This window comes from Acomys russatus, chromosome 7, assembly GCF_903995435.1.
Source record: "Acomys russatus chromosome 7, mAcoRus1.1, whole genome shotgun sequence".
Lineage (NCBI taxonomy): Eukaryota > Metazoa > Chordata > Mammalia > Rodentia > Muridae > Acomys > Acomys russatus.
In genome coordinates this window covers 40,805,641-40,877,729 of record NC_067143.1, presented here as the reverse complement: position 1 = coordinate 40,877,729, position 72,089 = coordinate 40,805,641, and the positions used below count along the sequence as shown (strand labels likewise).

The 72,089-nt window shown below is 39.4% G+C and overlaps 1 protein-coding gene across 2 annotated transcripts; it reads right to left on the bottom strand.

The window, feature by feature from the left end:
• Positions 1-21,013: 21,013 nt before the first annotated feature.
• Positions 21,014-54,778, bottom strand: Ctsc (cathepsin C). Of its 2 annotated transcripts, XM_051148880.1 has the most exons (7): positions 54,473-54,757; positions 51,850-51,995; positions 35,960-36,126; positions 32,561-32,704; positions 29,867-29,982; positions 22,984-23,115; positions 21,014-21,702 (listed from the first exon to the last, which is right to left on the bottom strand). In XM_051148880.1, exons 1-7 carry the CDS (start codon positions 54,726-54,728, stop codon positions 21,197-21,199), a joined length of 1,467 nt encoding a protein of 488 aa, XP_051004837.1. In that variant the 5' UTR covers positions 54,729-54,757; the 3' UTR covers positions 21,014-21,196. The 2 variants fall into 2 exon arrangements, with proteins under 2 accessions (XP_051004837.1, XP_051004839.1); XM_051148882.1 differs by lacking the exons at positions 21,014-21,702; positions 22,984-23,115; positions 29,867-29,982; positions 32,561-32,704; positions 35,960-36,126 and adding exons at positions 44,173-44,647; positions 46,315-46,399 and having other exon boundaries at positions 54,473-54,778.
• Positions 54,779-72,089: the final 17,311 nt, after the last annotated feature.

Sequence of the window (72,089 nt, the reverse complement as noted above, 5' to 3'; positions counted from 1 at the left end):
AAATACAGGATCTAAATATCTTCGCTACAGCAAAACCAAAAGAAGACAAGCACATAAACACACTACCATGACCAGAAAGGAACTAACAATCATGGGAGTGGTTGAAAGGGGAACAGAGTAGGAGAGGAGAAAAATGAAGGTGGAGATCAGACCTGGGAGAACAGGGGTGGGAGTACAGAGGACTAGCAGAGAAAAGAGAAACCATAGCTGAGGGCATCTCTGACAAGCTGGAGACCTGTGACATGATAGGCTCCTGAGAAAATATGGGAGTGACTCTAGCTGAGATTCCTAGTAGCATGGGTAATGGAAACAAAAAGGCCACCCTCTAACTAGGCAGAACTCCTAGTGAAGGGATGAGAACACCAACCTACCCACCAAAACTTCAACCCCAAATTTACACTGCTTACAAGATGTGTAGGGATAAAAATAGATCACAGACTGAGGGCATGTCCAACCAATGCCTAACCCAATCTGGGACTCACCCCATGGGAAAAGGCCAACCCCTGCCACTACTCTACTGTGCTTGCAGATGGGAGCCTAGCATAGCTGTCCTCAGAGAGGATCCAAGCAGCAGTAGATCGAAATAGATGCTGAGACTCATGGCTAAACATTGGGCAGAGTACAGGGAATCTTGTAGAAGAGTGGTGGGGTGGGAAGGATAGAAGGTCCTGGAGGTGACAGGAGCTCCATAAGAAGCCCAACAGAGCCAACTAACCAGTCCAGGGTGGGTTTCAGAGAATGAAACAACAACCATAGAACCATGTGTGGACTGGATCTAGGTCCTGTCCAGATATATAGCTGATGGGCAGCTAGGTTTTTATGTAGGTTCTCTAGAAAGGGGAGCAGGGCCTGTCTCTGACATGGACCTTGTTGTCTACTTTTTGCTTATTTCCCCTGCCTGGGATGTCTTGCCAGCACACAGGGGAAGAGGATTTGCTAAGTCCTGATGCAACTTGATGGGCTGATGTGGGTTGGTGGAGCTCCCCTTTTTTGAGGAGTAGGGGAATGGGAAGAAGGGGAAGAGGGAGTAGGGTGGGACCAGGAAGAGTGGAAGGAGAAGGTTAAGATTGGGACATAAAGTGAATTAATTAATTAATTAATTAAAAAATAAAAACATAAACAGAAATTGTTTCAAGAAGATCATAAAATATTGGTTCTAAGAAGGCATGAATGATTCCCTAAATCATCACTAGCTAACAGTTCTATTATTTGGTATCATGTACTCTTAAATGAAAAACTACCAAGTCAAAACCTACTACACTGTGTATCAGAAAATATACATTGAACCTCATGCGTTACAGTGAAAAGAGACTCGATGTCAACTTTTGTCTGAAGTTGGGATGTCAGGTACCATGTTATTTTCTGGATCCTGCAAGCCAGTCTCTTATTCTGACTTTGGTTTTTATAGCAGTAAAATTTGTTTTAAAAGTCTGCCCTTGGAGCTGGAATGATGGCTCACTGGTTCACATCATGGAATATTCTTGGAGAGGGTCCTACTTCAGTCTCTTGTACTCATATCAGGTGCCTCATAACTTCTTGGTAACCCACTCCGGAGCATCTGATATCTTCTGGCTCCAGTGGGCACCTGAACTTACATGCACATAGAAACACACACACACACACACACACAGACACACACACTAAAAATAAGATAAATTTTCAAGAATTTAGACTCCCACTCTCTCACAGGATGTCTTGAAGATAATATAAATATTGTTATTCAAAAAGTGTTTATTTCAGCTGGGAGTTGATGTGATATACATCTTTAATCACAGCACTTGTGGGGCAGAGGCAGACTGATCTCTGAGTTCGAGGCCAGCCTGATCTACTGAACAGAACAGTTTCCAGGACAGCCAGGCCTACACAGAGAAGCTCTCAAAAAGTAATTATTTCATCTATTATTATTGTTATTTGGAGAGACAAAATTTGAATAAAATCACATTCACATAATATCTTATTTTTGACATGTAAATGGTTGTTAAGTGTTTTAAATTTGACTTTAACTAAAGAGGAGATTTAAAGATCATCTTTTAATGCTAGAGTTTTGGGCTTTGGCCAAGGTAATTTAGCTGCCAGCCTCAAAGTACCACAGCTAAGTGCCAGATACACTACAAATGACTGAATGGGAGATTGTCTCTGCCAAAACAAGTCTTAACGGTTTTCGTCATTCTTTCCCGTATGTCCCCATGAAAGGTCATTTTTCATAAACTAGTTTTAATCAGAGCTGTCAAAATCATAAGCATCAACTGTTTTCTGAGCCTGGTAGTTTGACCAGTGAAAATCAATGTAAAGATGGGAAACATTTTCAGGGAAGCCAGGAATTCATGCCTTGAAATCACGAGCAATGAATGATCTAAGTCCAGCGAGCAACTTCCATGTTAGAGTTGGCAGGCCTAGGGCTGCTGGCGTGTAGGTCGTTGCTGCACAAACAGCCAATGGAACACTAGAAACGCCCCTTCTAGTGTAATGTTTGAAATATTTGACCACCAACTGTGGCACAATTGATCGGAAAATGCCATCTGCATTCTTGGCTGTCTGGACCCCATGACCAAGCTAGAAAAAGAAAGAGTGGGTTTGTTAGAAGCAGACCACAACATCTTTGCATTAAAAGCAACTGGGTCTCATATGATCTAGGGAAATATCCAAGTTCTGAGCTGCCAAGAAGGGACTTCAATTCTCTCTCTCTCTCTCTCTCTCTCTCTCTCTCTCTCTCTCTCTCTCTCTCTCTCTCTCTCTCTCTCTCTCTGTCTCTCTCTCTCTGTCTCTCTCTCTCTCTCCCTCCCTCTCTCAGAGTGTATGTGTGTGTGTTCATGAGTGTGTGTGTGCATGTGTGTGTATTTTGTGTGTTCACAAGTTTGTTGTGGGGTGTGGGTATAAATGCATGTGTGTACATGTATATGTGGAAACCAACAGTCAACTCCATGTAGGGTACCATTCACTTTAATTTTTGTTGGTTTTGAGACAGGGCCTCTCACTGGGCTCGAATTTGCCAAGTTGGCTAGCCAGCAAAGCCCGGGGATTTACCTGTGTCTATTTCAGTATTGGGACTACAGTCACATGCAACCATACTAGGTGACTTTTTTTCTACATGGGTTCTGAGGATCAAGCTCATTTCTCATGATAGATCGGCAAACATTTTACTGACTGAGCTATCTCCATAGTTCTGTTGTTGTTGTTGCTGCTGCTGCTGTTGTCCTTACATTCATACCCTGTGGGCTAGCAAAGGCTCTGAGAGGTCTTTGCGTCCTGAGTGTCTAAGTGTCTGAGAACTGGTCTGAAACTTTTAATGACTTAAAGTGACTAGAAAGTTATATAATGAGGCACAAGTATCTTCAAGGGATTTGGCTTCCTCCAAAAGACAATGTTTTTGAAAATAATTGATATCAGTTAAGCAAACAAATGCAGCTGTTTTAATTTTTCTCTCCTCATAGCTGAGATTCCACTGGAAGCTACTTACTCTTACATTTTATTAAGGAGTTTTGGTGTTTTAAATAGAGAACTAAGATGATCACCCTATTTGTTTTTTAACATGTTGAAAAGTCTTTATATGTGTGCCGTTTACATTATGAAAACCAAAAGTTTGCTCAATTTTTAGTTCCAGAAGTTTCTCTTCAACCCCAAATATGAGTGACATATTAAAAAGTGGTGAATAATTTTAAAAAGAAATGTGCTCTTATGCTGATATTGGATTGGGAAAGGCTAGGTTCCCAGGTGAGAGGTATGCTCCAGGTCTCAGCAGTAACACAGCTCACAGACTGGGATAGCTAAAGATGGACATATGGAGAGAAAACTTGTGGGAAGGATTGTAAGCTTTGTAACAGGTGAAAGCAGTCTTGGCAGGCTTTGTCCTTGGACACACCATGGATATTTCCTGAGATTAAGCTTGCTAGACTGGGTGAGCCATCCTGGGCCTGGAATTAAGAAGAGGACCAAGGGACTCCACCTGGACTATTGTGTTTCTAATTGACCATGAATGGGAGAGGGAGACCACCCCTTATACATGAGAGACAGACAGGTGGAGAGGACAGAGAGGAGCAACAGGTTCAGACTGGGCATGAGTGGATGTGAATCGAGAAAAGGATCAGCGAACAGGCAGGACCAGTGTGCAGGCCAGAGACACCTAAGGACCCATACTGTGGAATGGATACCAGAAGGTTCACTCCTGTTTCCCTTTAACCTTTTTTCCCTTTTGTGTAAGCTATTTGGGTTGTACAATAAAGTTTAATTGTTAAGAAACAGCCAACAAAATTCAAACAGGTATTAAGAATTTATAAGTATCAAGAGGACATGATTGAAATTCAATATCTATCCTATCTCATCTCTATTAACTTAACTCCCTTATTTTGACCTAAAAAGAAATTTAGACCCAACAAGACGGGAAAGATGTTTACTTCAAGTTTGACAAACACAAATAGCCAAATCACTATGAATGTAACATTTATAGAACTCATGATTGTCACATGGTTCTCCCTGCTGTATGTAGTTTGTTTTATGCATGTGTAATAAAATAAATATATATGAAAAACATTGCTTAAATTTAAAAAAAAAAAAGGAGGTCATAATTAGCTGAATTAAAAAGAAAACAAAACTCACATCTGTTTCTTTAAATTTGTAAAGTTAGCCTATGAAATGAATGATAAGCTATGTTATGATACCATTTTGACACTTGTATGTCTTTATACTTTGTCCAGATTCGCTCCCTCCTCTTGTCCCCTTTTCCCTTTCCTGTTAGTCTGTCTCTTTTTTTCAAATTGTCCACCCTCCAATGTCATGTCCGTGTGTGTGTGTGCGTGTGCGCATGTGCGTGTGTGCGTGCATGTGTGTGTGTGTGTGTGTGTGTGTGTGTGTGTTTGGAATTCAACATGAATTAATGTGATATTCATCTTTTGTTTCCTTCACTGTACCTCCATCCTCACTCACTTTGTCTCCTTCCACTAAACTAATGGTTCTCAACCCTCCTAATGCTGTGACCCTTTAATATAGCTCTTCATGTTTCGGTGACTCCCAACCATAAAGTTATTTTGTTGCTACTTCTTATCTGTAATTTTCTACTGACATGAATTGCAATATAAGTATTTTTGGAGTTGAGGTCTGCCAAAAGTGCTGTGAACCACAGGGTGAAAAATGCTGTTCTATTTGAACTGTCCCCTTCCCATATTTGCTTTGTATATCTGATTACTAGAACTCTTGTTTTGCATGATGGTGTTGTTACACCAAAGAGATGGAAACAATCTTTTACTGGAAATAAGATAGAGATGTATACTTATTTTCATAGTTTACATTTGCTAGCAGAATATCTTTTAAACTTTAGTTTTAAATCTTTTTTAAAACATGTATGAGCATTTTGCCTGCATGTATGTCTGTGCACCAGGTGTGTGTCTGATGCCCTAGAATGCCAGAAGAAAGAATCAGTTTCCTTTATAGATGGGTTGTTAGTTGCTAAATGGGTGCTGGTCATTGAACTTGCATCCTTTGGAAAAGAAATCAGCGTTCTTAACCAAGAACCTATATCTTCAGCTCCTGCTGATGAGACCTTTATCTCTATGACAAGGTGAAGACTTGCCACAGCATCTGTTTTATAGTTGCAGAAGACAGCCTTTTCTGGGACGCCAGTATTCCTTATTTCCTAGAGTAATTTGCTTCTGACCAACAGAATATGAAAATATAGAGGTACAATCTACAGTATATATATATATATATATATTATAATATAATATATATAATATAATATATAATATAATATACAATGTATATATATAAAATATGTAATTTGTAATCAGGTCACAAAAGGGTATGTAACTGTTTTGTTAATGTAGGTGTTCTATGGGATTTTCACAGCTCATACACATCAATGACACTGATTTGATTGGGTGGAGAGGCCGACAAAGCAAGGCATTAAAGGTGACCTCTTGCAAATGCTAGGGTTTTCACCAAAAATATCTCCTAAACTAGGTGTGATGGTACATACCTGTAATATACCCAGAAGGTGAGCAGTTACATAATGAGATCCTGTCTCAAAAAAATCAATCAATTGTCAATCAGCCAATCAGTTAATGAACTAAGGAAAAGTTCCTAGATGCTTGTTGCTGAAAACTTGACCCTTAATGTGACTATTTTCTGATGTGGGACTTTAAAAATTGTTTTTAGTAAAAATGGCCATCTTACCAAAAGTAATTTAAAGTTTCAGTACAGTCCCTATCAAAATACCAACACAATTTTTTAAAGACATTGAAAGATCAATACTCAATTTCATATGGAAAAACAAAAAACCCAGAATAACTAAAACAATCTTGTACAATAAAAGATCCTCTGGAGGAATCCCCAGCACTGATCTCAAGCTCTACTATAGAGCAACAGTAATTAAAACAGCATGGTGCTGGCATACCAATAGGCTGCTTGATCAATGGAATCAAATTGAAGACACAGAAATAACTTGAACTCATTGGCACAGGAGACAACTTCCTGAAGAGAACACTAACAACCTAGGCTCTAAGATCAATAATTAATAAATGAGCCCTCATGAGGCTGAGAAGCTTCTATAAGGCAGAAGGCACTATCAACAGAACAGAGTGATAGCCTGCAGACTGGGAAAAGATCTTCACCAACCTTACATCCGACAAAGGACTAATATACAAAATATATAAAGAGCTCAAGAAATTAAACACCACCAAAGCAAATAACCCAATTAAGAAATGGGGTTCTTTCAAAGTATTGGAAGTAAACTTTGTATTGTAATTGAGTTATATGGGTACAATACCTCATATTAGAGTAGAAATATTTATATATAATGTATGTGATGAATAAACTTACATTTGAATTCTATACCACTGTATCTAGAATTAAACTTATTTTGCATCTATATAGAAAATTCTCTACCAGTGAATTAAAAATAACCTTGTGAGTTTCAATTGAGACATTAAGTTGAGGAATAGATTCACTAATCTACTTTTTGTTCTATCTTCCTTATATATTTCTATATTCCCCTTCTTTCTTTGCAATCCCTATCTGCAAACCTAAGAATATAAGATAAGGGAGAAGAGAGACATCACTGAGTCTAACCTTGTTTTCTTTCTAAATAAGACCAATAATAACTTTTAACCAACTCTCATTGATAATGACCTTTTTTGGCCCAAAAAAGCAAGTAAAAACCTACCAGACCTCGCTAAAAGGAAATGGGGTGTCATTCTCTCACGGTTTCTTCTGGCTGATTTGGGATGAATAATCCCTAGTGGGCCCCAATAAAATTGTTTAAATAGTTAATCCAACTATGAATTACATTTGTGGTCCAGTTTTTAAATATTGAGAAATTTCAGGCTTAATTAAAATCCTCTGTGGGACAATCTGAAATGCTGGACCAATTGGGATTAGAAGCTCTCTTCCAAAGTGTCAATGCAGGCTGTTTCGGATAAATAAGTTATACAAATTAATTGTTAGCTGACCAAATCATGGTTATGTCAATCACTAATCTGCTTTTATCACAAGAATATACATCTTAGATGTGGCAAATAGATAGGATTCTATAGAAAGATAAGGTAGGATAGTTAGATAAGGTCTTCAAAAACATCAGAGACGTGCAGAATATGGCATTTTAAAATGTTTTATTATTTTGAAGATTCACTGACAATGATACAGGTTAACTCCTGGCAACACCCAGCCTACCTCAAAGAGGATGATGAGCATTGAAGACCTCCTTATGGAGATGGCTTCAAATGTGGCAAAGAAGCCACTAGACAAAATGTCCTCGTTTCCACCAGAGACAGAGTTCTGCCTGAAGAGAGGCAAGCTTGAATGTAGACAGCCAAACTGTGCCAAGACAGGGTAAGCAAGTCCTCAAAAGTTCCTGCCTCACAAATACGTCTGTCAGATATATTGGGCCAGAAGGCTGAAGAAGATGCTCCAACATAATGAGAGTTTTGGGTGACTATTCAGGAAGCAAACTGTCTCTGTCATCTTCTCATTTGGAAAGCTACTAACCTGCATTCCCAGCATACTCAGGTAATCAAGTTTATTCCTTCTCAAGTCTCTGATGGAGTTGAAGACCATATAGCTTAGTTTTACAATGAACCTTAGTTATTTAGAAGTTAAGATGTTTTTAGGTCTGGATAGATGTTTTAAGTTGATAATGACAAGAGGTGATGGAGATTGATTTACGCTCCGAATTTTAGATGCACCAAGGTAGGAAAGATTTTTTTCTTCAAGGGTGTCAAATACAAATAACCCAAACACTAAGAATGTAACACTTACATAATTCCTGATTGTGTCATGGTTCTTCTTGCTATAGGTAGTTTATTGTATATATGTAAAAAATAAAAAATATTTTTAAAAAGTTCAACATCTTTAGTAATCAGAGAAATGCAAATCAAAATGACTCTGAGATTCCATCTTCCACCCATCAGAATGGCTAAGATCAAAAACTCAAGTGACAGCACATGCTGGTGAGGATGTGAAGAAAGGGAAACACTCCTTCATTGCTGGTAGGACTGCAAATTTGTACACCATTTGGAAATCAATCTGTCACTGTTTCAGAAAACTGGGAATAGGGCTACCTCAAGACCCAGCTATTCCACTCCTTGGAATATACCCAAAAGATGCTCCACCACACAACAAGGACATATGCTCAACCATGTTTATAGCAGCTTTATTTGTAATAGCCAAAATCTGGAAGTAACCTAGTTGCACCACAGTTAAAGAATGGATAAAGAAACTGTGCTACATTTACAGTATGGAATACTACTCAGCTATTAGAAACAAAGAAAAATTTAAATTTGCAGGCAAAGAGATGGAACTAAAAATGATCATCCTGAGTGAGTTAACCCAGACCCAGAAAGATACATATAGTATATACTCACTTATAATTGGATACTACCCCAAACAAGGATGTCCCCTGAAAGTCTTCACTTAGCAGGAGATTGGGATAGATGCTGGGTCTTCCTATTGGAACTCCAGGTGAATGAATATGGGAGAATGGGAAAATAGAAGGATCCAAAGGGTCCTAGAAACCTACAAGAAGAACATCAAGGTAGGTGGATCTGGATCCAGGGGGTCTGCTCAAACTACTGTACCAACCAAGGACAAGGCATGCAGTAAACCTAGAACCCCTATTTAGATCTAGCCAATGGGCAACACATTCTCCATAGTTGTGTGGAGATCAGAGGCTGACTGATATGAACTCTGGTGCCCCCTATTTGATCACTTTCCCTTGGTGGGGAGGCCTGGTGGTACTCAGAGGAAGGATAAGTAGGCTACCAGGATGAGACCTGATAGGCTGTGATCATATAGTGGGGGAGGAGGTCTCTTCTGTCACAGACCTGGGGGGGAATGGGGAATAGGGTGAAAGAGGGAGAGAAGGGGGCATGGGAAGATACCAGTGAGGGTATAACAATTTAGATGTAATCTGAATAAATTACTTAAAAAATAAAAATTGTTTTAATTTTGATGGCACTGGCTTTATTAATAGATTAGTCTATTGAAGCTTTCTTAATTTTATAGGATCGTGGGAAGTGACAGAAATGTAGGAAGTTAAAGCCAGTTGAAGGAAGTAAAGAGGGGCCTTGGTAACATGCATGTGAGAATTATATCTTGTTGTTATCCCTGCTTCCAAGATACCATTATGTAAGCAGCTTTCCTCACCACACGCTCCCTGGCATAATAATTCTACCTCATCAAAGCCCACAAGCAACAAAGCCAAATGACTATGGACTGAAACCAAATGCCAAAATAAACCTGTCCTTGCTTGGGCTGACTTTCTCTTGTAAGTCGGCTCAAATGACTGTTGACTGAAACCAAATGCTAAAATAAATCTGTCTTTGCTTGGGCTGACTTTCCCTCGTAAGTTTTCTCTTATGTCCTAGCAACAGAGAGCTAACATATCAGCAAGGAACTTGTTCAATCCAACTACCTACAAACTACTGGATGGGTTCTTCAATCTGAGTGAACCATTCCTACCTGAACCTTCAGGAGAGACTGCAAGCCAGAGGTTTACACGTCAATCAGAGCTTTGTGGTAGGCCAAATGCCAAGAATCCCCTCAAAACAATGCCGCAATTGATAACCCACCAGAATTGTAAGATAGCAAATGGATGCTGATTTGAACCACTAAAATTTGTTAACTAATGTAGTATGTCACAATAGATAATTAATACAAATGCTTTAAGGATAGAGGCCAGATTTGGGACTCATATGTACGCAAATTTTATATATGTGTGGGATCGCTGAGGGGCAATGAGAAGAGATGGAAAGGAAAATGGTATGGAAACTAAAGGAACAAAAGAATTGAGGAGTAGATAGAGGATCGGAGGCTTGGGATGAACAGGAGGCATGACCATAAACCTAGGGAACATCACATGCTGAGCTAAATCCCAAGGACTGTTTCCAGCAACAAGGTGGATTTTGCTTACTTTAATATGAACAGCTTCAAAGCAGTGACCTGGAGGCAGGCAGATTTCAATAGTCTGAGAGTCAAGTCAGAGTGAGAAAGTAAGGGACCATCTTTGAAAAAAGGTACCCTTTGACAGAGGAAAGAATTAAGATCATGTTTGCAGAAGGTGGTGACTCGTTGTATAGGAAGAAAAACTTGCACATTAATGTGACAAAGGCCTTTAGGCATCCAATTTAGATTACATTTTCTGTTACTTATAATAAAGCCATTAAATACAAAAATCTCCCCCAAAAGCCATAGCCATTCATAATCCTCCTGACCCTCTAAAAGCATTTATAAGCCCATTTGTGTCTTACATAACAAAACACGGCATCATATTCCCCCATATATAATATAAACAGCTTGTAATGCCATTACATTGGTGGCATAGTTTTTTTAATATTATATATTGATAAATTTGTATATTATAAATAATCTATTTCGTACTTTTCTGAAGTCTAGGTTGTTTTAATATTTTTATAACTGTAAATATTACTGGGTTCATTGTATAAACTTTCTCCAAACAAAACCAGAGATGTCTCCCATGAGAGAAGCCTCCTGGATGCCTTTCAAAGCCAACCATCTCTGTGCTAAAGCACTCTGAAGCGACTTAAGTAAAAATGTATGCAAAAATTTCTAGGGTTCCTTCACTTTTATTATTTTATTACCTCAAACAGCAGGTGGCTGGTTCAAATAAACAGACTGACTTTAAGTGTTCTGTACTCTGCGTTTTGTGGGGACTGCTCTTGGCTGCTACCTTCCTACCAACACCCTGAGGAATGTGCAGAACAACAGAGAGACCCTCCATCACCTCTCGGGATTTGTGTGCATATTCAGTGTATAAGAAGAAACCTTGCCCTTAATATTTCCCCCTGCTGTTGCATGCTGAGTCACATAATCTCCTAGCAGAGCTAAGGGCATAGCACACAATACTTCCATTGAAGTTCACAGCAGTTGGTGCACAACTGCTCAATATCAGATCTGCCAAATCATTCTCAGGTTTCTGGTAAGTGCTGGTTGAAAGGAAGTGAATTTTTCCCCCTTTTTTCAGTGGTCTGATGGAATATCCCATGTTTATTACAAAGCTGTGCATCCCTTTCTCACCAGATCCCTTCTGGCTTACACTCTCTGCCATGACCATCTGCTACGGGTTGGATTTACTTTGTCTCATATAATATTCATGTTTATGCTTGTCCTTGGGAAGTGGAGTTGAATGAGTAGATATTGGATCACAGAAGAGACCTCATACATGCATACCTTGAGTGTTATAAAGTAAGCCTACCTCTTTCTTCTTCCTGGTGTACTTACTTCCCTGTCAATTTCCATCCAGAGATGAAGTACCATTGAGGTCTCACCATAGTATAACATTCACAAAACATGTAGTCTCAAAACTTTCTCTGTTCATAGTTACCCAGTCTCGTGTATTCTGTTATAGCACCAGAAAACAGTCCATCTATTCATTAGATTTTAAGAACTAATCCTGGTTTAAATACTAATGTATCTTCTTACCTCTCAAGGTATACAGAAGTATAATAGTTTTGGACAAAAAGCTGAAGTAGAGTAAGTGGAACCAGGGCCTGAAGAATCAGCACGCTGTGGGTAAGGAACAGGTAGGAATCATAGAGTATTTAAGAGCCTTGGCTCTCAGCCTTTGGGTGGGTTCAAATCCCATGTAAATGTTTAAGCTCAGTTATTTAAGACAAGTTACTTAATTGGTCTTATACCTGATTTGTAGAAGAAGAACTTTAGGTAGAATGACATTGTATGCAAAGGACTTACCTACATGATTGGTAGTAGAGAGTCTTCTTTGAATGGTACCTGCCAAAATTAGCTATAAAAAAATAATTGTTTGAAAGACTAGAATAGAACTTATCATTTGGAAGTATTTACTGTGTGAAGATGCTATAATGTTGTCAGAGTAATCAATATCACACTTTGGGGGAGGCTTTTGAAAGTAGCACTGTGGCTCCTGTGGCCAGCAACAGTAGATGTGATAGGTTTTCCAGGCACGGCACAAAATGACTAAGTCCACAGCAGAGGTAGGATGAGATGGCATCAACTGGTGCTGTTGGTATTGTTAACTTGGTGGAACTTTACTGGTTGCCTTTGACTCTAGAGATGTAGATAGGAGAAGGGCACCCCAACCTCAGAGAAAATCAGCAGGTTGGGGACTGGGAGATCTACTAAGACTCAAGAAATAAAAGGCAGCTCAGTCTCCAAACAGGTTCTGATGTCCAGTGGGATTGTCATTTAAAGAGAAGTCATCTCACTACAGTTTCCTGTATGCCACTGGCCAAGTCATCCCAATGATTCCTTTCTGTCTATAACAATGAAAGTCCCTGCCCTTTGAGATGAATACTGGTTAGAGAAAAATTACCTGTACACACAGAAGTTCACTGTGCTTGGATCCATGTGTCCATGAAGCTTCTGAAGTTGTGTTCAGAATGTAAGAGAAATGTAGACATTTTTCCTTACAGTTTTCTATAGTCTAAAAAGTGTTCAATATTCTTAGTTTGTGTGTGTCACTTCTGCCTATAGATAAAATTGTGCATCACATGCATTCTTGATGACCACCAAAGTCTGAAGAAGGTGTTGGATAACCCGCAACTAGTCACAGACAATTTTTGAGATGTCATGTCAGTGCTGGGAATTGAACCTTAGTGTTTTGCAAGAACAGCCAGTGTTCTTAATCCCTGAGTCATCTTTCCAGCTCCCTCAAATGCTCTTTTTAAGTAAAAAGTACTACAATTTTTCTTCTTCTTCTCCTCCCTACCTCTCTGTCTCTCTGTCTCTCTCTCTCTCTCTCTGTGTGTGTGTGTGTGTGTGTGTGTGTGTGTGTGTGTGTGTGTGTGTGTGTGAGAGAGAGAGAGAGAGAGAGAGAGAGAGAGAGAGAGAGAGAGAGAGAGAGAGAGAGAGAGACAGAGAGACAGAGAGACAGAGAGAGAGAGAGAGGAGAATGTTCATGTGTTTGAGAGTGTACCTATGTGTATAGAGGCCAGAAATCAATTCCAGTGTTATTCCCAAGGAGCAATCCATCTTTTTGTTTGCAACAATATCCCTCACCGAGACCTGAAGCTCGTTACATAGGCTAGGCTAGCCAGTGAGCCCCAGAGTTGTGTATGGCTGTTTCTGCCTCCACAGCTCTGAGATTAAAGTAAGTTCCACCTTCCCCAGCTTCTTACATGATGCTGAGGACTGAGCTCAGGTTCTCATGCTTGTGGAACAAGCACTTTATTGACTGAGCCATCTCGCCAGCCCTGTCTTTCTTATCCTTATGTCAATCAAATAGATGGTACATTCATCTCCTATAGCAGAATTGTTCACACATGGGCCTCCAGTCTGCCTTATCCCTCACTACTTGCTACATGTGCGGGATTCATTGCCACTTCTGCACCAGTAATGACTCCCACCCTTTTACATTACGTCTGTGTATTTAATAGTTTTTTATAGACTTTTAAAATGTCACTTCCTGCCTCCTGGCTAGAGGTGTCTATAGAATGAGAGTTTGTTATACCACTTCAAATCTGAATGAACATGCCTGTTTTTCTTAATGCTTGCACATTCGCCCACTCATTCCTTGTTGGAGCTTTGAGCTTAGCTTCAATTCTTTATTCACACTGGAAGTATCTGTGGTAAGTTTCTTTTTTGTTTTTAAATTTAATTGTATTAATACATATTGGTCTTTGCCTGCATGTATATGTGGGCACCACATGCATGACAGGTATCCTCAGAGGCCAGAAGAGGTTGCAGATTTCTTAAAAATGGAGTAACAGATGACTGATTGTGAGCCATCTGTGTGCTCAGGGACTTGAACCCAGATCCTCTGGAAGAATAGCCAGTACCCTTAACTTCTGAGCTATCTCCAGCCTCTGTTTCTGCTAAAACTTTAACCTTCCTCTTCCAAAGTCCATGACAATTATTTGGTGCTTAAAAAGACTGAAAGTAAGTTAGCAGGTTGTGGACTAAACATTTCAACACTTCACCCTTGACGCTTTATTTAGATAATTCTCCATGTGGAAGAATGTCTCTGACTGTCCCATGCTCACCTATTATCTACCTGGCACTAACAACTGAGCATGCAGGAGCATGCTTCCATCTCCCAACTGTGACAACCTCCAGTGCCTATATACATTGCCAAATGGTCCCAAGGAACTCAATTACCTCTAGGTGGGAAGTATGCAGTAACAGTGATGTCTAGGTGCAATGGGTGAGTCTGTGGAAGCTTTGTTTCTTAATTAAATCATACTTTCCTATCCTTGTCTTCTCTTAGATTCATTTATTCCACAGGCAAGTACATTTACATATGTCAATCCCACTTACTTCTAAACCTTTGCCCAACACTTGACATTCCCTGACGCAATGCTGACTCTGCAAAGTTTCTTTTAGTTGACTTGTCCTTTTTATCTTAGATGAATCTCAGGCTGAAGAACTAGGATTGTGTCTGCATGCTCTTGGGAGGGATGCCAGTTTTTCATGATGGTTGAGGAATCAATCTCAAGGAAGAACACAGTTTTTTTAATTTAGCTCCCTGGGCCCCATTCCCTGTCAAACAGAATGGGGGTAAAAAAAATCTGATACTAAAACATTCATTTGTAACCTTCATCTTAAGCATCAACAAGATTATTCAATGTGTTTGAACGCTCAGAAAATACATTACAGAAAAATTCTCCACATTAATTTTTAATGTGCAGCTAGAACTTCATGGTTTTTCCTTCATTTCTTCTGAGCAGACCACTTCTTCAACTTATTTCCTTTCAAGTGATACCCAAAGTTTTAATCTATTTAGACCTTTTGCATTAGATGAAGGGACAGGTCTGTCTTTTTTCCCCTTAATTTATGAAGTTTGAAGTTTCTAACACTCTTCCCACCACTTACCTATCTATGGAACAGAATTTCTGCAAACAAGTTGTCTTTTAGGACAGAAAGTTCAAAATTCTAACAGGTGCGTGAGCATGACAGCCTTGGAGCTGGAAAAGGAGAAGTTAAATTAGTTCTTCAACTTACTTTTAAATGTCACTGGGCTTTTTTTTTTTTTTTTTTTTTTTTGGTGGGTCAGAGGGAAAGTCATCCTATTGGGACTTTAGGTGAGAGAAGCATGGGAGAATGGGGAAATAGAAGGATCCAGAGGAACCTAGACACCTACAAGAAGAACATTATGACGCACGGATCTGGGTCCAGGGGTCCTGCTCAAACTATGACACCAGCCAAAGACAATGTAGGCAGTAAACATCAAACCCCTACCTAGATCTAGCCAATGGACAGGACATTCTCCACTGTTGAGTGGAGAGTGGGGTCTGACTTTCATGCAAACTCTGGTGCCCCATTTTTGACCACGTCCCCTTGATGGGGAGGCCTGGTAGCACTCAGAGGAAGGATAGCAGGTTACCAAGAAGAAACTTAATACCCTATGAGCATACACAGGGGGAGGAGGTCCCCCTCAGTCACAGACATAGGGGAAGGGAGTAGGAGGAAAGCAGAAGGGAGGGAGGAATGGTAGGATACAAGGGATGGGCTAATAATTTATGTGTAATATGAATAAATTAATAAAATATTTTTTTAAATAAAACAAAAATGTCACTGGGGAGGAGATCTTGACAAATACATTCTTGAAGGAAAAAATAATATAAGATACAGACTAAAGCATATGTTGCCTTTCTGTCCAAGTACTAGTATATCTTCTATCATATTTTTAATCTTTCAGCAAGCATAAAGTGTGGCTTGACTGACCAGAAGGTTGGCTGAGACTCAATTATGGTATAGCTTGGGAATTTCAGGCAAATGTGTACTTTCAAGCTGAATTAGGATTCAATGAGGTTATTCTATTACAGATACTATTGCATGGGTCCAATGGCTGCTCAGCCACCAACACATAATTCCAAGGTCATAGTCACTTGAAATATACATATTAAAAGGTATAGGTATACATCTTCAATATTAGTTTCACACTATCTATCTATCTATCTATCTATTTATCTATCCATCTTTCTATCATCTATTTGTGTGTGTGAAGGCAAGCATGTGTCATGACAAATCTGTGGAAGTCAGAGGATCACTTTCAGAGATTGCTTCTTACTGAGGCAGTCTTTTTTGTTTCTGCCCCTATGTTGAGTAGTACTCTTGGCTACCTGGTAGGTAGCTCCAAGCTAATTCTTCTGTCTCCGACTCCCACCACTCTACAGAGACAACGGGATTGCAGATGAGTGTCACCACATCAAGTCTTTGGTTGTTGTTGTTGTTTTTGTGGGTTCCAGAGATTCAGTGTGTGTTCTCAGCCTGTGCAGCAGGCAATCTATTCCATTCCCTTGGCCCTGAGCCCTGCAATTTTATCTAAGAAGTTTCTTTTTTACAGAGTTTATATATATATATATATATATATATACACACACACACATTAACATCATTATATTTAGAGAAAAATCGTTAAATTAAAACTTTTTAACTTTCATCCATGGGTTGAATATACTTGAAGCACTTTGCCTCAAACAAAATATAAATCGTGAGAGCTATATAAGATTTTAGAAATGAGTTTACAGACAAGGATTATAAGAACCACTAGAGAGTTCTGAACATATTGAGATCTACTTGTCTTTACTGTCAGGAACAGTATCAGGATTGTTATTTTACCTGCCATAAAAAGCTCACTTTCAAAGATGGAGGTGAGCTAGAAAATGCTGCACTGTAGTAGTCTTAGACTTTCTTAGAGCCTACTTCATCCTGTTTGGAAGCTGAGAAGAAAAATGATAAAAATCTTAGTTTCGCCTTAGGTTGCTCTGCTTCAGTGCTGCTCTGTGCCGTGGCCACCAGTTTCCAAAGCTCCTTCACTGCCATGGTCACTCTGTCCCATAGACAGCAGCAGATGTAATGGGGTGGGAAACGTAAAAGCCTCAAAATGACAAGGAAGTATCCCAAACCAACTCAAATAAAACGCATCTCCGCAAATCAACGGTTCTTGAAGGTTTATATGTGGGTTCTTTTTTTCAATTGTTCCTTTGTGAGTTCTTAAGATTTAAAAATCCCATAAACTCTCCCATAAAATTTTTTTATAGAATATATCTTACCTCTGCACCATAGCAGATTATTTCAAAGTTTAGTTTGTAGAAAGACTGCTAGAATAGTAATTAATATTTACATGGTCCTCCTACATGCCCAGGGCTGTCCTGGGTACTTTGTGCAAACTAAAGAAGGAATTTGTTCTTCAAGATATGTTTGAAGCAGGTACCTTACATGTTTCTCTTGTAATAAAATCCTACTCGGTTCCCGAATCCAGTGGTTAGATGTCAGAGAGGGTGCCTGGGCAGTTTCAGATGTGTACTGAAACTGAATTATTTAAATCTACTTTAGCTCTTCTACTTGGATAAAATGATCTTAGGTGAAAGGCCAAGAATTTAAGTAGCAAAGTAGCAAGTCTAATTTTAATTTATTTATTTGTTTATTCAATTGTTTTTTGAGACAAGGTCTCACTTTATAACCTTGGCGGGCCTGGAACTTGCTGTGAAGACTTGGCTGGCCTCAGACTCAGACTCAGAATCTGCCTGCTTTTGCCTTACCCATGCTGGAGGTAAAGACATGCTCCACCACACAACTGCAATTTAAAAGACAAATGAAAACCTTTTCATGCCCTAGGACGAGACCTTAGGAGTAGACAATGCACAGTAAGAATCATTACAGTCTGTTTCAGGAAACACGCACAGGAGAGGGAGTGGGAAGGCTGAGCAGCCAGAACACCACGAAGAGACTTGTGAAAGTCAGTCATTGAAACGCTTGCAGAAACAAGACTAAACAACATCAATATCAACAGACATGCTAATGACAAATAGGAGAAATCTAGGCAAAGAACTAGAGCAACTAAAGACTGCTGGGAGCAGAATTAATATGTCTCAGAGATGACTCTCCAAAGTGGTTAGCTCCTAAATCACACACACACAGACAACAAAAGCAAGCTTATCTGGTTGTATTTAGACTTCTATGCATACATACACATATATATGCAGCAACAATGAACAAAGAACTTGAGGTAATCAGTTTGAAAGTAGGGGAGCATGGGAAGAGTTGGAGGGAAAGGATTGGAAGGGGCTAGAGATAAGAAAGGGGGAAATGTGGTGTGATATATCTTAATTAAAAGCATATTAAGATAAAAAAAAAAGAAAAATAAAATAGTATCTGTTTCACAGAGGCAGAAACTAATGCATAGGCAGGTTAAGGAAACTTTCTAGGATTTAAGAAATATCAGCTAGAGCCAGCAAATTCTGAACATTATGGCTCTGGGCTGTGCCAGAATTAAAATGTCCAGCTAAATTCCCCTTCCCCACCCCACCCTGCCCCCACCCCACCCCACCTCCGGTGTCCTATGGACATGTTCTATAGGTTTTCTGGAACTTTGTTTGGGAAGGTTTACCAGAGAGCTCATTCTAGCTTTTCAAAATCTCACTGTTAGCAGGGTATAACGGTACTACTATAAACAAACCGTAGACAACGAGCTGCTTGGCTTCCTCTGGAAAGAAGGTATGCCACCTCTGAGCTGTCTTTATTTAATCCCATCAACCACAGTGCAGGGAGATGCTATCTGCCTTTTAGCTCAGAATAACTTGAGCTCTTGTTCTTGGTTATTCTTCTTGTTGCCTGAAAAGTTAGGGTCTATTCAAACTATCCTTCTCAACTCAGGATAGTTGTAAGAAGTGGTGCCCAGAGTTAGTTAAATTCACATCTATATTACAAGTTCCAAAATTACTTTACACTTCACAGAGCCCTCACAGAACAGGAAGGCAAGGCAGTATATACAAATAAAATTATATTCAGTAACAGTCATAAAAACTGTATGTCTTGCTGGAGGCCTACAAACAAATGGCCTTGGCTGTGCATGGCAGAATATCTGCTTCCTTATCAACACAAGAAAGTTAAAGAATTTTGGCAAACTCTAGGAGGTTCAAGAAGGTGCACTTTAAACACAGTATACCAAAGCTTGGTTAATTAAGTCTACAATCCTAGTGCACAGGAGCTAAAGTCAAGAGAATTGTAATTCAAAAGCTAAACTGGGCGATATAAGGCCCTGTCTCAGAATGCCAAAATGCAAACAAACAAACAAACAAAAAAAACCTTCACCAACATAGTAACAAATGATGAAGCCACAGTGCATGCTTCTAGAGTGTTACTTTCCTTCAAGGGCAGAAAAAAAATGTCATCTTAGTCAACTTAAGTTAATGAAAAATGATTCTTGGGAGGCAGACGTGGGCATATCATTGTGCATTTGAGGCTAGCATGATGTATATAGCAAGTCCCATGCCAGCCAGAACTATAGAGACCCTATCTGAAAACAAATAAAATCATATAGGTTTAAGTTAGCAAATCTTAAGACTCAGGATGCCAAGATAGACTGAGCACAGAGCTAACATTCCAAGTGCTCTAAAGTACTCTGAGAAAAATGGAGTCAAAGATCTGGGAATTGGTCATGACTACATTACTTATTAGCTATAAGACTCAGTATGAAATCTCTTGCTCTTGCTTTAAATTACTGTCTTTGTCTGTATGAGAAGCTTAGGTGATAAAACTGCTCTGGTTTTCTTGAGCCTCAAAAGGCTTCTAGTTTATGACATTATTATAGAGCTCTGATGGCATGGCCTAATTTGCCTGTCACATTACTTTTAATAGATGTCAGCTGTTTACTCAGCATTACGATTTCACATCATTACAAAAGCATCCACAGAGTCCCAAAGAGCTACTCAAATCTAAACAGTTGATATTTCACTCATGAAGCTACTATATTATTCATGAGTGAAGGTCCACCAACATTTCCAAATACAAGAGACACAGGACAAGAAATAGTTTCAACATGTAGATATTGTAAAAAACTTTTTTATTTCCTGTATGAATTTAGGGTTTGCTAGGTATTGTCAGAAGGTACCCCTCAGACACAAGATTAAGTTTTTCTTTTATTTATGTATTTAACTGTATGTTCTGTTGTATATGGAATCACAAGCATGTTCAAAAGCCAGGTCAACTGTGGCTACAGCTTCTTAGGAATGCTAACTTGATTTTTACACAGGTCACTTGATGACCTGGAACTTGTCTATTTAACTACACTGGTTGACCAGTAAGCTCCAGGGATCCACCTGTCTCTGTCTCCCTAGTGCTAGGATTACAAGTGTGTCAGCATGTCTGCCTTGTTTTTCTGACATGGATCCTGAAGACTGACCTTAGGTCCTCATACTTGCAAGCATTTTTGCAGCTGACCTATTTTCCCTGCCCCCTAGATTGTTTTCTACATGAAATATTTTCATTGTTTTTCCTCCTTAAAGAAGTGCTTCCATGGAACATAAATGTGTCTAAGGGAAAGGGCCAGTGACAAAAATTCTTTTAAACACATATAGAAGTTCTACAGTATTGATTACATGAACATTTATTTTAAAAATCTTTTTTAAAAATTTAGCTCTTTGTCATGTTTTCATGTGATGTATGTAATTTAAAAACAGAGTCGTGCTTTTACATAGACTTTTAAAAATGAAACGTCTGGTTGAATTGTAGATGACCAGGAACATTCATTATTTGACAACTTAACCATTGATCACAAAAGTCTTATGTAACTAAGTACTTTAAAAAAAAAAAAAGTTCAGTGGTTAATGGGGAGGATATGAAAAAAATTCAAGGATAGTTTTAAATTCAAAGGCACAAGTTTTCATGGAAACCTAGTGGTAAGCTTCTGAAATTGCTGTTTAAATGTCTTAATCCTATGACTAAAGCACTCTAACAATGACGAAGACCAGTATGGAACACTGGAAGCTGTGCCCTACAGTTTAGGAATCGGTGTAGCTGCCACTGCTATACTCTCAATGGCACACTCATCTGTTCCTCTGCGGATCCGGAAGTAGCCACTCTCACCCCAGTTAGTGCCCCAGCTGTTCTTTACAGTCCAGTATTCCATCCCAGTGGCCGGCTCTATTCCATAGCCCACAAGCAGAACAGCATGATTTGTCAGCTCAAAAGGGTTGAAAGGGTCTCTCAGCCCAGTGTGGTGGTAGATTCCATTGTGGTAGTGCAGGAAGTCGTCATGGACTTCAAAAGCAACTGCTATGGGCCCGTGCTGGACCAGCTCAAGTTTCATCAGGGCTTCATTGCAGCCACCGTAGAAACCACCCACATAGTAGTAGTTGGAAGAATAGTAGCGGAGGCAGTTCTCTTTTAAAAGTTTGCAGGGAGCATCTGTGGCTGTGTAGGGGAAGCAGTTTTCTTCCACCACCCCAAAATCTTGGGCATATTTTCCTGCAATGAGGTATGGGAACCCACCATCACAACCTAAGAATGAAAACACATGATGTTATTATAATTCTGCTGGAAGAAGGCAGGCACAATGTCTGCTGTATCTTGCTTTTTCTTTTCTGTTCCTTGGAAGTTGTTGTGAGTTTATGTATCATTTCATCCTTCCTTCCTTCCACATTCATCTAATAATCCCTCTGCCTAGTTCTTTAACAGGCATTTATTTAACACTTAATAAAGAATATAGCTACTCTAGCATAGCAGTGGAGTAATGAAGGCTCTGACACCAAAATAAGTTTGAATCCAAAAGTGTGTGAACCATTTAACGTCTCTGTACCTGTTTATTTATCTGTCAAATGCAGATGGTAATGGCACAGCTCTTGAGGTTTAGAATAGTTATTTCAAATTTTAAAAAAAGGAGTCCCACCCTTGTCAGATACACACACACACACACACACACACACACACACACACACACACACACCGACTCCTCAAGCAAATCTTCTTTGTCAACCTCCTATCAAGAGACTCCTCCCATCTCCCTCTTCACGTGGACCTATGACACATACCCATAGCCTTGTACCTCCACCACTGTTCTCATCCTTGTAATTATTTAACTTGTGTTTATCCTGCCTAATTGTACACTTCATGAGCATAAGGACAGTTTTGATATATTATACCTTCCAGGGCCTAGCCATCATAGTAGGGTATGTAGTATCCCAGAGGGAGCGAAAGGCTCACTGATAGTCACCGGAAGCCGAGAAACTTCCCTGTGGCCACATCTAGGCAGACACCAGAAAACGTTAAAATGGTACTATTTCAAATAGTGTTTCCTTCCAAATCCTATTTGAATTTTCTGTGTAGCCTCTTCTGAAAGGCCAAGTACAAGTTGCTAAAGTCTCTTAAAAACAAAGACATATTACGATTTTAGTAGGAACAGGGTTGTGGAAAGAGATCGTGTTTGGAACCTAAAGCTGTGATGCTTAAAAGCTGTATCATTTTTCCTAAGACAAATTTGCTTATACCCATTTTCTGCTTTTGAGTAAGGTCTGTGCCTGTTTTTTTTTTTTTACAGTACTGTGCACCATCAGGTGATAGTGTAAGAGGCAGTACTCATTGGATATATTGACATCTTGCTGTGGGAGGCAGTGGATTCCACAGACACTGTCCACTGATAATTGATGGGGCCAGATTCACACCACTGTTCTCTGACTATAGACACTGGACTGCTCTGCTCTCCTACCCCTTTAATATTGCCAGTGATAGCTCCTGATATATAGTCAAATAGCTCATAACATAGCTCTGAAATAAAGCACTCACCTTGGGCGTATGGGCTACAGGATACAACCTCCTGAGGACTCAGGATTGGGGTCTGAGAATTGTTGGTTAATATACGAATTCGTGATTCTAGCATACTCATAGAGGCAAATGAGTAGCAGCTGCCACAAGATTCTGAAGGGAAGAACAAAATAATATGTATATTTATTATAATTTCACAAAGAAACATGAAAACTTGAGTGAATGAGACACCTTAATATAGAATTTATAATAATTTTTAAATAAAAATCAGCACAAAGAAATGGGGCTCAGAATTAAACAGAGAATTCTGAATAGAGGAATATCGAATGGCTGAGAAACACTTAAGGAAATGCTCAACATCCTTTGTCATCAGAGAAATGCAAATTAAAATGACTCTGAGATTCCATCTTAAATCCATCAGAATAGCCAAGATCAAAATCTCAAGTGACACCACATGCTGGAGAGGATGTGGAGAAAGGGGAACACTTCTTCATTGCTGCAAACTTGTACAACTGGGAATAGAGCTACCTCAAGACCCAGCTATTCCACTCCTTGGAATATACCCAGAAGGTGCTCCACCACACAACAAGGACATATGCTCAACCATGTTCATAGCAGCCTTATTCGTAATAGCCAGAATCTGGACACAATGTAGATGTACCACAGTCAAAGAATGGATAAAGAAACCGTGGTACATTTACACTATGGAATACTACTCAGCTATTAAAAATAAGGAAATCCCGAAATTTGTGGACAAATGGTTGGAACTAGAAATGATCACACTAAGTGAGTTAACCCAGACTCAGAAAGATTCACATGGTGTATATATACTCACTTATAATTGGACACTAGCCTAACAGGGATGTTCCCTGAAAGTCTTCATTTGCCAGGATATTGGGATAGATGTGGGGACCTCCTATTGGTAGTTTAAGTGACAGAAGTATGGGAGAATTGGGAAAATAGAAGGATCCAGAAGGTTCTAGAAACCTACAAGAAGAACATCATGATGGACAGATTTGGACCCAGGGGCATCTGCTCAAACTATTGCACCAACCAAGAACAATACATGCAGTAAATATTGAACCCCTATTCAGATCTAGCCAATGGACAGGACATTTTCTACAGTTGTGTGGAAAGCAGGCAGTGACTCTGACATGAACTCTGGTGCCCCATATTTGACCACTTCCCTTTGGTGGGGAGGCATGGTAGCACTCAGAGAAAGAATAGAAAGGCTACCAAGATACTTGATACAAGATACTTGATAGTCTGTGACTATATGGTTGGGGAAGAGGTTCCCTTCTGTCACAGACCTAGGGGAGGGGAATAGAGTGAAAGAGGGAAGGAGGGAGAAATGAGAGGAGACAACAATTGAGATGTAATATGAATAAATTAATAAAATTTAAAAATCAGCAAAATATAGAAGACTTACTCCAAAAGCACTGAACCTGAGATATTTCTTGAAAATAAAAAATAGATTTATTTCTATAACAGTTTCAGCCATCAGAGTGAGAGAAATGTGGTGGGACACATGTAAGCCAAATCTTAAAAAAAAAAAAAAAAAAAAAAAAAAAAATCTAATGCAGTAAACTGAGTTTATCCAAAATTCGTGTTGAAATTCCAAACTCTGGTGCTGGGAGCTGGAGGGAGTCTTCATGAGTGGGATTCATGTCCTGTAAAGGACACTGCAAGACCTACTGGCATGGGCCAAATGAATTCATGAGAAGCATCTGCTAGGATGCCATTACAAGGAAAGGGAAATTATTGTGTTATGAAATAATGTATACGAAAATGCTACTTTTCTATGTGTTTTTTCAAGTGCATGGGTAAAAGAAATAAACATAAAGCATTGTAAAACTAGACTTCTTGCTGTAATTTTTTTTTAACAAATGAATATAGCTTTATATTTCTATTGTCACACAGACTCTCTCACCTCTGCCATTGATGCAAAGATTACATGGAGATATGACTACACCAACTCTAAGATAAAGCCGGTATATCATGCAATTTATTATTTCAGTTTTTGCAAAACTATTAAAGGGCCAAGCATCTCAGTATGAGTATAAGGATTTATGAAGTCAATTTAACTAATTTTGCACATAAAGGTATCTAATAAACCTGATGATTAGTAATTTGGTAGCCACCTTAACTTACAAAAAAGCACTGTGAAAACTTTTATGTTTTAAAATGTTAGCAGGGATATTGTTTTTCCTTCTCCAGGTGATGATTTATGAACCCTCTAGAAGCAAAGAAAAGCCAGGATGCTGTTCAAACTCCATAGTCATAAAGCCTAGTTGAAATACTTACATTGTTTTCCCTCACACTAAGCTGGGTACTTCCTCTAGTGCTCTTCATCTTGCCATGGGACACGGTGAAGAGTCTCAGCGGAAAGAATGAGTCAGGAGATGACAAGTAGGCACATATTTACAACCCAGAAGTGAAGCAAACCCAAAGAGAACTATCAACCTTCTACTTACATCTGAGCTCTAGAGGAAGCAGAAGTTTGGATCCTAATGTGAGCCTCTTTCTAGAGGTCACAGTGGCCCAAGACCCTGAACTCAATCTACCAGCAGGCTCACTCACTTCTTAACTGCTACCATGCCTGTTGCTCCCCCAAATTCTCCCTTCTAAACTTCTCATATTTGTCTGTGTTATACACTGCCAATGCTGCTGGTGATCCTCTAAATTACGAAGATGATGAGATAAACACCCATAATGGTGACTCAGCAGTCACTACTACACAACGTACACACCTGATAACTAGGCCTTGAAGCAGAGGCAATGACCTGTCCATAAGTAAACCGATAACAGATGTTAGCACCTTGTTTTCTCTTTGTGTTGGAGCTAGTGGCCTTTGTCATTTTTTTTTTTATTACTGTAATTTTGAATCACGACTTTGTTTATTCATGAACAGAGGGTAAGCTCTGTAAGGGCAGAAACCATCTATTCTTCGTCTTATCCACAGAAATATAAAAAATAAAAACACGTTTTCTTTTCCTGTTTGGCTTTTGTTTTTAAAGTCCATTCCAGATCTTCTTTCCTTGTCACATAATCACTACATAGACAATTGACTTTGTGGTTTCTATAAAATACTTCCTTGGGACTCTTCCATTAAAAAAAAAAAAGTCAGTTTCAAAGAAAAGATGCGTTACTAAATAACCAAAGCCACTATCACTCACAAGAGGCACCTAAGTCCTATTAACCCTCAGCTTCCTCCGCTTTTAGCAGCCTGGAAATAAAGTCTGTGAGTATTAATCATTCAACCCACATAATCTGATTATATGAGGAGAGGGACAGGTCATAAGTACAGCCCATGGCTCAGAACATGCTTTGTTTTGAAACCACAATGGAAAATTTTCTTTAAACTTTCTGGGAAGATTGTCAACTGCTAATACAATCATTGCCTCCTTTGGAAAAGAAAATTCAGTTTAGATTCCAAAAGAAAGGTAGTATTCATTCTGACTATAAAGCAGTGAGAGAGGCCTTGATCACAGAAAGCTCAGCATATGAGCCCAATTACACAACACCTCATCCAGCAATAGACAACACATTGCAGTAACATGGAAGTTCACAGTTCTTGCCTCTCTTGCTTTGCTCCACATTAGCCATGTGACCCAGAGTAAGTCTGTTAGCCTCTGAAATTTCTTTCTTTCTTTCTTTCTTTTTTTTTTTCTTTTGCAAAAATAGATTAGGCACAGTGGGCAATTTAAGGGCCTTGTCTTCCTGCTCTAATGAGCAACATTTATAACCAAGACTTAAGTAGAGTCGGTTTTAAATATCTGAAAACACTCCACACTACCTAATGTGGCAAGTTTACCCTAGTGAGCCACTCTCATTCTCCCAGGGAGAAAAAGGTCTTCTGAAAACAAAGTAAATCCATCTTCATCTATTCAGTATCTTCTCTCCCCACTCACCCTCAAAGCTAATCTAGCTATAAGAAAAATTTAAAGATGTTTTAAACGTACAACCTCACTTGTCTTTCTAAATCTTAATGTGTTCACAGACTGAAGAAAAGATGTGAAGTCCCTTAATTATGGCTAATTTGGAATTCTGTATTATAAAAAAGACTGGTATTATGGAAGTGGGAAATTTCCAAGTACCTCAATTAGTATGAAGAGAAAAAAAAAATCAGTGTCTTTTCTACCCTGAAGCATAAGAAACACATTAAAAAGAAGTTAAGAGAGGAACTTCTAGATACACTTATTTCCTCAAGTACCTGATAGAGGTGAGAGATTACTTGAAAAGCAATCAATTCACCAATGACTTATATTTTAAAATTTCCATTTGTTAATAGAAATCATATTTACAACACACAAAGAATGGGGAGATTTGGGGAGTATCAGCGCTTTTACCAATTTTCCAGAAAAGCAATGTCAGAGAACTTCCTTCAAAATGTCTCATTTCCTTCCCCTGGGTTCCTGTCTCATGGCACCTGACCATACATGTGGGGGTAAACTCTATCCTTCCCCACTGAATTCCTCAGTACCCTTATTCATATAAGTATCATGTTGTACTCGAATGTGCTTGTGTATCCTTCTAAACTCTAAGTCTTAGGGATAGGAGCTACTGATCTTCAAACACTCTGCTTTTAAAAAGCTTCTTAGCACCTGGAGAGAGAGAGGGCTCAGTGGACGAAGTGCTTGTTATGCAACACAAGGATCTGGGTTCAGATCCTTAGGGCTCTCATAATAGCTGTGTGTGGTAGCACAAGTCTGTAACTCTGGAATGACGGAATCAAGTAGGAGGCTTGCTAGGCAGCACTGACCACGGTGAGCCTCAGGGCCAGTGAGAGATGGTGTTTCACAAAGTATGGCAGAGTTTGATGAGGAAGTTGTGGTGATCAGTCTCTAGTTTCCACACACCCAGGTGAATGTATACACATGTACATACATTATACACACATACACAATGCTTTCTAACATAAGTCACAAGAGACACAGCATCACTGTATCAAAAGTTCGCATTTCTTACCAGTTGCTATCAGTAATAAAGTCAACACTGAACATTCGTCTCTAATTTTCTCAAGTAGGCACAGAGACTCTCTCTTAGTTATTGTTAGGGTTTCTACAGTTATTGTACAACACCATGACCAAAAGCAATTTGGGGAAAAAAGGATTTATTTCATCTTACACTTCCAACTAATGCTCTACTATGAAGGAAATCAGGTGAGGAACTCAAGGCAGAAACTAATGTCGAAGTCATAAAAGACACCTGGTTATTGACTTGTTCTTCATGGCTTCTTCAGCTTTTTTTTTTATAGTACCCAGGTACCACCACGTTCATAGGTGGTACTTCCCACAATGATCTGAAGAAACCCACATCAATCATCAATCAAGAAAATGCCCCAAAGACTTACCACAAGCTGGTGGAGGCATTTTCTCAACTGAAGGTCCCTCTTCTCAAAAGACTGTAGTTTGTGTCATCGTGACACAGCACTATTTGATGATGAGGTAAGTTTTAATCTTCTGAAGGTTGAGTGACTGATTAGAACACTCATGATTCTAAGGAAGCTAAGGAACTGCTTGGGAGCCCAGAGCTTGGGCTATCTTTAGTGGCCCAACAATTGTTTACATACTTCCACTGTATCTGACCTAATAGCTTTTGATGATAAGGTAACTTCTTTGGGATGCATCACGTTAATAGCAAACCACTAGCTTCCATTAACCCCAAACCCAAGAATATCACCAGCCGAGACTTTCAGTCTTTGCAGTAACCCATCTACTTGATTCTCTCATCAACATAGTTGGCAAATGAACTCATTTATAACTTTGTCTTGTTCTGTGACTACGAAACATTATAAAGTCAACATAGGACATCCCTTACTTCCCTAATCCTGCACAGAGACTCTCTCTGAGTTAGCGTTTCTACTGTTGTAGTACAACACGATGACCAACAGCAATTTCAGGAAGAAAGGGTTTATTTCATCTTACATGTCCAGGTAATGGTCTATTACAAAGGGAAATCGGGGCAGGAACTCAAGTAGAAGCCATTATTAAAGATAATGATTAACAAATCCTTTTTCAAAATGACTGTGCACATGCTTTTACCAGTTGACTGTGTTTGATTTTAAAAATGTTCGGTCTAACATGTTAACAAACTTAGAAACTTAATTAAAGATCACAAAATGTTTTGGAAAGCTTCGGGTTTGAAGCATTTCAGATCAACTACACAACCTATATCAATAAGTCTGCACACAATTGTTGAGTAAAACATGGCAAAGCAAGATTATCTGTTCTCATGTGCAGGTAAAGGAAATTTTGTAATCACAAAGCTAAATCAACTCATGACTTAGGAAACTGAATTAACTGATTCATGCAGAAGCCATGTTCTGATATAAAGTTATTAAAAGATCCATATAGAGCTCAAGAAATCTAAGCTTATGGTAGTAATTGAAGATCACAAAGTGGGCAAAATGGAAGGGCCGATAGCAGAAGGGATCCAACTAACCAGTTTAACTTATATAGGAAAGAACACCAGTTTTATTTGCATGAAATTATTTCTTTCCATAGAAATGTATCCTAGCATCCAGGTAAAGGGGTTCAGTCTGGTGCAATCCATGTTGAGAAATGTTGAGTTCAAGTAAAAAGACCATTTTAAGCAAATTTGGTCATTGATGCAAAGGAAGGAAGAATTCAAAGGCCACTGTGTGTATGTGTGCATGTGCACACTCTCGTGCACGATCATACTATATAGTGTAGGCTATCTACCCATATTGGCAACTCTCCTGCTGTAGCCCCCATGGGATGTGCCACCACACTTGGCCTCCATCTCTTTCCTAAACCAGAAAGACCATGACCATTCCTTTCCTGTATCTCTAAGCCCATCCTAGAGTCTGATACATAATAACCATTCAATTAACAACAGCTTGTAATGACTTAATGAAAGCTCAGACTTTGTTAATTTTTACCTTGGTTTCGAACAGGGCTAACAAAATTGATACCACGGACATTTCTCCAGTCCCAAGATTCTGGCAAGTTTAAAATCTGCTGCTGGATTTCATCAGTCATCGGGGCAGGTTTGGGCCTAGAATGGAAATGAATACTTAATGCCAACATAATGTCTTTCCTTTGAGAAGATGGTCTCTTAACCTCTAATTCTAAGGTTTAAGCCATTAGCGTAGCTAGTGTCTTGACCGAGAACCAAAGAGCACTTGTCCCTTGAGTGGTGCAATGTGGCCATTACACAATATGTCAGTTACATAACTCATCTGCATAAAGAACTGTCGGTTACTGCAGAGTACCAGGATCTAGTCACTGTCCTCGGACAGTGAAAGCTACTTTTAGCATGCTTCTCTTACTTTTGTAGACATTGGTTAATAAACAAGATACAAATTAAAGATGCTCATTAGAGGCCCTACAGAAAACTTGGGACTAACTGGTGTTTGACTCGAGGAGTGATGGTTTCACAATATGTGACATTATACAATGAACTTTAATGTCACAAAGTACAGATTTTTTAATGAAAAAGAGGCATTCTCATACCTATTTCAAACAATTTTTACAAAAAATGTATGTAATAATAATGATAACTCAAAAATGTACACATACTTATAAATGGTTGCTAGGATACCTACCACTGTTATCATACATGACACTAGAAGTACTAAATAAGATACTGGCACTCTGAGACAAGTTTCTGGCACAAACTAGGAATTAAAATGCTAACTTCTGTCTTCCTCCCATCCTATAAGGCTGAGTATTTGGCCACAAGACATACATACTAAACACTAAAAACTGAAGTGAGGAAGCGAGGCTATAATGGATATGGACACAGACAAAAAGAAAAAGAGAACATTAAGGGTACTAACATTGGAAACACTTTGCAGACAATACCCATTATCTGGCCTCAGTGTTTTAGAAATCCAGTGAAATGTCTGCATCAGAGAGCAGCTCCTAAGTGGTATTTGCATGTGATTTCAGCAGTTCCCTTGTTCCCTGAGCCCCAGCGTAAAAATATTTGATACTTTCTAGGATGCAACTAGATATTTATAGCAAAAAATCAACTCACATACAAAAATTCTACTGGAAATCAAGCAGTCCAGACTTCTGTATTTGCTTTAATATTTCCTTCTCCATGTTATTTTCATCTTTGTCTTAAACTTTCTATAGAGCCCTAGTGGCAAAAATAGCTTTTCATAAAACAAAGGTTGGTGTGTGGACAGAGTCTAAGAGAAAAGGACTCTCCCTAAAACAAGGCACGTAACATATGACAAAACTGTAGTGTGAGGCTTAGACTCTTAGACAGAACAAGCTCTTGTCTCCATTGTTAATCCCCTCTGCTGAGATTTCTGTAAACATGTCTCAACTTTCTGTCACAGAGACATTAAGACTCTACTTAGTGAATCCAGGAAATGGGTACTATGGGGCATTCCTTGTCCCAGTTTTGACTAACCAGAGAAGCTCACTCACTAGAAGCACCTCAAACAGGCTTTGAGAAGTATCATAGAATGGTCTTTCTGAGAAAAAAGATGCTATTAGTTGGATGAAGAAAAGGGCATAGTGTTTCACAGTTGAATATTTTCATTGAATTGGGTTCATTTGTCTATTGACCAAAAGATGGTGAATCTCAGCCAGATAAAAGAGCTATATCATTGTATGCCTTATTTCAATCACAAAAAGAAGAAAGAAATCAAAGATTCTAAAAATAATTGAGAATTAGTCTTTGACGGCTATGAAAATTGAGGAATATTTTAATATGTTAAGGCAAAATAATCATCCTAAATAATTTATCAACCCTTATTGGTGTCTAGTTGCCTTTTCTTTAACCATGTTGGTTTCTCACAAAGAAAAGGTTAGCATCACAGGAATAGCCTTGGATGCTTAACAAATGCTAAGGAACCACAAATCCACGCCTAGATCTAGCCACAGTCCTAGAAAGATAGTACAGAATACTCAAATTGTTACTCAGAGAAATAAAGCATTTTATTTCCCAAAGCAGGAAGATGCAATGAGGTTACAAACAAAAGATGGCAAATGGTACCAAAGCTGTGGCTAGGGGCAGGGAGCAGTGGAAATACAGAGATATACTGAGAAATATCTAATTATCTTTTCCTAAGCCTTAAAACACCTAGATTTTTGGATTTTTTTTTCATTGTCAAATTTGATAGTTATTATTAGCAAGTTGACATCTGAGGGAGCAGAAGTAGTGGCATAAAATGATGGTAAAATTAAAACAAAGTTTAAGAATGTTTTTGAAAGCAAGTAAAGTAGTAAACACAGTTATGGAACTATTTAGATTACCTGAGATAGCAAGGATAAATCTAGTCATTAGACTGTGGTCAGTAACAGCCATAACTGGGGACAGAAAGTGAGACTGGCAATATTTCATAGACTAGTTAAAATTACATTAAAGATAAGAGACAAAATACAGGAATAAAAAGAGTAGAGACAGGATATGAACCAATAGCACAGGGAAAGTCCCCAAAACATAATTTGGATAATATCCACAAATATGAAGGAAGGTGAAAGAAAAAAAGACAACAACCACAGCAACTCTATTAAATTGGCATGATGAATAAAAAGATGGGCCATCCAGGTGGGGCTGGTGTGGAGGAAGGATTGCCTTTAGTTCTTACTAGTGTTAAGGAGAGGCACCATGTTACCTTGGAATCCTTTGGCTGTGGCCACCACTTCTCTTAATCAGATCTCTTAGGCTCAATTTCTCATATTCCTCATATGTGGTTGCAGTCCAAGACTTCTGAACAGTATTGATGGCCTTCACAAAGTCGTGATTGTAACTGTAGAGCCTATCAGAATATAGGACAACAAAAGGACTTAGCTTCAGATGTAGTCTTCCCAGATAAGACTAGTCTCCAATAAAACGAAGACTCGCACTATATTGTTGTCAAGGTGGAGAGTCGGTGTAGTCTCTTAGAAACGTAGTTGGCAACAGAGAGGAGCTGAAAGCTATTTTTTCCCACCAAAAAAATTAACCAAGCTAGATCTATGATGACATTCAGTAGAATGCTTATGTATTAGTGGTAGATTGGGAATAACCTACATCAATGTCTGAAAATAAGGGGCTTATTAATGTAAATGGTACTTTGTTTACATGTATTCATACTACAAGATGTATAGAAGACTAATGATACAAAAAGGATTTACATTGTATTAACTTTTTGTCTACTGTGTTTTTTTTTCTTTTTAAAATTTTAATTCATTATAATTTATTCAGATGACATCCTGATTGTTATCCTTTGGCTTGTATCTTCCTGTTGCCACCCTCTCTCCCTCTTCTGTCCTATTCCACCCTGTTATTAATTTATAAAATATAAGGTTTATACAGAGTTGATCAATTTTCAGAAAGGTTTACACATAATTTATTTTTAAAGCCATGTTTATCTTTGTAGTTGACATGAAAGTGTTGTCTTTTTTGCACGCCCCTTTATTTTATCTTATGGTTTTGAGAAAGGCTTTGGTCTCAAAGCCATTATATATCCAGAGATGGCTTTGTCCGTCTCTTCCTCCAGTCTCTACTTCTTAAGTGACGGGATTACAGGCGTGCACCATCACACATGCTTTATGTAGCACTAAGCACAGAATCCAGGGCTTCATGTGTGCTAGGCTACCTGCAAATCTATGACCTCAACCTGTATGTGTCCTTTCAATGAGCATTTACTAATCTGTTATGTGGATTAACAGCTAATAGCAAGTATATGCATACATGCTTTATAACTACGCAATTCCTAAGTAGTATTCCTTGTAGGCATTTTATGCCCTTATTATTAGACATCAGCATCAGCAGAAATAGCTGAGAAGTTTTAAGCAATGTGGACAATATTCGACTCAGATCAATGAAATCAGACTGAAATTAAGTTCTCCATGTGATCCATAAAACATCAACATGAGAATCATTTATCTATTTTGTGTAAAATTCTCAGCCATGGACGGAAAATAGCACAGAAAGCACATGTTGAGCAAAAAATTAATTATTCACTGAATTCTGACATTTGTCAACCCTGTACGTCAATGGACAGCAATTTATATAAGTGACTAAAGCAGTCTCTGGTTTGCATGAACGTAACCCACTATTACATTTTTGAGAAGCAATGCTTCCTGCTTCCCTTGCTTAACCATAATAGCCAGGAGAGCCTCATACACTAACATGACAGGATGCCATCACAGCTCTTAAGTGCTATTTATAGTGCTTAAGAGTCAAGAAGACTAAAAAAGATCAAGCCAGTTTACATTCCGGTATGGGTGGGGTGGGGTTCAAGAGGCCACACCTCTAGCTGAGAGCGACTGGCTGGAGGGCCTGGAAGGATCAGCTTTTTGTTTGTTTGTTGTCTTCAGGAGTATGGTTTCAGAAAAGTTGTCAAGCCACAGTGGAGAACTGAACCTTCATGTGCTTACCAGCAGCTCAAATTGGACTTCGTGAGTTATGAAGGAGGAAAAAAGAAAAGAAAAAGAAAGGAATTGATATAAAGTCCGGAGGGATCATGGGAGAGTATGGTCAGAGAAGCTGGAGTGACTGAGTGGAGGTTAGATGAGAAAAATACAGTATGTACACATATGAAATTCTCAATGGACACGTATAAATAAAATAATAATATATTCAATGTCAGGTAAGAGCTCACTAAGAGCTGAAAGAGATCCCAGTGTTAATTTAATCTCCAAAGTTTAATTTTAGGATAAGGCATTGCAGGAGAGATTCTTCAGAGTGGTGCAAAGTTTCAAGGTTGAGCCAAGCTCACCAGAAAGGATGTAAGGTGAACATCTTGTAAGAAATGAGGCTGCTAAGAAACCATGCCATATAAGTCCACTTAAACACTGAACTCAAAGGGAAGGGCTGGATTACTTTCCATTTTGGCTAGCCCTCTGAGAGACAAGAGTTACTCATCATCTTCTGTGACCTCTCAGCCCCAGGGCTTCCTTGCCAGGATCACTAGGCATTGAATGTTTGGTTCATGTGTATATTTAGCGGCTTTTACAAGGAAACAAAATGAAAAAGGAAATAACACTTAGCCATCTCCCTCTTGCAAAACTAGCAATGCCTAGAAATTCTTGTTTGTGTGGTTCCTTATAGCAGACACGTGAATGAAACAGTAACTGCATTTTATAGGCTGCATTTCATCCCCTGGGAAGGGAAGGGAGAAACACTGTAATTTTATTATCATCTCAAAGAGAAAAAAATGTAAAAGCCATACTTAAAACCCTTACCTCCAATATCACAGCCTCAGATGGTATGTAGAAATAGATCTTTAAAGAGGAGATAAAGGCCAAATGAGGTCATTAGTGTGGGCTCTGGTCTAGCTTAACTAGAGTCCTGAGATGAAAAGGTTAGGATAGAGCAAAAAAGGCCAAGTGAGGACACAGTGAGGAAGAGGAGGAGGATCTGGCAACAAACCAGGAAGAAACCAAGTCCCAGCATTTAAAACCCAGAGCAAGCAGGCATGATGATGCACACCTTTAACCCCAGCAGAGAGTAATCCTAGCAGAGCAGGTAGATCATTGTGAGTTCAAGGCCAGCCTGGTCTACAAAGAGAGACCAGGACAACCAAGGCTACACAAAGAAACCTTGTCTCAGGGGAAAAAAAAAGAGCAAAAGTTTTTCTTTATGCCACCCAGTCAGCAATGCATGCATGTGACAGCACAAGGAAATAAAACACTACAGAAATACCAAGAACTTTAATTTCAGTTGCTTTTTGCTTTGCATTCTGTTGAGTTTACAAGTGAACACTTATTGTAGCATTGTCATACACATGTATGATGCAAGACGGTCTCTACCACAACCAATTAAATAATTTTTCATTTCTAGTAATTTGTGATTTTTGTGGTTCTTTTGATCATGTTTTTATTTTTAAGCATTCCCTGGTTATTGGTGTTGAAATAGTACTTTTTTTTTTTTTTTGTCAATTTCATTAGTTCATATATCTTTCCACTACAGTTTTATATAACATGGCTAAGTTCATTAGACAAATTTACAATTTCTAAAAGTGCACACTCATATCACACATACCATTAAACAAAGCTAAATGTACATGTCCCCCATCACAACTCACTTTTCCTGGAGACTTCCAAGCTGTACCGTGTTCGTGTTCACCTTCTCAAAGGGACTTGCCAACTTCTTGCCAACAAAACAAGCCCAGTTCTGGCCCAGCACATCGTGGACCCACCCAGTCATGGTCTCATGGCAGTAACTGATGACTTTGCTGCCTTTGACTTCATACTGCAACCAAGAAAGAAAACAAAAGGTCAATTACATCCGTGCTTGACTCTCATGTCTGTTTCCTGGGCTCCTATTTACCCTAAAGATGCACTGTGGCCCTCTGCCAATGAAAATAAACACGTCACTTTGGCTGATGACGTTGTGTTAATTAATCTAGAAAGCAAAGAAACCATTTTTTTTTTTTAAAGATTAGTATTGTTGGCCACCAAAAAAAATGTACTTCTAGGAATGAAAGAATGGCTATGAAAATGCTCACATTTTAAAAACAATTTATAGTCAAGGCATTTGCATTTAATTCTCACCAACAGTCTACGAAAAAATTAACAACTAGTCCTGTATTTCTGATGACATTTCAGGAAGAGTCTTCATTCCCCCTGAAGCCAATAGGGCCATTAGATGGCAGGAACAGAGCTTTCCTCCTCTGCTTTTTTGTTGGAAGAGGCCCCTATCAGTAGATTATGAGGACAGACAGAAAGTATTTTCTGTACTGCTAAACAAAATCCTTTTTTGCTATTAACCTCCTGATGTATTAGAACATGCCCATTATGGAGCAAGTTAATTTCTACCTCCACTTTATTTTAGTAATATGGCCCTTCGCATGTTTCCATGTTACTGCTGAATGAACAGTGCAGTGACAGACCCCAGTTTGAAGTCAGACACAGTGTCTCTGGAGCCCATTACTTTCATGAAATGGCATTGAGGAGACGCATGTGAGCAGGATGAGCAGGAGGGAGGCAGACAGTAGCAGAAAGGTATGGACAGATGGTAAATTTGAAGGCAATTCTACTAGGCCATATTTATCTGTAAAATAAGGACACCAGAAGCCAGGTGTGTTGGGGCACACCTGTAATCCCAGCACTCAGAGAGACAGAGGCAGGCAGGTCTCTCTCTGTGAGTTTGAGGCTAGCCTGGTCTACAAAGTGAGTCCAGGGCAGCCACAGCTACACAGAAAAATCCAGGCTTGAAAACCCAGAAAAAAAAAAGAAAGAGAAAACAAAAAACAAACAAACAAACAAAAAACACAAAAAAACAAACAAAAAACACTCAGAAGTGTAACACTGGGACTCAGTGATCCAGTACAAGTTGATAAGCATGCCCTGAATGGTCAACTACAAATAGTGTCAGAACTTACGTATCTATTAGACTCTACAACACAGTTGGACAAGATAAGTGAAATAAATGCATTTTTGACACAATTATTTCCAATACACAATGTACTTATCAAGATCTCAGCCAACTCGAGAGATAGTCATATTGAACCATACAAAACTCCTGTTATCAGTAGAAGAAGTATTGGTGATTTTATACAATATCCCTTGAATCCCATAGAATTTGACCATGTGTTTCTTTTTAGTACCAGGTTTTGGTCATATTCATTGGTCCTATCTTGTCTGCTAAGATGAACCAGGTAGGCCTCTGAGGGCCAATGTTTCTTTCAGCTCTGCTGACTAAAAAACAGCCTTACATATTTTAAGGGCACAGAAATTTTCCTTACAGCAGAGTGTCTCTCTCTGTCTCTGTAGCAATATGTCAGCAAATGTTTACTGGAAAATAATAGAAAAACCAAAAAGAAAGAAAAAGGCCTTAGAAGTTTTCAAATATTAAAAAAAAAAAAAACAAAACAAAACAAAAAACCAGACCATTTGTATTACCTTACAATGTTTTGCATGCTTAACGAGTTCTCTAAGAAAGGGTGAGTTGACCAAGGTCCAGGAAAACTGGGAAATGTGCCTCACACTGTATGACAGTTTTCTTGGACTCCTGGGAAGCACAGCCACCTCCTAATAATAATACATTGGATACAGATGTTTTTGTATCTCAGAGGCAGAAACCTTTTCTTTTATGAACACTGCAGTGACTCTTTCACCATCCAGGGGTTCAAGACAACACAGAAATAATATGCTCACAGAGGGCCGAAGTAAAAGACCCCTGAGGATTATTTAGTTTAATACCAAGTTTAATACCAAGCTGTCCTACTATCCCATGCAGTGTTTCTTCATATACTTCTCCCTCACAAACAGCTGGAGAGGGAAACGATGCAGAGGAGAGAAGCGCAGAGACTACAGAGCAAGGGCGAGGTGCCCAATGGTGATTCCAGCGGTGTTAGCCCAACCTCACAAGAACCTCTTGGGATAAGGAGAAGTCTTTCTCTAGTGTAGTAGTGGTGGCCCTGCAAAGAATGAGGGTGGGCAGAGGTTCACAGCTGACACTCATTTGTTGTGTTGTTGTTAGTTAGTTAGTTAGTTAGTTAGTTAGTTAGTTAGTTAAATCCACTGAGTGCTCTGAAAACACTTCGGATTAGCTTACTCAGAAGAGCTTCACACTGTGGCCCATGACTATTTCCAGCTCATTGCCATTCTTGCCAAGGACTTACTACTGCAGAGCAGAGGTAAAAAGATCTATAAGCCCTTGGAGGCTTGGCATGCCTAGCTAGCCTCCAGCTGGGCCACTTTGGGCCTGAATGTCCCTGGGTCAGTGTCTTCCATCTGTACTTTCACTGGGAAAATGGGGTTGATAGCAAGAGATTCCAGCCCCCACAGACTGTTTATGTGCTCTCCCTCATGTAACCTCTATGTTTATTCTTCCCATAAAAACACAAATGTGCTAGGCAGTGGTGGCGCATGCCTTTAATCCCAGCACTTGGGAGGTAGAGGCAGGCTGAGCACTGTGATTTGAGTCCAGCCTGGTCTACAGAGTGAGTTCCAGGAAAGCCAGGGATATACACAGAAACCTTGTCTAAAAAACCAAAAAACAAACAAAGAAAAACAAAAACAAAACAACAAAACAAAAAACCCTCAAAAAACAAACAAACAAACTAAAAATCCATAAACATTGGAAAATAAGAGTTTTGCTTTATACTATCTAGGAAGCTGTCTGGCAGTAGGAAGCCGTTAATTATTAAACAAGTGAACGAACAAAAAATGAATAAAGAACAAGTCTTACTAAGAACAATTTTAACACAGACTTACAAAAATTCACAAAAGTTAGGAATCAATAATTAATAGCAGCGTTGTCATCCAAGAGCCGGAAGCAGCCAGTGTGTCTTCAGGAGAGGCCCACTCTCCTCTCCAAGCCTGTTCCAGGCTGCAAATTCCAGTTCACCTAAAAGTTCCAAATACACTCTTGAACTTCCAACCCATGCAATCTCACACCTGTGTTTCTATATAAAATTACTAAAGTCTGGTTAACAAGCACTACTGCTGACTCTCATTTATATGCGTAGGGGCAATTTTTTTAAAAGGTACAAATTGGTTACTGTAATTCATATCTTTTAAGTGTAGTAAAACTGGCGTTTGCAGTCAGTTTGCTGCATTAAACTCATGGAATTATTTTCTCCTTTAAAACCGTATTTTCTATTATTCTGCAGCTGGAGGACTCTGCTGTTTCTTCCATTAACCTGAAGTCATCTTATGGAAGGCAGGATGGGGTGGCACACACAGGGCAGGGCCATACAGTGCCGCACAGAGAGGGAGAAATAAGGCCCTGGTGACCTCAAAGGTCCAGAGCTAGAAACTTAACCGGAGGAGCCTCCTCAGGGGAAATGTATTATTTCCTCCATTTGAAAGTTCTCAGGGACTCTTCCAGCTACAATGAACTCATATTTTTGTGAGGATCAAAAGGCTGAAATTTTGGCTGCATTATCCAGCCATAAATGTAGTCAATTCCCACCCTCTACCCAAAGAATTTTTTTTTTTTTCATTTGTATAAACATTGGTCTCTGAAGACTGACTTGCATAGATGAGACAATTTAAGTTTCCATTCACTTTTGCCAACTTCTACTGGGGAAAAAATAATGGAGACTTTGCTGCAATTCCTTCCAACATGTAGCAGTAGAGTTCAGAGAACTGCTGCCCCAGCGGCTCTTCTGCTTCTTCGAACTTCCCATTATATTAGCACGTATTCTGCCATGTCCTCAGTGTGACCCCACCGCCACCCCCAATGTGGTTTAATCAACTCTACTAGATCAACCTAGTAATATTGACTTGCTGGGGATATTTTATAGTTTAAGCTATTTATCCTATAACTTTTTACTGGTTTGGTTTTTTTTTTTTTTTTTTTTTTTTTTTTTTGATACTTTAATTGTGTGGGGGTTTTGTTTGTTTCGTCACTTAAAATGTCCGTCCTTTGCTTCTCTGGTTAAACTTTACAGCCAATATTTGAATGTTTATTTCACATAGTGCAGGAATCAGGAGACACCAACAATTTTGCTTTTTGGGGGGGCTGTGGGAGGGATTTTGAGACAAGGTTTCTCTGTGTAGCCTTGGCTGTCCTGGACTCATTCTGTAGACCAGGCTGGCCTCGAACTCACAGCGATCTGCCTGCCTCTGCCTCCCAGAGTGCTGGGGTTAAAGGCGTGTGCCACCGCCACCCTGCCTCAATTTTGCTTTTTAAGTTCTAGTTCTGTTATTTATCATTCACAAAACCTTGAGCAAGTTACAGGTAGGGAGCCTCTGTGTTTTCGGCTGAAGTGGACAAGCTATTCATGACTAAGCCTACTTTGCTGGATTAAAGGTGGCGCACACCTTTAGTCTCAGTACCCGGGGAGGCTGAGGTATGTGGATCCCTGGATCCCCGTGAGTGTGAGTGTAGCCTGGCCTAAAAAAAAAAAAAAAAAAAAATACCCCAAAAGTAACAACATCTGTTGTCCTGAAGGCATTTATGTAGCAAAGTTGTTTAATACTTTACCTATGCTGTCAGTCAAGTTATGTCTTGTTTCAAATTGCCAACTGAGTCTTTTCTTTATTTAAAAGATAGGTAGTAGTGCACAGGTAAGCCATAGCACTCCTGAGGATGCTCAGTGCAAACGTAAGCAGTAAAACATCAACATTGCTTTTGGAAACAAGATTATGATAATGACTTTTCTTTCATTATTAATGATATTATCTTGAAACAACAACATATTACAATATATGCTGTTGGTTTAATCATTCATATCTCATACGCATTATAATATTATTATAGTGGTGCATTCAGGCAGTTTTAAAAGTTGTCGATACAAATTGTAGAATAAATAAAAATCTGGGCATCAAAGTTTCATCCATTATGTTAATTTACTCTTTCCTGGAGCAGGAGCTCAGAGATGTTTGAGGAGTGAATGATATATATATATATATATATATATATGTGTGTGTGTGTGTGTGTGTGTGTGTGTGTGTGTGTGTGTGTGTACGGCAGCTGAGCAGCACTGAAAGCCAGAGACAGTTATTCAAACTTTTTCTCTCACACCTCTTCCCAGTGCAGATAGTGACATAGATGCAAAGAAAGCCTCCCCATGTCCTGCCACTTTTATAATGTGAGGAAACAACAAGGCTTATTTGACTAAATCCACATTCAGCTAAATACCTCCAGACTCGCATAGCTTTTTCAGAAAAAAAGCCAACTTCCTTAATTCTGCTCCAAGAATAAGCATGGGCTTTCTGCCCGTTAACAAGACTAAACAGTTTATTTTAAAAAGTTGAATTTTTATTAAAGGCAAAGCTTCCTGAAGTTCCAAGCAAATGATGATACATCTTAAGCTGAAAATACTGGCATTTAGATTAAAATACAACAATGAAAGATGATAAATTTGATTATTACCCTGGGCATAGCAAATCCTCTTCCATGCTACCCTAGGACCCACCGAAGACATAAAACTCTCTAGTTTCCTAAGTCACTAAATTTAGTCATAGCTCCAAAGGCTTGAACTTTACTATCTTAGAGCCCTTTTTTTTTTGGCTTTATACATTTGAGAAGTTTTAAAAAAATAAATTTTTTTGAGAAGTTTAAGGCATAAGTAAATGAACACATACACACAAGTGAGTCTGGTATCTTTTCTAGTAAGCCACTTAGCAAATGGCCTGAGGACTTGCCATAGCCTCTTAGGGCACAAAGGTACCAACACTCCAGAAACTTCAATAAAAACAATACCACAATGAGGTATTTTTTTTTTCAAGCTTCTTTCTCACAGAATTATTTATTAAATTCATTATTTCACACTATTTAACACATATTGCAGAAAATACAGTGTTTTGTAATATAAAGTCAATAATCGCTTTTTTTACAAAGCAGGACAGAATACAAACAAGCAATTATGACAAACAATGCTAAGCACTAGTGTGTTGTGAGCCCTTTTGGCACATATGTATGATTTTGTAGCCACTAATTTGCTCTCATAAACATTTAGAAACCAAATTACAGAGAGAAACAAAATTCAGATGAAAATATTTTTCAGAAAATGTACGTGTGTGTGTGTGTGTGTGTGTGTGTGTGTGTGTGTGTGTTCCCAACAGCATTTTTCGACCCTAAAAATCAGCTTTAACATATATAACTCTTTGAGGGCTCTGAAACTTCATAATATTTTTTAGATCAAAGAACAGAAAAGACATGGTACCATTCCTGGCCAATGTTTCTAGAACCTAAGAAAAGTGATGTTTTGTGTGTTGCTGTAAATAAAAATGCCCCCCCCACACACACACCATAAGTTCATATACTCCAATACTTTGCCCCACATGGTGGAACTACTTGGATAGGATTAGGAAGCATGTCACTAGAGGTGGGCTTTGAAGTTTCAGAAGAAGTTACAATTCCCAGTTAGCTGTCTCTGCCTAGTGCTCACGGGTCAAGCTCTAAGCCATTCTTTCACTCTTCCATCATGGACTCTAACTCTCTGAAACTGTAAGCCAAATTAAACACTCTCTAGTATAAGTTTCTTTGTCATGGAATTGTATAACTAGAAATGTGTGCACTAGAAAAATAGCTACCACTTTGTAGGCTAGTATTACTTGTAAAAAGTATGCCTCCCCCCAAAAAAAAGTGTAGTTCACTTCCAGAGACTTATAAGGTTCTTTTTGCATTATGTACTGAAAATGAAGACAAAAAAAGCAGATTTCCATCCTGGAAGAGAAAGACACCAGACCATTCCTTTACAAGTACAAACCAGAGGTACCTGCGAGGACACCGAATCCTAGATGTTGAAGACTATCAGAACCAGAGGCAAGATGGGGGGGGGGGGGAAAGCTCATCAAACCAGTAAATATGACATGGGATAAAACTATCATCATGACTCACATGCCAAAAATCTTCCTAGCTAATTGAGGCACAGGAGAAAAGCCCAGTGGATGACATGGACTAGTCACACATGCATCTTTTATGTCTTCCAAGTCAGCTAGAAACCAAGGGAGAAGGAAATGACTCCACTGCCTTTCAGGAAAGAGCTACAAGATAGCAATCAGGTTAAACAATAGTGCAATTAAGAAAAGTCAGTTTCACAAGGGATTACATTGGGGTTTATACAGAAGCTTGATTCCCAATGTGTGCAACTGAAAAGGGGAAAAAAGACAAGTTAATGTTATCTGCTGAGTGAAAGAACACTGTCTTAAAGCAAGAACATGAGTGGGGCCCAGTTGTTAAGAAACCTAAACTGGAAAGCATTCTCCTAAGACTTCAGGAGCAGACAGAGTAACATCCACTCTGCCCCCCACTGAACCAACCTACACAATGCATCTGTGCCGGAATGCATCAGAAAAACAGCCCAAATGTGGTTCTAAGTGCCATTTACTTTGTTGAAATGGCTTTTCTTTTACTTTTTCACCCCAGAGAAGTCTTTAGGTTTGAAAGATTAGGATTATCATTTTACAGTCAGAAAAGGTATGAGCTTAAGCATTATAGGTGATAGTATGGGGCTTTTATAGGGCTTTTAGGTTCATAGGATGTCAAGTTCTAGCAAAAAGCTAGCACCTAAAAACAAAATGAAGAAACAGAAGAAAAAAAAGAGAAGAGAAGGAAAAAAAGAATAGAAAAAAAAAAAGCAGTAAGCACACAATTTTTCTAGCTGGGTGCTCTGCAGGTTCACTGTCTACAAAATACACCTTTTAGTATATGGCTAAGAAAGCATCTTTCTTCTTTCTATGTGGCTTCCATAGGACCATCTTCCCTCCAGTAGCTAACATCTTTCCATCTTCTTCCAAGAAGAAGAAGAAGAAGAAGAAGAAGAAGAAGAAGAAGAAGAAGAGGAGGAGGAGGAGGAGGAGGAGGAGGAGGAGGAGGAGGAAGAGGAGGAGCAGGAGGAGGAGCAGGAGGAGGGGGAGGAGAGAAGAAGAGGAAGAGAGAAGAAGGCCCCCAAACAAAAACCCCAAATCCTGTCCAGGTTGGAGAAACTATTTTAACACAACAGTATTCATATAGGAAGAGAAAGAGAAAGAACTTGATGCATTATAAATCGTTCCTCTAACTATTTGAGGCCCCCCTGAGACTTCATTGCTTCCAGAGTGTTTTTCCTTTATTCTGTGCAGTTTCTGGTTGTTCACATTCCACAGTGGTGATTACTGTTTTCCAAGGAACCGTTCAGGAGTTCAGGAGGGCAGCAGCCTCGGAGGTAGGTCACCAGGACTCCTCTGCATTTTACATGCAAACAGATTCCAGGAGGGAGTTTAGCTGCCATGGCCTCTGCTAGCTGCTAGTGGTAGAGGTTTGCCTCTTAAGCCAAAGTCTGTTCTTGGCTGTGGTCTTAAAAGAGCCTCTCAACAGACGATCTATTTAATAACTACAAAACAAAAACTAGGGTTACAAGCAACAAAGATCACAACCATCTCAACACTTTATCACAGTAACCTTTGTTTAGTAAAAAGGAAAAAAAGCAATACTAGCACTAATATATTAGGTGTTTTATTTTTTTTTTTTAAGCTATTAAAGACATTCACATAAACTTGCTTTTGAGCTCAGTGATTAAAAACAAAACAAAAAGTGTATTAAGCATACAGGCAACATGCTTGCAAAGCACATGCATCTGAAAGTGACTGTCTCCCTAAAAGGCTAATGTGATTTAAAGTATGCTGAAGCATCAAGTTAAATTCTAGCGTCTTAGAGCCAGAGCCCAAGTCTCGTACATATCGTCCTAGTATTTTTTGGATGTATGTGTAAGTAGTAGGATATATACTCCACCTACGAAACAAAGACTAGGGTTTATCTTTTCTACTGGCATATGTCTCTCCAAAAGAGGAAGGAACGTTGCAGGATGTAGGGCAGAATTTCATCAATTGTATTGAGAAAACAGTGGATCCACTTTGGGAAGGTTTTCCGTTCATTCTTTTTCCTAAAGTGCCACCATGTAATACATTAAAAATTCTGTGCAGTTCTGAACTACAGGAAACTAACATATTCTTTACTTATTCGGTTCCCTGAAGAACAAAGAAGACCCAGCTCATTTCTGTCAGTTGTGCTCACACTGAGGTGGTCTTAGAGGCTGACACTAAATTTTAAGAGTGTATAGTCACTGAGTAGCCCAAGACAGTGCCTTTCTGGTTATATACATGCTGAGGACCTATTACAAAGCCGGGTATAAAGCCTGAAATGTGGCTAGAGAGTGATGGTGGTGCTTTCAAGACCTGTTCTCACTATTCGTTTTCTCATCTGGCTTTTAAAACTTAGTATCCAAGAAAAAGAGGAAGGACAAGGAGAAACAATATTATTTTAAAACCCAAGGAAAGGTAAGACATTCCATTGATTTAATTTGATTATCACCCATTATTCCCATCAATTTCTATGTGAGCAGTAATTTACATATTTATTCTGAAAATATGACATGAATGAGCCAAAGGGATCTTTTTTCAGTCAAAGGTCTATCCTCTTAGTAAAAGTCACTTTAAAGAAGATGAATGACACCTTCGTGATAAGTGACCAGTATGTCCATTCATCTTGAAAGAGCCATGTTCTCTCTAAAAGATAGATCAAACAACCTGTGACCTCAGTTTAGCACCTCAGACCCATAGCTGTGTTTCCTGTACATCTTAATGTAGTCTTAACACTGCCTGGATGGATGTCTATGTACTAGGTATATGCTATACATGATTTTAACTTGGGGAAAACAAGCCGGGTGGGCAGCTTAGTTACTTTACAAATGTGAACTGAATGTTAGCCAAGCTTTGCCAAGTTGGTCTTCTCCTCTTTGGGTTCATGTCTCCCAAGATTCTAATTATGGTGCTTGGGATTTGATCTTGCAATCAGGACACATTAGGATGGAAAGTTACATAAAACAGCCAAGAAGGTGAAAGTAGCAGAAAGCAAGCTCAAGCAAGAATGCATAGGAAAATAACAATCTGCATTTTCCCTTCCTCTGGAGAATAAATGGGCACTGATCTGCATAAGACAAGAGGTTCATGCAGGAGAAAGCAGGCTTAACAATGAAGAGAAGAATATTTCAATTGCGCTCACCCAGTTTGTTCCTCAGATGTGGCAAATCATACATTCCCACAGTTCCCAGCTGCGTGAGCAACTGACTGATAAAATCAGTGACATCCTATGAAGAGTTTACAGTGGTAAACTGAGTCATAACAAAATTTAGCATCCATAACAAGACACACAAGAGGCATACATCAAAATGCTTTTGATACGAACTGTTGGCCTGCAGTTCTTCCACAGCCAACCCTTTACCGAAAGTCTTAAAAGTAAATCTAAAGTTTAAAAATACCTTGTGTCCCACCCCACCACTTGCTCTTTCTCTGACTCTCAGTTTCTCTCCTTTCTGGGCCACCCCTCCACCCTCCCCTCTCCCACTTTCACAATAAAATCCTTTCCTAATATTAAAAAAAAAAAACTATGTTTAATATACAGAATTTAATATTTTTAAAAGCACATCCACTGCAAAAGCAATTCTTCTAACATTCTTTTATCTTAAAAATAAACCCGGAAACACAGTGAAGAAATTAGTGCACAGTTTTCATACCCTCTATTCTGAAAACAAAACTGATAATTCTGGTTTGAAACTTAGAAAAATTCTGGCACATAAACTGTGAATTTCAAACTTGATGTGGCCTACTCAGTATGTTGGCCTGGTTCTAAGTAATAGCTTGTTTTATGAACCTGGTGGTGGTGGTCTCGCTTTTACTGCTATTATTTGTTAGTCTATAATTCAGTTAAGACTGGAAAGCCTAAAAATGAGCTCAATAATCAGAAATTTTAGCTTGACTACCACCAAACACATCAAAGCCATAATGAGGGCCTAGTGAAATAGCCCAGTGGGTAAAGATGTGCAAGGCCAAACCTGAAGACCAGAACCTACATTGTGGAGGGAAAGAACTACGGGTTCCTTCTATACAGGAGCTGTGGCCCACAAATGCCCACCACTATCTACAAGCTCCACAAAATAAAGAGAAATACAATAAAAAATATTAGGCACACATAACAAGCCTATTTCCCCTCTATTCTTCTCACCCTTTGAATAACTGTCTTCAAAACAAGATGAGGATCTTCCCTACCCCTCTCTTTTCCACTATCTCACAGGAGATAAAATGAGAAAAAACAAAGGATTAGTGATTTGTTCTCCTTGAAGACATTGTTTGGGGCCCAGTCTGTTTATGTGACTTCCTCCGGACAGTGTGGCTTTATATAACTTCTCATAGAAACTGATGAAAGCACATAAAAACACAAGGGAAGAGAAAGAAGTCACTTGCCATCCATCACATAAAGTGAGACATAATCACAGCTGTTTATATTCTACCTGGTTTTGTTGCTTTTTTTTTTTTTTTAATAGGAGGCCAGCTGCTTTTTAATATACAGATACCTTATAGAGGTGTAAATGTGCCACAGGGACAAGGAGAGGCAAATGACAATTGCCATTATAATCCAATAATGTAGAACCTGTCTGCAGAGTATCTACACAGCCCCAAGTCTTCAAAGAATACTTCCAAGAAGTTTCCATTTTGTCACAAGCCTAATTGTTCCCTTCTGTTTTACAGGAGGTTGTAAAGGCTTAAGTCCCTGACTGGATCAGAATTCAGGTCAGAGACAGTCTTGAAGAAATAGGAAAAAGAGAACCTTTAAAAATACAAAGTCAAGCTAGATATGGTAGCACATGCCTTTAAATCCAGCACTTGGGAGGCCAACTCAGGAGGATCTGTGTGAGTTCTAAGTCAGCCTGGTCTACAGAGTGCATTCCAGGACAGCCAAAGCTATACATAAAGAGACCCTGTCTCGAAAAAACAAAAATAAACACACACACACACACACACACACACACCGATTTTCTGTTCAAATTCAAGTATGTAGGTTAAATGCACATGCAAAACCACTGACAAACTAGTTTTACTTCAAGCTACCATATTTTAAGTAATTAAAACCCAAGGCTTTTTTTCATTTGTTTTTTTTAATGTTTAGGAATCTCCATGTGATGAAAAAAATATTAATCTTTCATCTGTGCCTGAATAAGATGTGAATAAAGCAAGGTGGTAGTACAGAGACTGACATTAGTCACCTCCAAGCCAAACATGAATACAGAGAATTGGGGGGGGGGGGCCAGTTGGGGCGGACATGTCTGCTGTTGCTACCATGATACAAAAGTCATGCCTGAGGACAGTCAGAAGTTTGAGAAAAGCACATTTCACACATGTAATGGGAAGCAATGATATGTTCTTAGATGTGTTAATGAAAAGATCTGGAAATCCAACTGGTTTTTAGAATAATAACGTACAGAATTACAACAGCAGGGGAATACAGTAAAATTCCATTAGATGTTTATGTAGTAGTTGGGCTGAGTAAGTTTAGCTTATATATGACATTTAAAATTGATGCTGTTTATCCATTTGAAGCCAGGCCTTTTGTCCACACCTATAATTAGGAGACTAAGACAGGATTCCAAGTTCAAGGTTAGCATGCACCACATATCAAGACCTTATCTCAAAAATACAAACCAAATGAAAGACCAGATTTTAAATACTAGTTCAAAAGATATTTTCTATGCCATTAAAAAAAGAAATCTATGTGCTTTATTCATTGAATGGGTTTATTATTATATTTTGAATGATATATTTCTCAAAATATGTTTTTTCACAGCTGTAGGAAATATCCTGATACTGGTAAAATCTAACTAACTTTGGGTTAACAAAGTCACCCAAAGTAATTGACTCTCCTTTAATTACAAGTCACTCCACTTTATATTTTTTCTTAGAATTTGAGATACTTTCCCCTAGTACTGCTGCCGTACTTGCTACTAAAATGCTTTACTTGTTTATCTATCTGTTTATTTGTTAGTGTATGGGCAGAGGGATGTTTGTGTGTCATGCTACATGTGCTGGGGTCAGAGGACAACTTTGTGGATCTCCATCTACCTTTACATGGCCTCTGAGCTCTACCTCGGGTCACCAGGTCTGTGTAGCAAGATTTGAAAACCGTTCATCTGGAGCTGCTTGATTACACTGTTTGAAAAACAAAAATCTAATATATATTATTTGCTGCTTGTTGAAAGCATTATGTTTATCACCAGCCAAATTAACCACGTTGCTTGGATTTTCTGCAGGAAAAGAAAACATGTCCCTGGTAAAGGTTGTGGAAAATCATTTAAATCCACATTAAAAAATAAATAAAATCAGTTGGGCAAGACCCCTCTTCCTACTTAGTGGGAGAATAAGCATTTATCTAATACCACTCTGAGAAGGCATCTGTACATTGAGTAATCAGTTACATATACATTGACTCATTCTTGTAGGCTTGAAAACACATTTACCTTTATTTGGCTTTAAAAGTAGTTCTTTGGACCTAATGTGATTAATACCCTTGCGCTCTGGTAAAATCCTCAACTGATTTGAAAAGAAATGCACAGTGTGCTCCAACTCCTCATTCAGAGGCCAGATCCTCCCTCCACCATGATGGCAAGTACTGTGGGAACTTGCCTTCGCCCGTTTCTGATGATTAGGCCTCTTGGGATTAAATGGTGGTTTTACTAGTTTTCCTGCCCATATTGTGCAATACAGATAAATGGGAAATTTTCTAAGATAAGTGTATAAATTATTTGTTCATTTATTTATATCCCATTTCCAGCTTCTTAATGATTTACTCAACTTATTTCCAAAATGAGTTCAAGTTCCTCCATTCCATTCATTCTTGCAAATATCAACTAAGTATTTCTTCTGTGTCAATGGGGGAAGAAGAAAACCACAAAGACAGTAAAATTATGGCACATCTCAGGGTTCATAATTTAAACTAAGTATCTTTTTCTTTTCTTTTTTTTTTTTTTTTTTTGGTCCATTTCCTTGTCAGGTTTGCAAACAAATTTGATCTGAAGGCGAAGAGCCTTGAATAGAATGTGGCTGCACAGGAGGTCTACGAAACCCTGGCCCTAAACATGAACAAACAAGAGCGACAACAATGGTCATGTTAAAGTGGCCTAGGGAAAGCCTCTGAGGCTTCAGCTCTACACAAAGAACTGCAGGCAACTGAGGAATTCTGAGATAGGGGGAAATCATCCCCAGGGAGTGGCACACCAACTAGTTATCCAATACTGAACAGTCAGGCCTGAAAACGTATGTATAAGAATTTCATACAAATGAAGCAAGTTAGACATACTTACTTAGGAATGTGTGTGTGTGTGTGTGTGTGTGTGTGTGTGTGTGTGCTCATGCCAAGAAATAATAAAAAATAGAGGCCATGAATTTGCAAAAGAGAAACAAAGGACATATAGGAGGGAGGAAAGAGAAGGGGGATATATTATAATCTCAAAAACAAACAAAAGAAAACACCGAAACAACCTAGGCCCATTCTAACACACACTGAGAACTAAATTCCAATTGAATACATCCACCAGATCTACCATATGACTGAAAGTTGAGATTCAGATGCTGTTGGGATGGATTTTAGTATAGTGCTTGCTGTTGATATTACAAAGGGTAAACAACTAGCCACCCTTGGCTTTAACCAACCAAATGGGCTCCAGATCCCATCCATCCATTCATTCATTCATTCATTCATTTATTTATTCATTTATTTATTTATATTAATGAGGTCTTCTGTATTAAAATATCTTTGGAAGCTATTATTCCAAGAAATATGTTTGGCTCAGAATACTATATCCTGGAGATGATTCAAGTTCCATGAAAACATCAAACTTAGTAGAGGTTAGGCGGTCTGTTTTTAACAGATGCATGGCCCAGTTTCCCAGAAGTACTTATAAATGGTCTATTCTTACCAGATGCTCCAGCTATGAAAAGCTCTGTATATATATTCTATGTATAATGAGAAACAGCTGCTTCAGGTCCAAGTTACTCGAAGAACCACTTAATAGTAAGCCTATAGGGAAAGTTTTAACTCTCTTCCGTAAGAATGAGCATGTGGGAGCCACAGAATCAAGACAGTCCCACCCATTTTAATCCAGGGAATGCTTACACCTGGAAGCAGTGTTTGTATACGGGAACAGACAATGGTTCTTTACTAGTCAGAGAAGTAAAATTCCAGCAGGTAAGCCAGCCAGTCTTTTGCTTAAAACGGTCCAAGGAGCACAGTGACTTTTACTCATTCTATTTCACTCTCTACTTTAGCCAAATAAATTCTTCACATGACCATATGTAATTCATTTTAATACTCCAATGAGTCCTTGAGGCCAGTCTCTGTGCCAGCAGGACATGATTAGAAGACTTGGATGAACTCCAGAAAATGAAATTTATCATCTCCTTATCCTTCCTATAGATTCACTACAAAGCTAGTGAGTAAGAAAACAGATATTGAAAAGTAAAAAGTATAGTAATACAGGAAATAAGATTTTTTTATACTTTCCAAAATACATAGACACAAAACTACACATTCTCCAATGTACAAACATTCAAATTGTGGTTTTTAAATGTCAAATTTACAATAGCCATCTTGTCTTCGAAAACTAGTGTGCCTACTGTGGTTATGCTCTTCGTGTAAAAATTAGCACTCCAGAGGTTCCTAAGGAGGAGATAGTTTAGATAACAAATGACTGGAAACCAAAAAACTAACCTTGAAAAACGCAAACCATTTGTAGTCATTCAACACAATCTCGAAGCCTTGGTTGTAAATGAGGGTGAAGTGGCCAGAATTGCCCACTTCATCATAAGCAGTGTCCAACTTTTTCAGGTGCACCACCACCTTTTCCTCTGTTGGTCCTAAGGAAAACAAAAGGCACAACAAAAAGTTAACTGAACCTCCCAAGGGAGCACATCTCCATAATTTCTATGGTAAGGTACTTTCTGACCTTGCAGCCTTACTGAGGTTAATGATCTGGTTTATTATTAAAAAAAAAAAAAAAAAAAAAAAATTGGTCTCTCCTGGAACATGTAGCACAAGCTTTTAATTATAAACCATGCACTGGGGAACTGGAGGTAGGCAGAGTTCGAGGAGGCTAGCTTGGACTATGCATACACTCAGTATGCTGTAGACTATTTAGGGTTACACATTTAGACTCTGCCTAAAAAGATTTTTTTTTTCTTAAGAATCTCAATTTTGTTCCCTCTATATGGTGATGGAGGCATCCAGGCTAGCCTGTGAAGTGAGGTTTCTGAAAAGCACACAGGCCAAGAGATCACAGGCAACCAAACACTTACAATATTTTCCAGTTGGGTGTGTCATCTCAGCCCTCTAGAGTCAGAGGTGGATTTCTGCAAGTTTAAAATCAGCCTGGTCTACATACCAAGTTACATGTAAACCAGGGCTATATAGCAAGATATCTTGAAGAAAAAAAAAAAAAAACAAAAAACAAAAAAAGGAGGAGGAGGAAGAAGAGGAGGAAAAGAAAAAAAAGGATAAACAAAGAAAAAAACGAACATTTTTTTCTTACAAAGAATGGGAAGGGGACTGTTCAAAATTACAGAAAGAAGCCAGGCGTGGTGGCGCATGCTTTTAATCCCTCACTCAGTGAGGCAGAGGCAGGCGGATTGTTTTGAGTTTGAGGTCAGCATGGTCTAACAAGTGAGTCCAGGACAGTCAAGGCAACACAGAGAAACCCTGTCTCCAGCACCCCTCCCCACCAAGAAAAAGAGGGGATGGAAGGTGAAGTAAAAACCTACTGATTTAAAAAAAAAAAAAAGATTATATAGGAAGAAGCTTTCAAACCATAAGGATGTGTTGAGCCCATTAAGACAGAAAGCAGTCTTCTGGTCAAAGAAATGAGGTACCTACCTCTCTCCTCAATGACTCTAGAAAACACTTAGTCTGAATCCTTCCAAAGGATTCAGCCAACATGAGGCTTCTAATACATTTTTTGGGTTTTTGTTTTGTTTTGTTTCGTTTTTCAAGACAGGGTTTCTCTGCGTAGCCTTGGCTGTTCTAGACTCACTTTGTAAACCAAGCTGGCCTCGAACTTAGTGATCCGCCTGCCTCTGCCTCCCGAGTGTTGGGATTAAAGGCGTGCCCCACCACAGCCCGGCCGTGAGGCTTCTAATACGTAAAAATAGTTTGAGTTGATATTAATGTTTAACTTTGAGAATACCAGGGGTCAGATCTCTGTGTGTTTAACTGTTGGGTTAGAGTCACAAGGTTTATAGGCAGAGGCTCCTAGAAAAACGGTCAGCTGTGGCCATGCAGTCCCACACTTTTTAGCCTTTCCTTCTTTTACAGTAACACCCCAGGTGGAGACTGCATGTGGTAAGGCAAAGCAAACCTGTTCTCCCTTCTGCTTCACCTCCATGCTCAAATTTAGAAGAGAAACAATGGTAGACATCGCCCACGCTGAAGCGAAACCCAGTCACCTAGAATTAATTAAATGACCTTTTTAGGGGGAGGGGATATGTAACAGCCTTTTTTCTGCTGACAAGGAAACTACTGCTGAGAGTTAAGTTTCTCTGTGCAAGTCAGACTGTGAGGGAAGAAGACCAGAAGTGTCACTCTTCTGACGTGTTCTGAAGTTTTCTTAGAGATGAGCAATTAGTCTGAGGCACGTGGAATGAATGGCCCAGGGTTCACTCACTACACATTCACTGATAGACTCCCATGAGCCAGGCATTGTACTTGGTTCCAGGCATTTCCAACTACTGCTGGGTAAAGCGTGACAAAAGAACCAGAAAACAGCTTTTGTGTTATCTCTTGCAATCATTAAACAGTGCAGCCGGAAATGTCAAGGTAAATAGCAGGTAACACAGGCCCAGTTAGAAATCCTCTGGGAGAGAATGGTCCTATGCCACAACCTCACCGCGGGGAGAGGGGAGCGCATCCCCCCCCCCCAAAAAAAAACCAAAAAACCGAACGAACCAAAAAACAAAAGCCAACAATAACAAAAATCTTGCTATGCCCTACAGATTCTAAGCTCAACAGGAGTTTTTAAAATAACCTGTCAGAACAGAGGAGACGAGGATCAAGAAGGCAGTTCTCCACTCCTCTTCAAGAAATCAAAGCAAATAAAACAATTTTAACATCTGGGGAAAGTTTTCTTGAAGATAAGAGTTATAATCAAGAAAGTAAGTGTAAAGTTAGAAGTTCTCAGCAGCTCAAATTCAACTTGGCGGCCCTGGCCCTGGCTCTGGCTCGGATTCCCCAGGAGACCGGTCGTCTGCTTTTAACTCTCCGGTCACCCGCAAGCGCCGGCCCTGAGCCAAGAGGGACCCAGGGACCGAAAAGAGCAACTCGGGGATCCCGGGCCGCGGCTTACCCATCTCTGAGCAGTTTCCGTCTCCTCGGGGACGTCGGGGGCCCACCTGGAAGACCCAGGAACCAAGCAGGTCAGGGTAGGTGCAGTTGGCAGGTGTGTCGGAGCGCACTGTGCAGACTCCCAAGAGCACCAGGAGCAGGACGGCGCACAATGAGTAGGGCCAGGGACCCATGGCTGATGGCGCCAGGGAAGCAGATGGCAGAGAAAGCAAGGACTGGAGCACCACGCGATGGGAGTCAGGCGACCCTAGTGGCATGCGCCTTAAAATACCCAGGAGTCCGGAAACCCTAGGCCCGTGGGCGGGGTTACGTTACAGGGCAGTGAGAACCGAATGAGGTGGGGGGAGGAGCGGAGAGGCTGCGAGGGTGGGGGTGGAGACACTGGGGATATGGGGCAGGGCAGGGTGTGACTAGGTGAGGCCGGACGAGATAGGAAGATCTGTGAAGCGAAGACTTAAAAAAAGTGGCCTTAGAAAGTTGGAGATCTGGCAGGGTGGGGATAGGCACCAATAAGAGGGAGAACTGTGGCTTTGGGGGACTTCTGCCCCTCAGCGCCTCCGGCCAGACCCTAAAGCTGAGGATTCTATTGCTGAATTTTGTAATGCCAGTGTGATTAAAATAGAACCTCCCGTCCCTACCCCCATCCCAGGACAGGGTTGACCTAGAGACTTAGGTCTACTGAAGGTAATTCTCTTTCCCTTGTTTTCTTCTCTTGATCTTCGCTTGCATTTTTGTCTCCTGCGGAAAAACTTTCCTCGCTAACTTCAGCCACTCGAGTTGTTTGATAACTTATGTTCCATTTCTCAACTCTACCTATTTATCTTTACGGTTTTGTTTGCTTTCCTGTCTGCCCATTTACCAGAAGATTCCAGCGGTAGTGAGGTGGTGCATATTTGCAGGTTAGGCGCGTCAGTTTTGTTTCCCCTCTCTGGAATATTATAGGATTTGTTGAATGGGGTGAGGGGGTGGAGGAGGTGACAGGACTCTCAATGATAACATTGTTCAAGCCCTTCTACTTTCAAAACAAAAAAGCAAGAAGTAGAGAAAGAGGAAGTAGCTTGCCCAGCGTGACCTGACGGTGGTCATGTTCTAAGCTCCCTCATCAAGCTTCGCGTAGGGTGAGCGGATGGGAAAGTGGTCTTCAGAGCCTTACCTTTCTGATTCAGACTTCCGGCCTGCAGTTAGATCGCATCTTTACGGAAGCCTCCTCCACTTCTTGTGAGAGCTGTTCTAGGCTGCCTGGCTGTTGTGAGCTGGGCTTATGTTCCTTCTGAGCTAACTTGTGGATACAGAGATGAACCACAAGCTAACTTGATGTGTCTCGTTGCCCAATTAGGCTTGTGTATTTTTTTTTTTTCCCGTCTCACAGATCATAGATATTTGCATGCTGACTTTTTCCACTGAGGAAAAGCAGTCCGAGGAAGCAAAGTGGTTGAAGAAAAACCACTTCGGCCTCTAAGTTCTGCTTTAAAAACACTCAGGCTCCTAAGCCTGAAGGCACGCTTTGATTGGGGTCTTTCTTGGGTACTAAGGGGTGAAAGTGCTCTTTAATGTGAAATTAAGCTACAAGAGCTAAGTGGAGGAAGGACCAACACCTTTTACATTTTATAGGCCTTTATAGGATTAAGAACTGACATTACGTAACTACGCTATCATTTCTTAAAGGCATCATTACATACTAACACCACCTTCTTAAATTTCTGCAAAGTTTGCCATTGCTGAACGATTACATTTTTTACTAAATAATCCATATCTTAGAACTAAGCAGTGACTTTGGGGATTTCTTTGATGATAATAATCAAAGTAGAACATTTACCTGTGAATTGTGAAAAAAAAAAAAATTGAAGCAGCCTCTCTACTGTCAATGACAAAGAGATTGCTGGTGGAGGGCTCTTGGACTAATGAATACATCTGACATTAAGAAGTGGAGACAGAGAGTTGAATCGCTTGTTAAATGCCAGTTAATGAGAATCAGCACGAAACGGATGCAAAGCTGCATGTCTAAGAATTTTTAGTATAAATAAAATGGGTTTCTAAGCAAAGTGCCTCTAGGCCTCCACAACCACAGGGAGCTCTCTAGGGGCAGCACTACCTAGTGTGGTTCTGGTAGTGTAGTGCTGGGGCCAGTATCCTAGAAATGCAAATTCCTGAGTCCGACCTCATACCTCTGCCAAACCAGATAATGTTGAGGTGCGACCCAACAATTGTGTTTTAATGTCTTTTGGAGGAAACAAACTCAACTTGAGGTTTAGGGACCATTTTCAGAAATGTTCTCAGACTCAAGCTTAAAGTCTGGCTGTGGCACAAGCTGCAGTAGATGTGTTATTGTCTTTTGTCTTTTTCTTTTCTTTCTTTCTTTTTTTTTTAATCTATAAAGTATACATAATTATAATTCTTATTTCTATCTCACCTGGTTTTACAATGACTAAGTAAGTGGGTAACAGTTCCCTTCAGATATCAGACATTTGTCGCTGTGTATATTTCTGTTTTTAGAAACAGTTTTCTTCTCTCTTAAACTTTTAAAATTACATTTATGGATTTATGTTGTGTAAGGAGGACATATACAGAGACTGGAGTCTGTTCCATCCTTCTGCCACATCCATCCCAAGATTCAAACTTACCTATCCAAGGTTGGATGCCAGACTTTTACCCATCGAACCAACTCATCAGCCTTTCACTGAATATATTTCTATTAGACAACTTCTCCTGGTCACTAGCCTTCAAAATCCTAGAGTCCTAAATAATTTCTAACACACAATTAATTCTCTGCATATTTGTTAAAAGAATGACTAATACAATGATATTTGGCATCATGATGCCATATTCTCTGCCTTGTGGATATATGTGAAAAGCACTGGAATGTACTGGAATTCACATCAAAATAAAAGACCTTAGAGGCAGAAAGAACACTGGACATATCAACTCTGGGTATGGAATTTGATGTTACAAATACTTCCGGCATTTGGTTATAATAATGACAATAATAACTTTTTATTTAGTGTATTACATTTTACTAAGGCATTATACCATCATATTTAATATACAGTATGAAGGCAATAAACACATACCATCCTATTTAATAGGTATGGTATAACTCTATAAAGCAGTTATTATGTAATTCGATCTTAGTAAAGCTGAGGCTCAAAGGACTTCCTTGAGATTAATGTCTATGAAAGAAAAAGTGAGAAGGGATCATGTGTTGACAGAGCCAAGATAAAGTAGGTAAAGAAGGAAAGGACTTAGACTTTGGGAGGAAAAGAAAAAAAAAAAAAGCCACAGTAGGAGAAATCTGAGGTAGTCACAACCAGCCCAGCGAGGAGTCTGGGTCCTAGGACTGCCCATACAGCAGGCAACTTGGGCAGAAATGGGCAGTCCTTGGCATGACAGCTGGACTTTCAGTGGCTGGCCTCATTAGGAAGTGAAGGTGGATCCTGGAGTCTTGCTGTGAGTACAGTCACAGCAGGTTCTTTTGAAAGGAAATGGGCTTGGTGTGTCCCCTGTGGCGGCCACGGAGGGAGACTTGTGTTCAAAATTATGCTCAGTAGGGAAGGGAGGCAACAGTTTGTTGGGGGCTTGTAATACCCTGCCTGGACTTAGGACTTTGCTTGTATCCTAATGTGCTAGGCACCGGGTCAAAACTCCACACCCCGCTGTGCTCCTGTGGTTCATTCAATGATGTGATTGACTTTTCTACCACAGTTTATGCTCTTCCATAGGATTGTGCATCAAGCTTGATCCTAGAGTTCAGCTAATGTCTACCCATTCATTTCCTCAACAAAATGGATGAAGGAAAGAAAAGCAGAAGAAGAGACTCACGAACAGTCACCTGATTTGAACTGTTACTGTGGGAGCAGTCTCAACCCTATCTTTGTGATGCTGCCTGGTTGCTTAATTGCACTGTTGCATTATTTCTCAAACTCTTCTCACAGCTCACAGTATCTTTGTTTTGCTTATTTGTTTGTTTGTTTGACAAGATCTCATGTAGCCTTGGATGACATGGAACTCAAACTCACTGTATAAACCCGTATAGTTTGGCCCACTTCTTATAGAGATCTGCCAGCCTCTGCTGCCCAAATTCAAGAACCAAAGGAGTCTGCCATGCTCAGCTTTATGAACATATAAAGACTCCAAGATAGTGCTTATTCTACTATGACTAAGAAGGGTTTTTTGAAGGAAAAAAAAAAACCTATTTATTTAACAATAATGGTAATAACACACACGAGGCATAACCAGACATGCAGGGCAGGGACACCCAAGAGTTTCCGTGTCATCATTATCTCCAAAATAAGAACCTCTGCCTAGAGCCTGCACATCACCTCATGACTATGTGACTGCTGGTCAAAACCTACAAAAGGCACCTGCACACTTGGTTGGGCCAACTGGAATGACCCCAGCCCAGTTTCTGTCATAAGCCCTTTAACAGCCCCTAAACTAGCAACTGAATGATACTCTATGTCCTGCGGACAACAACTCTCTCTCTCCTTCCTTATTTCCACCTATAAATCTATAATAAACTTCCCTCTTAAAGCTGTCCTCTTTGGTGCACTAATTTCATTTTACATATTATCAAGACAAGCAACTTTAGTGGCCTTGGAGTTTCCAGAAGCTTAGCCACACCTCCCCGCTGCTTCTCTCTCCATGCCTTCTAGAGCTAAGCAGGCCTCAAGTGCTGAGAGAAGCTCTGTAGTTTTTGAAACCATTTCAGTATCCTCCTATCAGTAACAATAAAATGAAGGTGACAAGTGACATTCTGTTTTCAAAACCGATCACATCTTCACAGTAGAGATACACTCTGAGACAAGTGCTACTGAGTCATGTTGGCAAATATCAAAGAGTCCTGATTGTCCAGGCCAGAGGTTTTCAGAGTTCCTAAACCTGAGACCCTTTCAAGTTCCTCATGTTGTGGTGACCACCAACCATAAAATTATTTTCATTGCTACTTTATAACTGTATTTATGCCACTGTTATGAATCATAATGTATATATCTGATATGCATAATATTTAATATGCAAGGCATGTGGAAAGGTCATTGAACCCCAAAGGGGCCAAGGAGCCAATGACTTTGGATGGTCTTTTGCTATAATGAAGAGACACTGTAAACACAAGATTGATAAAGCTGTTGAGCTGTTAATACCCATGCTTTTACATGACTGGAAGCAGTGTTCATTTCGAGTAAAACCCCATAAACACATGAAGAATATACTCTGAGAACAGCTTAGCTAGAATAACATTCTACCTGACATACTGTGAGGGAAGCTGCCTCAAAAATGTGTGTCCTTGCTCAGAAGATAGCAGGGGTGAGCCAGTGGAAGTGGTTATATGACCAGAGCATGAAGGGAAGAGTGAGAGGACACCATGTTGACAAACATGGGTCACTAGCTTCACTTTTTAATATCAAGGATGGGAATACTCTAGTTTTATTCAAATAACGTATGGGGGGGAAAAAACAAACATCCTTGAATTTGTTAGAATCCTGACTTTATGACATTTTAGAGAATTACTTTTCATATTTTAATAGCTTATTAGCATGTTTACAATGTAGCCTTTTTACTACCAATCTGAGGATCTTCTCCCAGAACTTACTACTTCTCTTAATAGATAAAGGTGTAGTGGCCTTTAATCCCAGCACTCAGGAGGCAGAAGCAGGTGGGTTGCTAAGAGTTCAAGGCCAGCCTGGTCTACAAAACAAGTCTAGGACAGCCAAGGCTACATGGAGAAACTCTGTCTTGAGTGGAGAGTGTGATACGACTTTCTCACGTACTCTGGTGCCTCACTTTTGACCATGTCCCCTGGAGGGGGAGACCTGGTGGCACTCAGAGGAAGGACAGCAAGTAGCCAAGAAGAGACTTGATACCCTATGAGAATATATAGGGGGACGTAATCCCCCTCAGGAACAGTCATAGGGGAGGGGAATAATGGGAAAATGGGGGGGGGAGGAATGGGAGGATACAAGGGATGGGATAAACATTGAGATGTAACAAGAATAAATTAATAAAAAATAAAAAATAAAAAAAAATAAAAAAAAAAGATTTGTTGCTAAAAAAAAAAAAAAAAAAAAAAAGAAAAACTAGAAAAGAAAAAAAAAAAACAAAAAAAGAAACCAAAACTTAGAAAGTTAAGTGGGTTTTCTGTAGAGTCACTGCTGGAGACTACATATATAACAACCCAGAAAGGAAATCAGGTTTCAAATTAGAATGTTAGAACTAGAAATGGTCATTCTGAGTGAGTTAACCCAGACCCAGAAAGATACACATGGTAGATACTCACTTATAATTGGACACTAGCCCAACAGGGATGTCCTCTGAGAGTCTTCATTTGGCAGGGGATTGGGAGAGATGCTGGAACTTCCTATTAGGACTCAAGGTGAGAGAGGTATGGGAAAATGGGCAAACAGAAGGACCCAGAGTGTCCTGAAACCCTACAAGAAGAACATCAACGCTGGTAGATCTGGACCAGGCGGGTCTGGTCAAACTACTGTATCAACCAAGAACAATGCATGCAGTAAACCTAGAACCCCTATTCAGGTCTAGCCAATTGACAGTGCATTCTCCACAGCTGTGTGGAGTGGGGACTGACTCTGACATGAACTCTGGTGCCCTCTATTTGACCACTTCCCCTTGGTGGGGAGGCCTGGTGGCACTCAGAGGAAGGCTAGGCAGGCTACCAAGATGAGACCTGATAGGCTGTGATCATATGATGGGGGAGGAGATCCCTTCTGTCTAGGCCTAGGGGATGGGAATAAGTTGAAAGAGGGAAGGAGGGGGAAATGGGAAGATACAAGTGAGGAGACAACAATTGAGATATAATCTGAATAAATTATTTAAATGTAAAAAAAAAAAAAGAAGAAGAAAGCGAGGCTTCCCGTGGTGGCACGTGCCCTTAAATCCCAGCACTCTGGCTGCAGTGGCAGGTGGATCAGTATGAGTTTGAGGCCAGCCTGATCTACAAAGCAAGTCCAGGACAGCCAAGGCTACACAGAGAAACCCTGTCTCAAAAAACAAAAAACAAAGAAGGAGGAGGAGGAGAAGAAAGTGAGGCTTCTCTAATGATTAATGCAGCCAAATACAGAATGAAAGGAAACAGGTTTTACAAGTGAGCTGTTCAGACTGGAAGCAGCTGACCTGTGAATTCCCGCTTCACTCTACACTTGTATTGCGTCAGCCTGGGCTTTTGGAGCAACAATTTAGGGAAGCGTTTATTCCACCAAGAGTTAGAGTCTCCCCTGGGCCACAGACTAGGATACCCTTGTCAAGCAATGCTCCTTGTGCAAAGTACTTCTTGCTGTTACCCACAGCAACTGCCTTCTATATCCACAAACATTTCCTGAAATGAAGAACAAGAAGGGAACATAAGTGTTTTTCCTGATGATTCCAGCTCCTGTTCTTCCCTGTGCCTCTCATCTGATCAGCAGTGTGCCCTAAGAATCTCCACCTCTGACTGCACTTTTTTCTTTTATCGAGTAACTTCACTGTTTGGTACATTTCACTCAGTCCTGCTTTTATCATTTTGAGCAAACTCCCATGACCCCTGTGTGACTGACCTCACTAACCCTTTATTCTTCTAATTGCCCGCTGCCCTAGAAACATTTAATCATCAAGCTGCCCAGATTCTTTGTCTCTTTATTACCTTTGCGTCTTTCTCTCCTCTGTCTGAAATACTTCAACATTTCTTTTTCTTTCTTTCTTTCTTTCTTTCTTTTTTTTTTTTTTTTTTTTTTTTTTTTTTTTTTTTTTTGAGACAGGGTTCTCTGTATAGCCTTTGCTGTTCTGGACTCACTTTGTAGAGCAGGCTGGCCTTCAACTCACAGGGATACTCCCAGAGTGCTGACTGCTTATTTGTACCATTTGCAGAAGAATTTCTTGTAAATAATTTACCTCCGCAGCAGCTCCTCCTTAAACAGCAGTATTTAAAGAGTGCTCCTAGTCAACTTCTTTATTTTGTTTATTTGTAAATATTTCTTAAAGCCATGTGGAATTAATATGAGTGCTTTCCTGGAACAAAAGCACTAAGCTCTAATTGATTGTCCCATCAATTAGAGATTTTCAATAAGTATTACTAAATGTTGATTAAAAATATACCACTTTACTCTTCAGCTTTAAGAATCAGGTCTAGCTGGGTGGTGGTGGCAAACACGTTTAATCTCAGGACTTGGGAGGCAGAGGCAGGTGGATTGCTGTGAGATCCAGCCTGATCTAAAAAACAAGTCCAGGACAGCCAGGCTACACAGAGAAACTAAAAGAAAAAAAAAAAAATCAGGTCTATCAGGAGCAGATTGTCACTGGATTAATACTAGCATTAACAAATAACAAATTTGGTATTTCTTACATGTACTATTCACTTCAGACACATTCATCCCGATTTAGAAACCCAAGACTACGTAATAAATAAGATTTGCATGAAGTCGCTTACAAACACATATTGAGCAACAGGAAGTTTAAAGCTATGTGTCATCATTTTATTTTCAAAGCTTTGCAGTTTAGGTTGGCTTCCTTTTTTGTCGCAGGCTATGCCAGGAAGAAAAGATAATTTCAACAAAGTAAATCGTGAAATAGCAGGAGACAGGACAGACCAGAACTCCCTGGGGTGCATTGGTCAGTCAGCCAAGCCAAATGGGTGAGCTTTCGGTTCAGTAAGGGACACTGAGGCATTGAATAAATTACATGAAATTTTAGAACTGTGTCTTAGATTATACACTGGAAACAATGTTCTTTTGATGATACACACACACACACACACACACACACAGGTTATGCACATTAAGTGGTAGCATGTTCAATATATTCCTCTTCAATCTTATTTTCATTCTTAATAAAATACTTCTTCATTCTTTAAATGACATTATAGAGATCTTAGAGATCTCTTCACTTCAAGCAATTTAATTAATTTGCACAATATAATTGCATAGACATAAACATCTATAATGAATCTATTAAATAATTTTCTTACTAATGGACATTTGCATTTATCTCTTGGTATTTTAGCATTATAATTCTTCACCACTATAAACAATGTCATAAGAAAAAATCTTGAACATGTATCTTTCCTAAAAATACTTCATTTCGTTTAAAAAAAAGAACAATTGCTAAAAATATACATTTATTTATGTATTTGTATATTTATTTATTTATGTCTGTGTGTGTCTGTATGTGTGTGTGTGTGTCTGTCTGTCTGTGTGTGCACATACCAAAGAATGCATGTTGAGGTCAGAGGACACCTTGCAGGAGTCAGTTCTCTTTTACCACATTGGTTACAGGAAGTAACCCCAGGACATCAGACTTGCTGACAAAAGCCTTTACTTGCTGAGCCATGTGGTCAGCCCAAGGTACTTTTAATTTTATAGAAAGGCAGCAGGACTAAATGATAGAGACCAATGCTGATGATTGCTGTCCAGAACCACGCTAGGAAGGCCATTGTCTCCAGCGGGCTCAGAAGGTTTTATCACCTTCACCCTGCTCCTTGCTGAAAACTATTTTTCTGAGTTGTTTTGTATCTAAATACTTCAGATTTTAAAAATTTGGTTGGAATATTTCAGATGTTTATTTATTTATTTGTTTATGGCCCTGCATTTCTACGTCACCCAAGGTCTTATTTTATATGTGGTATGATGCAGAAGTTGACTTATGTTTTGATTAGCCACTGATTCTGATGCTCTTGTTAAAAGTCTTCATTGTCCTACATTTAAGTTCCAAATTTAAATATTTTAAATTCTTCAGTACATGGAGGATGTATTATTTAACCTTGTTTTGTTTTAATGTTCAAGTAAAAGTAAATCCATTCAATATTTTCATAATTTTTCAAACATTTTCTTTTTCGTGAATTTTAGAATCTCTCATTTTTATTTTTTTCAAATTAGTTATCATGTTCAAAATTGCATGTTTTGTCAACCTCTTCCCTATTATTTTTTAATATAGCATTCAATAAAACTAATTTTTAAATATTTTAGAAAAAACTTTTTTGGGTAGGTCTACCTGCAATTGTTTTTTTTTGTTTTGCTGTTTTTCTAATTAACTAACCTTTTATTCCTAGTGACTTTTTTCTTTTTATCACATTTAGCTTGGTTTGGTTTTGTTTCTCTAATTTATTCATATGATCTTTTAGTAATAAGGACATATTATGATATATATATGGAGAAAAACTACATCCCTTGGTTAAAACATGAGGTGCTTTTTTTTTTTTTTTTTAAATGTATGGCTTATTGTAGGATTCCCAACTTCTTTGATATGTTATTTAAAAGAATCTGTTCCTTATGTTGCCAAGTTATTTTTAGTGTAACATTTTGTTATTAAATGTCACCTGTAAGGTATCATTACAAATTTTATTAATACTTTCTCTGTAGTCAAGTTGATTATCAGATTATAAGATAAACTTAAAAAAAATTTACAATCTTTTCTGCTCAAAATAATGCACTGCACAGTGAGTATGCTCTTTCTGCAACACGGCTCCCTCGTTCTTTTCTGTCAGGAAAGCATTAAAATCTGATTGAAATATTTCAGTGTAATTTCAAATCAGCTTTGCAGTTTACCAAATTATTCTTAATATGTTTAATTTCTATCTCATTTGCTATGCTGATCTATATTTTAAATCCACGAGTGTTTTTAATGTGTTAGACAAGCAAAATAAAGAGCAACATTGTAAATATTTAGAGGAACAACTGATGGGCAATTAGGTCAGTCTTGGATATTATTTTCCCCTCCTCTGCATTACATATTTTTTAAAACCTGGTGTTTGCCTATCCATAAATGTTCTAAAATGGTTTTCTTCTCTGGAATTTCTCTCTAAATGTGTAGCTCTAATATTCCTTTCATGTGCTTGATGGTTTGCCTTTTCTAAATACTGTCTTGTACATGTATACTTGAGAACAAGTTGAGGGAGTAGGCACAGACACAGACTTTTATCATTGGGTGCTTTCATTTTGTAATTTTCAGTTCTTTAGTAGATCTATGTGACAGGGCAAGACAGCAAAGAGGTTCCTCCATCTTGTATTCTTGCTGAGGCTATTCATGGTTTAACTAGAAGCTGTAGAAAGCTATGGAAAACTACCAAACTCTATTCTAGGAAACAAAGGCCAGGATGTTCTAGTGAGCTTATCTGAGCTCTTGATAAAAAGGCTTGTTTGTGCGGAACCCCCTCCAGTGAAGCAGTTATCTTAGTTTCTATTAAACCTGCTTGCTTCAAACTGCTTACTTCTGCAAAGACCCCCTGCAGCTGCTGAGCCAGATGCTGAGACGCGGTCTCTGCCTTAAAGAACCCAGTGTTCTGTACAGTCCGAACCATATCCCATAACATCTTTGTGTGGTCCTAACCTGCTGGAATAGACTTTCAATTACTTATACACTGTGTCTGAGTGGTCATCTCTGTTAAGTTCCCCTTAACATTTCTGATCCATACAGGGAGCACAGTAACTATAAATGTGTTACCTGTGAGCTAAGAGCAGAGAAATTAAATTAAAAATTAAACCCATGTGGCAATAGAAATGGCTCAGTGGTTTAGACCATAAGAGAGCTCACAGGTTTTTTTTTATTTATTTATTATTTAATTAATTTATTTAGATTACATCTAATTTGTTATCCCATCCCTTGTATCCTCCTGTTCCTTGCTCCCTCCCACTTTCATCCTATTCCCCTGCCCTATGTCAGTGACCAAGGGGGACCTCCTCCCCCAGTAAACGGCCATAGGCTATCAAGTCTCGTCTTGGTATCCTGCTTATTCTTTCTCTGAGCGCCACCAGGCCGCCACACCACAGGGAAGTGGTCAAGTTCTGGGGTATCTGACACTAACTTCTGACCTCTGCAGGACCTGTATACACACAGTGCAAATACACATATACGTGCAGTCACAGGCATACATATACACATAAAATAAAGAACAAATTATTTAATAAGTGAAAGCAGAAAGTGAGAATCAATTATAGAGGGTCTAAAATATACAAACACTATGCATGCTCACACTATCTAATCCTTAGGGCTGCAATAAAGAATTTGTAAATACTAAGGCTGGAAGTTTAGCTCCATATGAGAGGGCTGGTAGAGACACAAGGTCTTGAATTGTGTGTGTGTGTGTGTGTGTGTGTGTGTGTGTGTGTGTGTGTGTGTGTATGTGTGTGTGTGTGTTCAGAATTTGGATATGAAATGCCCCAATCCTCTACATCCTACACTGTATTTGAACAGTTGATCTGCAGGTGGTAGAACTCTTCTTGGAGACCATGAAGCACTTATGAGTAGGCAGGGTTCTCCATGAAAACAATGGGTTGCTTTGGGTGGGCATTATGGGTTACAATGCAATCTGTGCTCTGACTAGGTTTCCTCTCCAATGTTTTGGCAGCTAATAGGGTACAACTAAGTCCCCCACACTCATGCTGCTGTAACTGCTAGCTGTGAGCCACTCCTACCACCATGTCTGTCCTGTTGAGGTGGACTGAGCCTTCTCAAACTGTGATCTAGGTATTTAATCACAGTGATGAGAGAAGTAAATTAAGATACTAAATTAGGGCTGAGAGTGAGATGGTTGCTGTAATAAACCTCTCTGTGGGTCTCAGACTTTGGAACCAGATTGTGGAAGGAATGTGGAAGAGTTTAGAGCTATTGTTAAAAAAAAAAAAAAAAAAAAAAAAAAAAAAAAGCCCTAGAATGCTATGAAAAGCTTACAAAATCATTCTGGTGAGCATGTAGAACACAGTGTTCTGTTGACAAGGTGCCAGAGAAGAAGTTTCGGAGAGGAGCAAAGACTCCATTGGAAGGCTAGAGACCATTGAGGTTACAGCCTAACAAATCATTTAGCTACAGTCTACTCGTGTCCTGAGAATATAAGCCGGAATGAATTAAAAGCAATGCCCTCTTTTGCTTGGCAGAAGAAATTCAAGGCAATATAGCTGTGACATGGCTATTGCTCACTGCCTTTATCTGGGTTTGCAAGTGAGAGAATAGAAGTTGAAGTAGAAAGACATGGTACATATGCTGTTTGGTGAGGAAAAGATTATAAACTCAGTTATAGTTGTGGACAGGGCAGTTAAAACTTGTGCAGACAGAATGGCTTAATTTAGTTCAAGGAATGTTGTGAAGTTTGTGAAGTTTTCTATAGGACAGGAGTGTTGATCCTTGACCTTATCCATTGAGATCTCCAGTCATATACGTATAATTTTAAAAAGTTTATTTACTTTACATCCCGATTGTAGCCCCATTCCTCATCTCTTCCCAGCCCCACCCTCCCTCCCTAATCCCACCACCACCATCACTACCAGCACCACCCTTTAGTCCTCAGAAAGAGGGATCCCTCCTCCCCTACCATCTGACCCCAGCCTACCAAGTCTCATCAGGACCGCCTGCATCCTCCTCATCCTCAGTAGCCTTGCAAGGCCGCCCCATCAGGGGGGAAAGTGATCAATGAGCAGGCAACAGCATCCATGTGATGCTTAATTTCCATTCAGGAGGGCAAATAGAACAGACACAAGAAGTGGTCAAAGAGAGGGAACAGGAAGGGAGCCTGCTCTAGATGACCACTGAAAGACCCCACCCAGTAAGGGATCAAAGCTGATGCTGAGACTCACAGCCAAACTTTGGGCAGAGTTCAGGGAGTCTTGTGGAAGAGTTGGGGGATAGAAGGACCTGGAGGGGACAGGAGTTCTGCAAGGAGATTAAAAGAGCCAACAAATCTGGGCCCAGCAGTGGGGGGTTGGGGGCTGTAAAGACTTATGCACCAACCAAGGACCATGCATGGAGAGGATTTAGACCTCTTGTTTAGATGTACTTGATAGGCATATCAGTCTCCAAGTGGGTCCCCTAAAATATGAGACCTCCAGTCTTTAAGATAAAAAATTCATTTGAAAACATCCCATGAAAGACTGTCTTAACAATGGTAGTCTTCTTGAACTCATGAATGTCCTGCCTTCAGCATATCTCACTGGTATGCACCAGAAAAACTGGCAGAAGTACTCTTTTGGAAAGCAAGTGCCTATGGAAATGTTTTCACCGGTTCACCTACACAGGCCATTGGCTACTGTAGCTGTGGAACAAGAGGCCACATCTACACCTGAAGCTGACAGCAATACTTCATGGTGGTTTCCATGAAGATAAGGTTTAAAGAGGGGTTTGAAAGAGAAAAAAAAAAAATCACATCTTTGAATTAGTTGCAACAAATAAAGACTGGTGTGATGAAAGCATGGAAGAGGACATTTTGACTCTAAAATGTAATGAATAAATTTGTGTCCCTACCAAGCCCCAACCCCATGCAAGTAAGAGACACCTTTGGCTTCTACCTCTAAGATCACTTCCAAAGCTGATGCCACAAGTCTTGGACTCAAAGCAGACTCCCAGTTTAGTGAATGTAGATCTTCAATTAACAGTTTCTAGATCTAGAGAGCTGAGGTCAGCTGACACTGTAGTGTGGCCACCCTGATGAACTCACTGTGGGAAGTGACATAGACTGAGTGGAACCGATAAGCTCCACTAAACCGTTATATCATAGTAAAGCACATCACGATGCTTTTGAAGTTAATCTGATATGAACTTGTCATTTCCCTATCCTTAGCAAATGATATACAAATTAGCTATTTAAACTTTCTGGTTGCTTAGAACTGAGATAAAGACGAATAAAATGGGATCATCGTGGCACATTGGCCATCTTTATTAGTTTTCTTTGGAACACTTAGATGCTGTAGGCAACAGATGTGTTGCATAATTGGAAGGGCTAATGAAAAACTCATCTGCATCTGATGGCAGCCAAAAGAACAATATGACTGAATTTCTCATGAAGAGATTAACTCTCGGGAATGCAAACTAGTACAGCCACTTTGGAAATCTATCTGGTGCTATCTCAGAAAAATGGGAATAGGGCTTCCTCAAGACCCAGCCATTCCACTCCTTGGAATATACCCAGAAGATGCTCCAGCACACAACAAGAAAATTTGCTCAACCACGTTCATAGCAGCCTTATTCATAATAGCCAGAACATGGAAACAGCCTAAGTGTCCCTCAGTAGAAGAGTGGATAAAGAAACTGTGGTACATATACACTATGGAATACTACTCAGCTATTAAAAACAAGGAATTCCCAAAATTTGTGGATAAATGGATTGAGCTAGAAATGATCATAATGAGTGAGTTAACCCAGAAGCAGAAAGAATCAAATGGTATATACTCACTTATATCTGCATACTAGCCCAAGGGGCATGTCCCACAAAAGCCTTCACTTACCAGGAAACTGGGACAGAGGGGAAGGCATCCTATTGGGACTCTAAATGAGAGACGCATGGGAGAACAGCAAAATAAAAGGATCTAGAGGGTCCTAGAAATCTACAAGTAGAACAATATGATAGGCAGATTTGGGCCCAGGGGTCCCGCTCAAACTAAGGCAGCAGCCAAGGACAATACAGGAGGTAAACTTTAAACCCCTTCCCAGATCTAGCCAATGGTCAGAATATTCTCCACAGTTGAGTGGAGAGTGTGATACGACTTTCCCACGTACTCTGGTGCCTCACATTTGACCATGTCCCCTGGAGGGGGAGACCTGGTGGCACTCAGAGGATGGACAGCAAGTAGCCAAGAAGAGACTTGATACCCTATGAGAATATATAGGGGGAGGTAAGCCCCCTCAGGAACAGTCATAGGGGAGGGGAATAATGGGAAAATGGGGCGGGGGGAGGAATGGGAGGATACAAGGGATGGGATAAACATTGAGATGTAACAAGAATAAATTAATAAAAAAAAATATTGTTGCAAAAAAAAAAAAAAAAAAAAGAGATTAACTCTCTTTCAGATCAGGAATTAAAATAGCTTTGTTCCTGTAGTCACGTCCCAACACAGTGTTCTGCCTTGTAGATAGCAAATTAATCACAGGATGGGATCTCTAAAACTGTAAACCAAAGCCATCTTTTTCTCTTGGTAATCTTCTTAGTGTCAAGTGTTGGTTACAATAACAGAAAGTACACTCAAACCTAAAAAAACTCTCAGATGAAGATGCCCAATGTTCTATGAGGCTTTCTGGTAAACCTGTGAATCTTCCCTCTGAAAATAGAGGTTTACCTTACTCCTAAGGAATATCTAAAGAAGAAGGGAGTAACTCTCATTTTCATTACCCAGGTTAACAAACAGGAGTCTTGACCTGTAGAGACTCTAACTCTATTTTTAGTTTCTAAGGGGCTCTTTGTCATGAGGAGATGGTCTGAAGAAATTAAGAGAGTTAAGACCGTAAAGTTCTTTCTTCTTAAATTACTTTTGATACTTTTATCTAACAATTACCAAAATTGTTTTTTTGGTTTTTTGTTGTTTTTTTTTTTTTAGCAATGATAGCTATAGTAAGAGCACAATTGGACCAAAATTAAAATCTGGTTACAGAATGGCTCAGACTGCCCTCTCTCCCCACCTGTAAATCATAGTAAATCTAGAGATCTTTCCACCATTAATTAGATGCAGCAATTTCCTTAGCCCCAAGTTTCTATTAAATGACATGGCAGCTATCTAAATTCTACCTTAAGTTTTATGATTAATTACTCCTTATGTAGAAGGAAAAATACTACAAATAAGTGACTAAAATATTCAAATTGCTTTATTCAAAAGAACTGTATGATCATGATGTTAACGGTCTATAGTCAATGGAAGCAAATGGAGTGATCTAGTATATATTTTGTGAGGAGGAAGGCCTTTATAACTATGTTTTAACATAAAACTCAAATCTTTTGATTCTATGAACATGTTTATTACACAGAATACTTTTGGAACAAAAACTGAGCTGCAGTCTTGGAAAATTATCAATATAATTTGGTAAATAAAAATTACCAGAAACTCATACATGTAAAAAATAATTGTGGCAGAGACTTGTTATAATTTATTTACATTGCATAGGTATATTATCCCCTTACTTGTATATTCCAGTTCCCAACTGCCTTCCCTCTTCTACTCTATTCCCCTTCCCTTGACTTCTGGGGGTAGGGCTCCCCTCTCATATCTTATCAGGTCATCAGGATAGCCTGCATGCCCTTCCTCTGTGTGCCAGTAGGGCCTCTCCACCAAGGGGAAGTGACCAAATTGCAGGCCTCAGAGTTCCCCTTCAGGGACAGTGGAGAATGAACTGTCCATCAGCTATATCTGAATAGAGCAGTCTAGGTTCTCTGCTTGCATTGTCCTTGGTTGGTGCATCAGTTTGTGCAGGGATCCCTGGGTCTAGTTCCACCAAGCTTGATGGTCTCCCTGTGGGGCTCCTGACCCCACTTCCACTCTTTCACCCAACTCTCAGAGCTCGGCCCAGAGTCGGGCTGGCTGAGTCCCAGTGTCTGTCCAGATCACCTGCTGGCTGGAGTCTCTCAGAGGATGTCTTCATTGGGTTAATATCCACTTATAAGTGAGTATATACCATGCCTGTCTTTCTGGGTCTGGGTTACCTCACTTAGGATGAACTTTTCTAGTTCTGGTGAAAGGCTTGTTAAAGAAAAGGAACAGGGAATCTAATAGAGAGGTGAGGGGAGGAGAGGGGAGAAGGGAGGAAGGGAGGGAGGAAGGGAGAGGGAGGGAGAGAGAGAGAGAGAGAGAGAGAGAGAGAGAGAGAGAGAGAGAGAGAGAGAGAGAGAGAACACTGGTCCATCTTAGTATGGAGTATGGAGAGTGGCAAGATTAGGAAATGATGTTAAA

Excerpts from the sequence above, each read along its gene's own strand:
- Ctsc (XM_051148880.1), bottom strand. The coding sequence starts at position 54,728 with ATGCCACTAGGGTCGCCTGACTCCCATCGCGTGGTGCTCCAGTCCTTG. Across the intron at positions 36,127-51,849 it reads AATGGTTTGCGTTTTTCAAG|TATGAAGTCAAAGGCAGCAA; the intron begins GTTAGTTTTTTG and ends TCTTGGTTGCAG. Across the intron at positions 21,703-22,983 it reads CTGTAGCCCATACGCCCAAG|GTTGTGATGGTGGGTTCCCA; the intron begins GTGAGTGCTTTA and ends TTTCATTCTTAG.